This window comes from Ixodes scapularis, unplaced genomic scaffold (assembly GCF_016920785.2).
Source record: "Ixodes scapularis isolate PalLabHiFi unplaced genomic scaffold, ASM1692078v2 PGA_scaffold3__209_contigs__length_174095766, whole genome shotgun sequence".
Taxonomy (NCBI): Eukaryota; Metazoa; Arthropoda; class Arachnida; order Ixodida; family Ixodidae; genus Ixodes; species Ixodes scapularis.
This window is the reverse complement of record NW_024609868.1, coordinates 173,551,778-173,623,866: the sequence shown is the minus strand read 5'-3', so window position 1 is coordinate 173,623,866 and position 72,089 is coordinate 173,551,778. Positions and strand designations below refer to the sequence as shown.

Genomic DNA, 72,089 nt, shown 5'->3' with positions numbered 1-72,089 from the left:
CAATGGGGAGGCTTAGTAGATGTGTGTCATTAAACAGGTCATATTATGTAACTACTACCATGGCACATAGCTATGAATCTGGGTATTTAGAAAAAAAAAGAGTGAAGAGATGGTACTTTTTTTTGTACCACTTTGGGAAATAAATTTAGATAGAACTAGCAAGCTGGCAAAATTTTTCATGTAAACCCAAGATTGAGGAGGAAAAATTTTATGCGAATTGTTCAAATACAGTTGTAACATTTGTATTCATTGTGCTTGTTTCTAGACAAGGCTTCCTCTCCCAATTTTAAAACCACTCGTGTCAATTGTGAACACCGTCATTAACTCAATATTTATTACTTTGTTTCTGATATCTTGATAAGTACCTCAGAAAACGGTGAAACCAAATAAACACATTCAGGTAATGCTTCCATTTTGACGATAGGTGAAGAGGCCAGTCAAACAAGCAAAATATTTGCGAAATGTAATGTACTCGTTTGCCGTTTCCTACTTTATGTGTTACTATCAGCTGGAAGAGGCTGAGACCTTCATTGGGATCCATATACTAATGGCATATATCGGTAAGTAATTGTAGTTCAATAAAACACTTTGAACTTAACCGGAAATGTGTAGTTAATGTAGAAAGGGAGACAAAAATAAGGTAGTTCTGTTCATCTGGAAAAGCACACAATGAGCATGATGAGCAGCAGTAGTCTACTATAAGTGACAAGATGTTTCGGTGGCGCCCTCCTATCCCTCGTCAAAAATAAGTTTGGTGGTGTTTGTAATTAGCATACTGGATAGTGGAAGCTTGAAATCATTGCGCTCTCCAAGGAACACTGTTAACGCTGTCAGAATTGAAGTTATTATATTACTCTTATTTCTGTCGATGAGAAAGCCTTTGCTGAAGTCATAGTAAGCATTTGGTCAATCGTGGAAGACCGATCGCAGCAAAATAGTGCACATTGCCAATAGTCAATGACAGGTTCAGGAAAAACTCCTACCCCTTTCCATTTTAGCACAGTTACTCCTCTCTAGCATTCACTCTTAAAGTGGAAAGGGGTGGGACGTGGGAGGAGTTTCCCCTGAATTCTTCACCTGTCACCAACTAGAGTAATTTTTTCTAGGCATTCTGTATGAGGTGTTTTCCTTGATGCCTAACGGGCAGTAGGTATGCATGGCATATTCCCTCCTTCAGAACGCCAGATGTACATAGTGTTACATATCCCATGACAGCACTTTAGAACAACAAGAGTGTTCTTCCTAATTGTGTCGTTTTAGATCTAAAATATATATATATATATTTACCCCATTTAAAATTGTTTTTTCATACACACGGAGCCTTGAGATAGTTGCAGCATTTTGCAAACAGCTTGCAACAATATAAAGTGTATTTTCTGGTAGTTTTGTAAAAGGTTAAAATTGATCTCGCACCATTACTCCAGTAAGTCAACTAAATCCTCACACGTTAAGTAAAAACACCATACTGCAGATGCTTTTAAGTGAGGTGAAAAAAAAACAATATATTAGAATTATTTGCTTTCAATGGGATTAATTTGATTTAAATCACTAGCTATACAATAGCAACTCCTTATCAATAGATGTATTTTTCAAACATGGCATGTTGATATGCATTCTGATTTGCTTGCAACAGTATATGCTACATAACTAACGAATGAGGTGTAAGGGAGAAAGAAAGCTCTGATAACACTCGGCTTTGCTCAGAAAGGCACTGTCTTTGCCAGTGTTCAGTCTGATATAAATGATCCTTGCTTGATGATTCATGTAAATGCAAAACAAATACACAGAATGCAAAGTGCAAACCAATGCAAATTAAAAACAACATTGCTTTGTTTAATGACTAGTGGTTTTCTAATGATATAATGAAATAAAAATAGTCTATTACCAAATGATATGTAAAAGCTGATATTGAGCTGCAAAAATTTGACACAAATATCCCACTTCCTCGTTTTTAAGTGTGGCTTTCCACCATCGTCCTTAATTCAGCCATTATTTTTCTCTTTTTTTCTTGGTAAGAACTAGGTAAAAAAGCTATCATAATGGTATCTTTTCAATAATGTGCGAAGATAGGCTGAAGCAGTCAAAACATTTCCTAAATTTTGCATTGCAGCTTTGCTCCATTTCATACCTTGGTACTTAATTAGGCAACTATCTCATCACACTGGAGTCGCCCCCAATAGAATTAACCTGGACTTACGTCGTAGAGGTGAATAAAGCCGCACACCCCACGGGCCTGTGTAATAACATGGGAGCTTCTCCTTTAGTAGGTAAGCACTGTGGGAAAGTAGCAGGAAGGGGGGCGCCTTCGTTCTTGTCCCAATCGTTCTCGTTCCCATCAAATAAATAAAAAAAAATGTGATTTTTTTGTGTTTTCTTAATGACGAAGTTGGTGAGTTTAGAACGAAGAAAATGAAAAAGTTCACATACAGCGGCTATTCACCGACCGCCGCACCGCGTAAATGGCTTCTCTCCGGCGCGCGTGCGCACTGGGGGAAAATACGCCTAAGGGAACCGACGTAATCGCTGGTGTTTATATTGCAGTAGACGCCCTTTCTTTTTTTCTTTTTTAAACTTTATCACGCTTGCAAAAGCCAGACACTGAAAGAAGAGTGCAAGAAACAGAAAGGCTAATGTCGCATTTTATTCTCGCGCCCTCCGCCCTTTGTCGCCTTATTTAAAGCAAGTTCAGTTCATCATATATCCAATAACGCGATAATTATGCAGAGCCTCAGATGTTAAAAAAAAAAGGCTCGTTTTTTTTTTTTTTTTTAGTTGAAATAAATGCTTTCATATAGTGTGAATGTTTTACATTAACCAGTTAGAGGTCTACTTTTGTTTGAATCAGTCCCCGCGGCTAAGGACCGCTAAATGTAAACTGTTCCTGACAGAAGCTTCCACGTTTCAGAGTTCGGCATGTTCGATCTACGACAAATTTTTAAATGGGTTAGTCGATTCATAGCTCGTCTTAGATGCACCGAAACGGGGGGACGATCAGACAGAGAGCGCCTTACAATATGTCCACAGTGAATATGCCTGATTTCCCGTCCGTATGTATGTATATACGCCTAAATTCACGTACTGCTTACGTTTTTTTTTTTTTTTTTTTTTTTTTGTGTGTGTGTGTGCGGGGTAAGGTATTATTTGTATTAAAGGAACTTTGAAAAAGACGCTGGCGCTGCAGAACTGGATTGACTGAAAATTTCTGAGTTTTCCAGATCCCAAGTGTTCAACCGCCGAAAATCAACGTGTCTAAACTGCATTGACAAACCTTCCATGCTTTCTAAAAGCATGGAAGGTTCAGTCTGGTACACAATTATAGGTCAATGTAAAAAGAAAAAGAAAGACTGACTGGTGAAGGCGACATGTGTACCTCAGTCATTTAAGAAATATTTATATTTGCTTCTGTTAGCTGCAGAAGTTGGCACAAAGTTTACTCGAAAATGCAGCACCATTTCACACAAGATCACAACGGAGTGCCAGCAATTTTTTTCGCGACTTATACGCGGTGTCATGGGCTATTTACCTAATAACTACGCCCTGTGTTGAATATAATCGATCCTGCAGTATAACATAAGCTTTCTTCTGTAACATAAATTTCAACTTCGCTTGCTAGACTGTGATTTTCCAACACAGCAGAATCGTCTAATTAGTTGTTCAATAAAGAGCACAGGCTTGGTTTTATTGTCTGTGTGTGAGTGTATTTTTCGTGTGCTTGAATTTATTGAGTGACTGTCTACCAGTGCGCTGGTATGCGCATCATGAGTGAAGATGCCTTAGGTAGTCACGTATCACGCACACACACACACACACACACACACGTGTGTTAAAGGCCGACGACCAGACCCGAGATTCTGCAAGGCAGAAGATCCCCCTCACCATGGGGAAGGAAACAGGGAACAGTGGACAGGGTAGAGGGGTGAGAGGAGGAAGCGGGGGAATAGGGGAAAGTGGAACTGGTCGTCGGTCTTGAAAGCAGAAACCTAATATATGGCACTTTGCACATGACATCATCGACATATGTTATTTTGATTATTTACCTGGAATCTTTTGTACTGATAAGGCGAGTGCGTTCAAGGCGTGTATCTACGTTCCCACGTTCCCAGTTATGCCTGTAGTCAGCCTCGATGGGCATCTGGTGCCTCAGCTGTAGATGAGAAATTTAGCCAGTGAAGTGCAACCGCTAGCCTAGGATTTAACTTTCGCTCCACATGCTCCGAGCTGGTGTGCGCTAGTCATTTGGCCACCGATCCACCTTCGTGCTCCAAGTCTTTGGTACTTGGGTAATTTGGCACGCACATGCGGGGGCGGCTACATGACAGTGGAATTTCTATATAGGTATACATGGCGGCGGCGGTCAGATGTGTTTACAGATTACACAACCTATACTCAATCTCACAAAGATCTAGCTGCAGCGCTGACAAAGGCATGGGTACAAGCGCGTGGCTTTGCAGTGTCCTTGAGGCACGATATATCACACGCAGAAGAACTCTGGTGAGCTTGGATCACGCACGTGTTGCGCCTAGATGGAGCATAGTACAACGTTGATATATTATACGCGCATGTTCGTCGCTTCGGAAAGAGAGCACTACGCACGAACACTGAAAACTGTCCTTCACACTGTACCACCGAACATGCAGCTTTACAGCTACAGTACGTGCGTGTGCGTTGCCCCTGAATGCGAAAATGCACGCGCCATCTGCAAGATGGCGCTGCAAGATGCTTTATCAAAAGTTTAGAACTTTTGATAAAGCAGTTGTTCCTTTCGCCTCTTTTTTTTCTCTTTCATTTTGCAATTGTGATGTGATCAAGCCGAGGGCCGCAGTTATTCCCAAATGAAGCAGCAGCAGTGTGTTCCGAGCTTGCATCACTTCGATTAATTTCAAGGCATGCCACGAAATAAAAAGCCCTTGTTCATACACCGTTGGAATTGGGACTGACTTCAAAATGCAGTTCGACACAGTGTTTAAGCGGTATAAGACGTGTGTTGAATGACCCATGCGGTTGTCACAGGTTCGTGGTTGGTCAACCCAAAACGCTTGTCTTCCTCTTCCCATTGGTGTGAAGCTCGGCCGGCATTATACTCTGTTTCATACTTAGCGTGCAACGCTGTCAAATCTACTGGCGCGAGTGCGCGGCTTCATCTACGGTTTTGCTTGCGCGAGAAGGCGTGCAAATGATCAACAAGATCAAGCCCCACGCTCTCGCCAGTAGCTTTGACAGCGTTGCACCTTAAGTATGAAAAGGAGTATAGTCTCATCCGAGCTCAAGCCTTTGACGCTCAGGTAAACATGTGCGAGGATTGTAATTGACCCTCCCCCCAAACCATCCTTAAACAAACCAAAATGACAAAAAAGACAAAATTTGTGACAGCGGTGTTTGAGAGAAACTGCAGACGTTTAATTGCCCTGCCTGAAACTTTGCAATCATTTCAGTGTGGTTGCACCTGTGTGGGCGAGGTAAATCCACTATGAAAAGACCCTGAAGTGACGCCTTCAGGATGCCGAAAATAATTATGGTAAGTTAGAAATTAATCCACTAGTATACTTCCTAAATATTTGGGCCGGGTGTCGATTAAAAAATTTTAACCCAGTTAATTTGTCACAAATTTTCAGGCGTAATATCTTGAAAAGAATGGAACTGCAGATGTTCCAAACTGGCTGAGGTAAATCAGCCTTGCGGTGCACCAAGGTTTACACTGAACATACTTTTGTGTATTGTCCACGAGGTGTAGCTCTTGCATTGAAGTTTTATGTTGTAGTTTCTTCAATGTTTGAACTTTCAGCGTGCCAGCTGGGTAGTGTATAAATGTTTTTTTTTTATAGCGCAAACAATATCTTAATCCTGGTGGCAGAAAGTTTCGGCTAGCAGTTGACATGGTTGGACAACGGTGTGCATGCTTGCTTTCTCTGAAGCGGCCAATGAAGCGAAATAACAGCATGTGCGGATTGTTCATGCATTTAATTTTTTGTTTGTTGTTCGTTTCAGACTACATGTGCTCCCAGTACAAGGGGGTGGCCCTCCAGGCGCTGACGACCAGCATGTCATCTCTGCTGTGCTGTCGAGGGAAATTTAAAGGGTAAATATTGCAGCTGCAGTTTTTTCTATTCTATCCCTGCTACACTTCCTGTGAATTTCTGTGCACACTTGGTCTTTTTGTTTTCATAGTACTGTAAACTTTTGTTATAGTCCGTTGCAACTATAGAATAGCACAAGCCCCTCCCACAATTCCCTTTGCTCGCCATGATTGGCGGTGTCCTCTCGGTTATCCTCCTATCTAGTGTTTGCTTATTAAAAAGAGTGAAGGGCTTTGTGGGAGGGCCTTCTGCTATTCTAGAGTGGCAACAGAGTATAATGACCTCGGTTAATTTAACCATTTCGAAGAGTCCTAGCGGGCACCCATGCATTTTTATGAGAAGGACTCTGCATCATATTTTGAACCGAGAAAATGACCCCACAAACTGGAAAGCACGGGCTTTCTGCTACAAAATTAACGGAACCAAACTTTGTTTTCAAGATCAGACCGGAAAAAGTCGACTCCTGTCTTAAACGGCGAGTAACAGAAATCCTGTGCTAGTCTCGCCACGTTGGGAAGCTAATGCTATGACCCCCATCTTGATTTCTTTAATGCTTGTTATGGCTGTTTTCACATCTGGTATTTTCACTGTTCTTTGGCCAAAAGTGAGTGGCAGGTCACCATAGGTTTTCAGAAGAAAGTGGTCGCATATGCAGAAATTTCTAGCAAGTTCGTAGCGCAGTGGCACTTCGTCGCAATCGAGGAAAAACTATGGTATTGTTGGTGCAAAACATTAAGCCTCACGACTAGCAGCAACTTAATCATGGATATACTGCACCGTACGGCGTTTATTTGAGCTCTACTCCACTCAAAATATTGCAGGGGCACTTAGGTATCCCTTTGTTGATTGAATGCGAAAGCATTGCCATTCCTAACGACACTTCCTTTTTTTTTCCTCTATTGTTAGGAATGGCAATGCTTTCGCATTCCATCCACGTATGTATAACTAAGTGCCCCTCTAATATTTATATTACGTTACATAATACGGCGTCACACATCATTGTACGTCATGTCGTCACGTGAAGTGTGATGTCATCGAACTGAGGACATATTTTTATGACCATCTTTCGGGCACATCAACGCCGATGCCGTCAAACATGATGAAAAAACAGCCTCAGATAAACAGGGACAAAAAACGGGTAAAGACATGCCATCTTTTGCTGTAATGGGACAAGCTTCTTTTTGAGGGGAGAGTAATGTCGCATTCCGAAGCGGCTGAGATAGCACAGCAGCTAGCATGCCCGGCTCTCACACAGTAGCACCGGGTTCAAATCTCAGCCGTGAAAGCACATTTTATTTTTTATTTTATTCCTCTGTTAACGTTTGGTACAAATCGGATTTTTCGCTCCATGGACATATAATGCTTTGGCATTAAAAAGGCACATCCAGTCAGGAATGTGCCTTTTCGTGTGGTAGGGTCGTACAGCCGCTCACCACTTTGAAAATCACTACTGAAGTAGAAGGGGGCGCTAATGATCACCAAATCAGGTTCACGCCATTCATAGGTGAAGGATCCTTTTGCGTGCACTGCAGATTTGTGTGGCATTTGCTTTCGTTGATTCATTGGCGCATCTCACCGTTGATCGCAGTCCTGCACCTGGTTAGCTCTAACGGGCAGGATGGACAGCTCGGCAGACTCGTCGGCTGAATCCTCCGTGTGTAGTTTAGCGTTGCCCTTATACTGCTTCAAGTAGGGATGCATGTGAACAGTGCGCAAAACACATGCCTCTTGCCCACGCTTCTATATTCATTGCTGGTCGCGGCGAAATAGCCAAGTGATGTGCGGCCATGTTTGCCCTAAAAAGTTTGTGAGACATTTTGGATAATGTCGTAATATTTCGTTGTAAGTCACTCAAAAGGTGCGACAAATTTTGTTTTGTTAATACGGATTTCTTCTCGGGTATCGTAAGTTTGCTTTTTGAACTCGGCCTCTGATGTTTCGATCTTCCCAATAATTGAAACTTAGTGTGGCGGATCCAGACCTTTGTTTGTTTTGGGGTGGGCGGAAAATTTTTAAGGATACTATTCTCCCATTCTTTCTTGTTCAAGGGGGGTCCACTCATGTCCAATTGCCCTCCGAGAAGGGGGGGGGGGGGGGAATGAAGGGGGTCCCCCCCCCCCCCCCCCCCCTGGATTCGCCACTATTGTGAAACCTGCAGTTGATACTCACCCATTCGGAGCATGGCTTTATGATCCGCATAGAACCCTATTACCGTTTCCTTCCTGTCCAGTGTGATTAAAAATACTTGTTCAAGATAGTAAACAAACAAAAAAAAGTAAATAAAAATACACAGGGACAAGTAGACATAAAACACTGGCGCCAGTGTTTACCACCACTTATTGTCCACGTGTTTTTTGCGGCGCTTGTCTACGATCATGGATCAGTTGGCCCAAATTGCCATGTTAATTCTGCGAGATGCCTATAAGTCTTAGCTTCTCTATGTTCAAATTTGGTAAACTTCATAAGCGATAACATCTGCTCGCTTATCTTTAGTAGACCTTTTCAAAAGCCGAAATAAAAGAGTGCAATGCAGCGGCAAAAACAGTGAGCGATTGATTCTCGCAGACTCGGGGGCAAAATATACTTTTGCATTATGGTGCCCCTGACAATGTTATTAGTGCCACTCATTAAACTATCAAGGTAGTGTGTAAATTAAGTGCCTGGGTGAGCAAAAATGTAGGAATTGTGAATGTGACCTTCTGCATTTAGGGCTGGTTCACACATACAGTGCAGCGCTAACTCAGTCCTGTTAAGGCAACGAGTCACTGCTACTTCCATGGCTTGTATCGTGTGTTCTGAGGGTCCTCCTTTCCTAAAGGACTGATGTCCCGGTTCGTAATACTGATTCAGCGCTGAGGTAGTGCTGCACTGTGAACAGGATGCCTTGCGCGGACATTGAAGTTTAGATAAGCAGATCAACGTGTAACTGTGCGTTTTGTTTTTTATAGGTTACCAGTACAAGGTCTCCCATGGACATGAAGGCAGTACAAGGTCTCCCATGGACACAATGGCAGTACAAGGTCCCCCATGGACACGAAAGCAGTGCACCGTATACTCGAATTTTGCATTTTTAATAAACCAGTTATTACTCCTTCACATGGTTTTATGCAGGCATTTTCCGAACACTGCATGCGTATATAGGCATACATAAAAGTGACACTTGCACTCTTTTTCCCCATCCCTCAAAACAACGGTTAGATCCGGACCACATGTTATGCAACCTATTGCCGTCTTCCCCCTTAGAGCCGTCTATCTAGAAACCCACGCTAGGAGTATAATTTCTAATACATTTCATTTGAAAGTCTAGATACACTGCTTTGAGTCTCTGTTGAAAATCAAATGTTATTTTCTACAGCGTTGCAATTCAGGTTTTGATGGGCCATCTCATTTGGTATATTCTGACTCGTCGGAATATACCTAATGAGATGGCACATCAAAACCTCAAGGACAATGTGGTAGAAAAAAACATTTGATTTTCAACAGAGACTCAAAGCAGTGTATCTAGACTTTCAAATGAAATCTATTAGAAATTTTTATGAGGTGGCACGGCTGAACCTCAATTGAAACGCGGTGGCCAATAGTTTTCGTAAACTCCTTAGGGACTCGTTACAAAAAATCAATTGTTTTTCAACACAGACTCGAAACGGTGTCAATAGACGTTCAAATTATATTCATATGAAATACATTAGAAACTTTATGCGGTAGCTTTGTCGAAACATCAATTGGAACGCGGTGGCCAATAGTTTTCGTAAACTCCTTACGGACTCGTTACAAAACTCGTTTGCATTTCTATTGAGACTCGAAAAGATGTAATGAGTAGACTCCATAAACTGTCAAATGAAATTCATTTAAAATTTTTGTAAGGGACGGGCGCCGGCGCAGCGGCGGCCGATAGATGGCGTAAGTAGTAACGGCGCTCGCCTGTCCGAGAATCTTGGGGTTGATAGCGCAATATAGGCTGCGTTTACATGAATACGACAGTAGCGTATCGAATCGGGTTAGCGTATCGAATCATCCCATGTAAACGCCTTGATTTGCTACCCAAGGGAATCGAATCGAGACCGATTCGATTCGTGTGAGATTTTCAAGCCCAATAGAAACCTCCATGTAAACCCTAGCGAATCGAATCGGGTGTCTGAAGGACGGGGGAAGCGGGAGAAGGAGGGAGTGGAGAAAGTCTAAGATGACCTTCAAACTTTGCTCCCCTCTTCCTTTTGTACCAACGTCCAGACCGAGTAGTCACCGGTGGACTCCATTAATCCCCCCGACATGTCACGTGGGGTGCGCTGCAATCATACGATGAGAGGTGACGCCACCGGTCGATTCGAATCCATGAAAAACGCGCCAGTTAAAGTGAATTCAATGCGCTAGCTTAATTCGAAGCGCTAAGGTCGCATTCATGTAGACGTAACCATAAGACCGTTTTCAAAATTCGCGTGGCGATTATTAGAAAGTCGGAACTCCTGCACAATGGCTGAACACCTGAAATCATGGAGCGTGCAAGTCATTCTATGAGAGGGTGAACGTCAGTGAGCGGCTAACGCTAGGAGCCGAGTCAATTAAACAGCGCCGAAAGTGCAGCGTCACGGTGCCCATCACCTTTCTCTGTGGTATGCGTTTTCTTCGGCTCCAAACAAACGCATCAAGTGTGCCGTGGCGTTCCGGTTTTAGTCCGCCATCGTGCAGGGATGCCAGAGCTGCCAACAGAGGGCAGTGTATCGAAATGGCTCTATTGATAAAAATTCCGAATTCTGTACGCGCTATAATTTTAGATTTTGACTGACACTCAGAAACTTCCATAAGCATGTTAGTCTCATACTTATCTATGTTTCAGGAGAGGAGCTCTAGACTATCTCAAGCTCATTTCTTGTTCTAAAGTAACTTCCATTCACGCACAATCCCATTTTTTCTTAGAATATTATCCCATCATCCTTCTCACTTTGTAACTTCTATAACTATTTTTCTTGATATTTCCTAACAAATGTTTTGCACAGTCCAAATACATTGTCATTTTTGCGACTAGTAGTAATACAAAATGTCACCAAAACGCTATGCGCTCGGCGTCTGCACTTCGACCGCCCCAGCCCTGGCGTATGAGGCACTCCCGGTGGAGGCACCGTCTAGTATTCTAGTTATGACTGCACGTTGCTAGCTGCGGGCGCATCTCGCCCTCTGAATCCAGTCATTTTGAGAAACAGAAGCATATTTCGTATGTTTCGGGTCTTATGTCATTGATTTGTGTGCGAAAATAAACTTTGGTTCGTGCCGTGCGCCGACAACTTGACAAGGCGTCACCGCGGTGGTGTCGCCGATGCTTATTTGAATCTAGATGAGCATTTTACCGACGTGCGTTTGTGTATCACCAGGCCAGCAGTTACACCGCACTGATTAAATTTTTCCTGTACATTATACTGTATTTTCGAAATACATCGGACAAACAGACCTTACACAGCCTAAATTAAAACGTTTTATTTGCTTTGCCTTGATAGAGGATAATGGACAGAACCCTGCAGCTTAAGGGGACCTTACTGCAGGGGCGGATTTATGGGTCACGCTTGGTAGGGGGGGGGGGGGGGGGGAGGGGGCGGGTAGAAATCAAGCTGGCGGGGGAGGGGGTTTGCTGAGAGAGGACATCACGGTCGAAACCTTGCCCAGTTCTACTTAGGTGACCCAATAGTTTCTTTCAACAAAAGCTAAAATTTTGACTTAAGTATTTAAAGTTTTTCCTTAAAAATTTTACCTTCTGATGCCTCCCCGCCCCTCTGAATCCGCCCAGGTCTTACTGCAGATTTGTGGCATAGAAACGTTTCAATGGAACGTTACGATATTGACGAATATCACATTTTACTCGTAAAGGGGTACTGCATTGAAACCTATAATATGCATCACGTGTTCAGAAATAAGATAAAAAAGAGCTACTTTATCTGCCAATGACAATCGCACACTTGTATTTCAAGCGAATGGCTGTATTCTTCGTTCCAAATGTTCGATTCCAGCGAGCACTTCAAAATCAGCCTTGGAAGAGTGCGGTGTGTGTCGGGATATCGTCTCGCCCGCGACGTCATCGGCCTCCCTAGGGCGACCCCAACCGTAGTCATGAGCGTTGACACTTGGTGGCGCCAACGCGTTGCTACCTCGCTTACTGAGAGTGCCCAAAAGCTGTAACATATCACCGAAAGATTATGGCTCCGGTGGAGTCGTGCTGTTCGTGAGCTCTATGATACCACATAGTACGTCGTTCGCTCCTCGACTTCTACAATATTGCCAGATCGGTAACGTCGATTTCGGGCGGGAGCTCGATGCTCTTTGGACGGGACGACATCGTGGCGAGGTGGCCAAGGTATCTCTGTCATCTCGCACGAGGCGAGATGCTGGTAGATTCCCCACCTCATGCTGTCTAAGGCGACGGTAGGGGCATGCGTGATATTGTTAGGACGAGGCAACTGCTGCTTACCTGATTTACAACCGACTGATGACAACGACCAGGCTCTGCGAGGGCGCCAACTTCAAGGATAAATAAATACAGCTTTGAGTTCGCCATACCTGTTGGCGTCCTTCATTTATTAAAGCTATCAGGGAAGCAGGCCAAGTCCGGTGAGGCAGCACGGCGGTGTCATCACCACTCGAGTATTTCACGCAGCGTATCACATAGATAGTGGTGAGACAGCAACATTACCATTATAAGGACTCAAACCGAAAAATATAACGTTTCGGCTACAGTTACTGTTACCGTTTCCGGTTTATATGGTTTCCTTACGGTTTTCTACGGTTTTAATTTTTAAGGTTTCGGTTACCTCCTACAGGTTCCTAAAAACCGGTTTATTTCGGTTTCTCTAATAATTTGCTTTATTCAGATGCTATACAGCCGTTTTATAATAAATGGTTTAAAGTAGTGGCAGATATTCAACAGCGGGACATTCAAAATAAGAACTCAAAAACGTCTTAGTACTTCTAATTGGTAAAACGCACACGTTTCTAACTCCAAGACTTGTTCACTACATCTATTCGCATTATATATTTTGGTACTCAAGCATACATTTCACTCCCGTTACTCGGTGATCATCGCATTCTATATAATAAAACTAAAAATTAACATCACTATTTTGTTGTTCGGCAGCGTTTGTAAAAAAAACCCTCAGAAAGTTCCCACTCGGTGCTGGAAGAACCATTCGCACCTCCTCGTCGCTATAGTTTGTTGCAACCTAAGATATGCAGAAGAGGCTTTGCATACACTGAAGGAAGGAACACAACTATAGCCCTCCTTATGTAAAATACTGCTAAGTGGAATAAGTAATAAAATGAGAGCTGGACTAGTTTGTGAAAGTCAAACATAATGTTAATGAAAGAGCGCAAAACAAGCAAGACTAAGAAGGAAGGGATCGAAGAACACAGAAGCTGTAAAAATTATGTCCTGTCCTGTTCCTTCCTTTCCCTAGTCTTCGTTACTGTGCACTGTTACACCTACGTATGTTTGCTATTTCTAAGCAAATAGACGAGGTTACAGAAGCGCACGTTTTTCGCTGTCAGATTCTGCGGCGCTATACAAATTGTGCATTTATGTAGTAGCGCCATTTTTCTCCGTGATTTGGATGCCGAGCACCTCCTACAGATATGTTGCAACTAGGGATGTCACAAACTTCCATCCAGCCAGATTTTTACGTTCAAACTAAAGGTTCGACTGGTTCGACGAACCTTTGACCTTTTAACCGGGTTCTACAAGCTTGGACTTTGTGGACAGTGTGGCTAGACTTTGATACAAGCAAATCTAGTTTTGTAGAAAACATCTGTACGGAATAGGTTGCTTTATTTAATGAATATATGCAATCAACGAAAAATGATTCTAATAACGTGAAAGTTAACAACATTACTTATTCTGGGCCGATATCACATGAGCGAATGACGTTTTAGCGAACAGCGACATTTGAGCGGATCGACGTTTTAGCGAATAACCGGGGCGCGCGTCAACCGATCCGCCGCGCTGCGCTTACGCCGCTTCGCGGCGACAATCTGCGGCGGCTCATTACAAAAATGTGAACCCATTTGGCCCACCCGAAAACGCCGCTTCGCGGCGTCCGACTATTCGCTCAAGTGCCATTCGGTGAAACGTGGGTGTTCGCTAAAATGTCATTCGGTCAAGTGAGTGCCTCCCACTTATTCTTGCTAAATTATAAACAACCAAACAGTGCTGCCCTTACTAAAAGTCAACATTACTAAAACACTCAGTCGGGAAACTCACCCTTGAAACCAGGACGCTCGCGTCCACCGTGAGCGAACTAAATACGATAACATGCCGCCCTCTAGCGACGAGTCAAAACATGTGAGTTCATTTTCATAGCTACTGTGAAATGGCACTGCGAGATGGCGCCACCAGCCCTTGCGCGACTTGATTTAAACCAATGCGTGCAGCCGAGCAGTTCCCGGAATGGCACCTGCGGGAAGAATTGTGGCGTTGCGATCGCCTTTAGTTTAGTTCTCGAGAACCGATCGGAGCCACTTTTTCAAATTAGCACAATCGAACTTTCTCAAACTTTTCCGTAAATGCTCAAGAACGTCGAACCTAGTGGAACTCGAACCTCAAGCGGTTCACGACCTCCCTTGCTGCAGGTCAGAACATCGGCGGTTTTAGAAGAACCGAGTTGGTTGGATATCTCAGAATTCTAACTTATTAGTTAATACCATGAAAGCGACACGTACTGAATACATGTACCGACTGTCAGAGACTTTTAATTATAGGCTCCACCACTGATTACAAGCAAGCATACTTAATCCGAAGTTTTGATTGGACTGAAACGTATTACCAGATGCACCACTCGCTGACGGTAACTCTGTCAAATAGCCACTACATTTCAGGATCGCTCCTCCAGGTAATTTTTGAGAGAAACTGACGTTTTTTTAGAGCGCAGCTCTTAGGGGCCCGTTTCCGGATTGAGCGGCGTCGCCGTCGGCGTAACCGCGCGGTGCGTTATGGGTAAATTTCCCCGCTGAATCTAGCGGAAAAATTTCCCCGCTAGATTTAGCGGAAAAATTTCTCCGCTAAATCTAGCGGAAAAATTTTCCCCGCTAGATTTATCGGAAAAAATTTCCCGCTAAATCTAGCGGAAAAAATCCCGCTCTAAATCTAGCGGAAAAATTTTCCCGCTAAATCTACCGGGAAAACTTCCCCTCTAAATGTAGCGGAAAAATTTCCCCGCTAAATCTAGCGGAAAAATTTCCCCGCTAAATCTCGCGGAAAAATTTCCCCGCTAGATTTAGCGGAAAAATTTCCCGGCTAATTCTAGCGGAAAAATTTCTCCGCTAAATCTAGCGGGAAAAATGCCCCGCTAAATCCAGCGGAAAAATTAACCCGCTGAATCTAGCGTAAAAGTTTCCCCGCTAGATTTAGCGGAAAACATTCCCCGCTAAGTCTAGCGGAAAAATTTTCCCGTTAAACCTAGCGGAAAAATTTCCCCGCGAAATCTAACGGAAAAAATATTCTGGGGGGTCACGTGACCCCCCAAGGTCACATGACGCCCCCCTGCCCCGAGAACAGGTAACCCTCAGTACCCTTCCCTCCTCCTCCTCAAGAGCTGCGCTCCAATTCGGTGTTACAGGGAGTTGTAAACGGCTTTCGCTTTTTTTTAAAATTTATTTTCGGTTAATATCGGTTACCGGTAAATAATTCACAGTTACGATTACGGTTTAAAAAAAAGTCAAATTGCGGTTTGGTTCCGGTTGTGGTTACTGAAAAAATTTCGTTCCCAACCGGTTTTTGGTTTCGGTTACAGTTTGGGTCCCTGATTACCAGGCCACCGCGAAGAAACGCGTACACTCCACCCCGACTAGGAAGGGGAGACATCGGCGTAGAGGAAGCTTGCGCTCGCGTCGACGAGACGCGATTTCGCAGCGAAGGCACAGGGTACAGAGAACACGAATGTACAATTCTCACATCGTCACACAAAAACTACAAGAAAAAAAAGAACGCTCGCATCGCCACGTTTTTGCAATGCGACTTTTCTCAATAGCGAACAATAAACAAATACGGAAAGCAGTCGTCTGGTTCTTGTGCAGGAGTTGCGGTGACGTCGGAACGACGTCGAGCTCGGATTAACTTTGATTGAGAGTAGGTAGACCTCAATTCTAGAAGCCGTGAGGTCTGCCCACTATTGTTTTCAATCGGCCAATAAGATCTTAGCGTTCTGCCATCACCGCAACCCCTGGGCAAGAAGCAGATGAACTTGCACTCCGCATAAAGAGAAGGCACCGCTTTCGTCTTTCTCGTCCGTCTCGTCCAACAAGACTTACGCATTCCTAGGATTTAGCACGTCGACGGCGACTAAATTGGACAGCGAGACGATCGCTGAATTTTCACATCGTCGCACAGAAACTACCACGCAAGAAATTGAATACCGGCACAGTTCTTCGATGGCGTAACTTTGAGAGGTCGTCAAGCGACATTGAAAGCAGCACGCGCCATGTTGAAAGTTCATCAGCCCCTGACATCGGTGACGTCAAAGAATGAGTGGAAATGATTGGCTGGCGGTGTGAGTCCAAACTGGTCAACTGTGTTTCGGCTTTCTTCACCAAACCTTTGGTCTTACGTTCTGTTCCAGGTAATCTGTACTAGCGAATGTACTTCCCATAGAGTGGCACTGCCGTCAAGCGCCGATGCCGTCGCGGCATTCCATTGCCGCTTCATAATCAACTACCAGGTTGTTTTTGGTTGTCGTATAACTCAGCTTGAAATATGTTTTCTTGCGCTTTCCAATGAAATATTAATGTGACCGAGGTTTTACTACTACCAACGTCATGTCGAAGCAAAAAAGTGAGGTCCAGATTTTTGTGTCCGTACCCCTTTAAGAAACTTGTTTTGACCGATGCATATTCTGGAGCTCCCTACTCAGCCATTTTATTTATGGAGGCCATCATTGCTGCTACAATTGACTCTGTCATCTTTTCGACACTCTACTGGAGCATGGCGAGTTTTTCAAAACAGGGCTAAAGCAGCGTCTACAGCTTTTTGGCCTCTTCCTGTTTATTCTAGTCAGCTGTATATTATTGATTGCGCCCTTCATTGTACCACCATTTCGTTGGCCTGCTCGGAAGCTCATGGCATCATTCTTGACATTAACACTGGTCTCAGGTATCTTATCTCTTATCAGTACAGTTTCTCCTCTTAGTACAATAGGAGAAGCGTTTGCATAACCAGCCGCTTGGCACCCGCGACGGCAGTCGACACGTCGTCTTAAGACTACACTCCATCAGAGGCGTGTTCTCGTTGTATTGATAACCCCATTATCTGGGAAAATTGCTGTCGCTGCTGCCAATTATATTGTTTGCGATAGGATGTTTCTCTACTATGGCGAAATACCTCACGCGATATATCGCTGAGCTTCGGGGGGGAGATGAAAGCTCAATGGGAATCGATGCGATACACGCTTGATAGAGACTTTGTTAATCAAATGCGTGATGTTCGCTCAGACATACGCGCAGCAAAGTTCAGTATGAACTTCTTAAAAGCAAAGTTTGAGGACATAAAAAAGACGATTGCACGCGGATCGCGGAAGACAAAGCAGTAAAAAATGAAAGCCGTTTACAATTCCCTGTAACGCCGGTTAGAGCGCAGCTCTTGAGGAGGAAGATGGAAGCGTACTGAGGGATAGGTGACTCCTTGAATCACGTGACCTCAGGGGATCACGTGACCTTTGGGGGTCACGTGGCCTCGGGGGTCACGTGACCTGAAGGGGTCACATGACCTTAGGGGGGGTCACGTGTCCTCAAGGGGGTCACGTGACTTTAGGGGTCAGGTGACCTCAGGGGGTCACGTGACCGCCAGAAGTCACGTGACCCCCTGAAGTCAAGTGACCCCCTTGAGGTCACGTGACTTCCCTAAGGTCACGACCCCCTGAAGTCACGTGACTTCTGGGGGTCACGTGACTTCAGGGGGTCGTGACCTTAGGGGCAGTCACGTGACCTCAAGGGGGTCACGTGACTTCGGGGGTCACGTGACCTCAGGGGGTCACGTGCCTTCTGGGGGTCACGTGACCTCGGAGGGTCACGTGACCTAGGGGTGTCACGTGACCTGGGTGGGTCACGTGACCTCGGGGGGGTCACGTGACATCGCAGTTACGCCGACGGCGACGCCGACGCCGCTCAAGCCGGAAACGGGCCCCTAAGAGCTGCGCTCTAAAAAAGAAAGCGAAGAGCTGCGAGCGAGGTGTATTGCGCTTGAAAGGCAAATAAAAGCTAACCAGACGAGCATTGTTCAGTGTGAACAACACTCTCCAGCCTGTAGCCCTGCATTGAAAGTAATTACGATGCATGAACGCGAGAACCTTGATGCAATACTATGCAGGCTCGGCGAAGTCATTGGCGAGTCGATTGAAAAGACCGACATCGAATTCTGTCAGAGTGCGCGTACGAAAGCTTAACATTTAAATCCCTTGATACTTCTTGTACAAGTAACGAAAACCAATACAAATGACAAAAGCGAATTCTGCTGTAACAAAATGGCGGTAACCAGTTTAACGCTGTGCGGCGCGCCGCCATTCGCTTCCTAAAACCGGCACCGTCAAACAGTCGGCGCTTCAAAGAATGTCGCTACTTGTTGGAAGCTCTTATTTAGGAACTTTATTTAACATGCACAATGTTATCCTGCAGTTCATTCGTAGGAAGAAAAATGACAAGGTGCTTGCGAAAGTACGAAAGAAGCGTCTAACAAACGATCATTTAGGATGGATGCTTGGCCGAGTTGGGTATTCATCAGGTAGGAAATAAAGGAAAATTAAACTTACTCAGAAAATACAAGCACACTGGAAAAAATAGCGCTACGTGATTGATATTTTTTCCGGTGTGCATGTATTTTAAGTTTGAGTGTATTTAGTTTTGCGATACCTCCTACATGAAGATTTAGGATTCTTCTCTTACACCCCTGTTTTTGTAAACGAGCATCTGTGCCCGACCCCTAAGAAACCGCTTAGTAAGGCCACCGCAAAGAAGCTCGACGTCGGATGGAAATATCTGTGGGTAAGAAACGGCAAGATCTTCGCCCGGAAATCTGAAGCTACGGATAGTGTGTATATTGAACATAACGACGATGTTGTCAAAATCTGCTGAGATAAAACTGCTAAGTAATAATTTGTGTACAGTGTTTTTTTTTTCTTTTTTTGCTGAAGAATGGCAGCATTTTATTTGCTTAGGCCACAAGACGTCTGTAATGATAGAGATAAGACAAAGTGTAATTTAAAAAAAAAAAAAAAAAACGTTTTCGCGGGAATGTTAGGTCAGCTGGGTCTAAGCTGGACAAAACTATGTTATTTTTTCATTCATTCAGATTCTGGTTCGATGTGATATAATGCTCCCAAAAACTTGATACCGAGATTTACTGATTTTTTTATTCTTTTTCGATATAATCATTTTTGCCAAAACCGTCTTTTTGGTCGCAAGTGATGACCTTGAAATATTCTATGAATATATGTCTTTTACATATGGTTATGAAATTGTGCATATAAACCAGAACATTTAGATATTTGCTTTTATTTACCGTCTCACCACTGAAAATGTAGAGTGATTTTTTTTTTCTCGGTGAATTGCTTCGCTATGCAAACAAACGCGTATATTATCTTTTTGAAGCCGGATATTTAACTATATCTTTGTTAGATGACAACCTTAACACTGCCGATTTGTTATTACTATTTGCAGCAAATAACTTTGTTCACGTGATTACTCAACATTCGCGCACTGCACTATTTACTTCAACTTTAATTGATTTATTCATCACAAACTATGAGAAGAAAAAGGTCAAGACTGGTGTTTTAAGTTCAGGTATTAGTGACCATCTGCCCATATTTATGCGAGTTCCCACAAAACGAGAAGCACGTAAGCGGGACTCAACTGCTTTCAATTTTGAAAACATCACACCACCCGCATTAGATAACTTTAGAAAGAAACTCATGGCAACTAATTGGGCTGATTTATTTCATTCTGTGGACATGAATATTGCGTACTATACATTTTTTTAAATATTTAAGCTTGAAACGTTTAAGCTGTTGACCAGTGTAAGGGCCCGAGGACCAGTCAAGCTGCCTACTACTGTTTTTTTTTTTATTGGGGGGGGGGGGGGGGGAAGGGGGAGGGGGGGGGGGAAGGGGGAAGCATTCCATCATAGTGGATGGAAAGGATGGTATTATTATGAATGTTGTTATAACACCTTTAAACTTGCCGAAATATTAGGTGATTTCGGAGTTTAAAGAAAAGGAAACATATTGAGAATATCAGTTCTATTAAATATTTCTCGCTACTCGTGAGGCAACAGCAATACCCCAGTTTAATGAAACAAATTACTATGAACGTTAGGCAATCTAAAAAAAATATATTACTTTATTTATGGAAACATATAAACATCATTTTTAATACATTTTATGAGACGCATAATATCGCAATTATAAGACATAATCGCGAGAATTTAAGTGTTTAAAATTTTGAACTTTATTTCACAATTATTTTTTTAACATACGTAGCATCTTTTACAACCCTGAAGCGTTAAAAATATATAAGGCTAATACCGGAATCATTGTTTCTCTCTTCAACTCTATAAATCAAAGTTTATACCGCTGTTATCTGCCTTAATTATAGTCGTACATGTAATGTGGATGACTTACAAATAAAACCTATAAAGTATGAAATATACATTCTTGCTTTATGTCTATCTCACATATACAAGCTCGCAATGCCACCTGATATTTTCGCAAAAAAAATTAAAACGGCAAACGTTCTGGTTTTCTTCAAAGCAGGGAACGAAAATGAATTAGGAAACTACCGTCTTATGTTTATACATCATGTATTATCAAAAGGTTTGGAAAAAAACATTTGCTGCTGCACCATAAATTTTTGGGATAAACACTGCCTAATTACGAAATTCCTACTTGAATAACAAATCAATATATCAACAGAAACAGCGTTATGGGTTAAAAAAGAAGAGATACTGAGAAACTTCGAAGAAAAAGCTCTGATGCTTGGAGTATTTTTAGGTTAGACTTTAGTATAGCATTTTATTGAATTATTCTAATCATTATATTTCGTTAAGTAAATATTTGCTTATGGCATTTGCGATATTTCTCTAGCGCTAATTAGATCGAATTTACAAATTTGCTCCCAATTTTTTGCAAATAATTGACCGGATATCAATTCCCTTTGAACATATCATCTGAAGTTTCGCCAGAGAGTATCCTGGGCCACTTCTTTTAGTATTATATAGGAATAGTATAGTGATCATTGATTCAAACTGGAAATACACAATCTACGCGGGTGACTCGATCATATTGTTTTTAGACGAATCTGAAGAAGACCTTATAAAAGAGTCAATGCGTTTCTTTTAAAGTTAAAAGCTTGGGCTGAAATAAATTGATTCAAAATCAACGTATAAAAAAAGGAAAAACGTTTACGATTTTCTGTAACGCCGAATTAGAGCGCAGCTTCTGAGGAGGAGGAGGAGGAGATGGTACGGAGGGGAGGGTCACGCGGGACGTTACGAGGGTAAAAATTTCATTCTAAATTTGGCGGGAAAATTTCCCCTAAAATTTAGCGGCAAATTTTCCCGCAAAGTACAGGAGGGAAAGTATTCCCTCGTTGCGTCACACGTGATGTCACGGGGGACATCATTGTGTCAAACGTCCCATAATGCAACGCGCGGTTACGTCGACACTGATGGCGACGGCGACGGCGCTCAAGCCGGAAATGGGCGCCTAAAGGCGGCGCTCTATAAAAAAAAAAAGAAAACATTCATTTTTTTTTTTTGGTTCGGGTGATAGGCTCTACGGTCCTTTGATATTTCTGTCATTCAACATTGAATTTATAAAAATCATTAAAACGCTCGGAGTTATTTTCTGTGATAATATTCTGTGGAATAATCTCTAAGCTAGGCAGATCCGAAGGAATAATTCATAAGCACAGACATATCCAACAAACGTAAAAAAAAGATCCTAAATAATTTGTTTTTTTTTCTCATCGTGTTACTGCCACCTAGTCTGGGGCAATACATCTTACCCGAATTTAAATAAAATACATTTATTCCAAAAAATGATAAGGATATTCGTAAATGTTTCCTACGTTCATCATACGCAATCACCGTGTCAATTTATCAAAAAACGTAACATACACCAAATTTTAATTATAACTTAACAATCGCTTATAAGAGTGCGGCATATGCATTATCTAGTACAATTCGTGATTTATTTGATTTGAAAGCAATGAAACTAAATAATATTCATCGAGACATCACCAACCTTGCAATATTTTGAAGTGACGAAAAAACTATAAAAAATAGAAAATAATTTATTCCTTACCTTTTTTTGGACCGGGTTATTTTGATACAAATAGAGATGCCACGCAAATATCTAACTGTTTCCTTAAATTGTTCATTTTATACGTAAGAACAGGTGCACACATTTTACTGAACGCGTTTCATAACGTACTTTGTCGCTGCTGATGATTGGGGGACCCAGATGTTGTAGCGTGCTGATTGAGTTATCGCGAGTGAGTCATCGCGGAAGCGCCGCCCGGCTCGTGACGTCATGTCTGTGATAAAAACGCTGCGCTCAGGAATAAAGCACTTCTTGTTCGTCAGCGTGCCATGGTCTACAGTCACTTCACCAGAGATCGGTCAAGCTGCATTCCTTCAGCTTTTTCTTCGGCCTCCAATTCACCACATGTAACTGTGTGGTGAATCAATAAACTTTGAGTCTTCGTATCATAAGTGCAAAGAATGTCACACAAGTGACTATGGCATCAAGAAACTGCAGCTCGTTCTTCAGAAACAGTGATCCCAGGAATATAAAGACTTTTCTGTAACATAGACAGCTCACTCTGACCACTTCTATAGTCATCGCCAGCAGCAGATGCTTCCTGTAACATGCAGATCTTGTAAGTGGCAACTGTGCTTCAACCGTACTCACTGCACAAGTGTACATGCGATACCTCGGTACGACAAACCATTTTTAGAACACTTTAAAATAAAATTGTGCATTGAGTATATTCCTGGAAACATTATACTTACATGTGAACATAAGCAGCGTATTTAGCTTTCTAGAAATATACGATTATGCTACTTCATACTTAAGAAAGCAACAAATAGAACCTTTGAGAGACTTACTTGTTGGAGCACATTTTTATTATTTCTAAGAGTATATCAACGGGAATATAAAAGCAGGAAAGGGGTCACGATAGCTAATACCTCCACTATCTTCGTCTATTAAAACAACACACACTTGACGTGATTTGTACAACTTAAAAAAAAAAATATTTGTTTGTTGTTGATTTTTGGCCAGAACCCCTACCCGCAGGTGCTGCACCTTACAATCCCCGTGAGCCAATCGCTAAAGCTTCTGCCTAAGCAAGAAAAAAAAAGGAAAAAAAAAAACTGCTCAAAAATTTAAATTGCTGCTAGGCGGAGAGTGCTCCTGTGAACAACGACCAAGCCCGTCCTGCTATGAGCTCGCTCGAGGAAGTGCATACATTCCCAGAAATAGGGGGTGTAGAGGGTTACATCCCTTGTCCCATATGTAACCCCACAAAATTATATTTCGTTGTTTCGTCCACTGACATTGAGCTGGGGGGTACCAACTTTTGCGAGCGGTTGATCGCTGTTAGATACAGCGTACTAAAAAAAATCACCTCGTCTCCACGTGGTGAATGATGGTGATTGGGGCGAAGCTCTGGTGGTGCTTGTCTGCGTAGACGCTGAGCCGCAGCATGCCGAGCCTTTCGTTCGTTTTCATCCATGTCAGAAAGAGAACGTGTGGTATAGAACGTGGTTATATACGCATTTGAGCATTTGACCGCAGCGCCCTCTCGTCTATAAAGGTTGAGCCAATGCACGCAAAGTTTAACGCGATTATATACGCATTTGACCGCAGCGCCCTCTCCTGTATAGACGTTGAGCGGCTACATGCAACGTTTCATCCATGACATCCCCAGCTCTTGAGTTACTACCACATCTCAGAGCCCCGTAGGCGTCCCGATGGACTAGAAATCCATTAGGTTCTCTCCGCACAAGTTCGAATCCTGTCGACTGCGCAAAAAAATGTCTTTTTTTCATTTTTTCCTTTACACGAGCACGTGAGCACGTGTTCACGTGCTTGTGAGCACGTGTTCACGTGCTTGTGAGCACGTGAGCATGTGAGCTCACGAGCACGAGCACAAGCAATATCGATGTGAGCACGGACGCCGGACGGACAAGGCTGGACCCTAAAGGTGTATCCACACGACGGACCAAATTGCTGTTTTGGTCCGCGGGCCGCGCATCACGTGATCTTACGTCACCGCTTTTCGAGGTCCGCCGGCGGTCCGCGGCCCGCGCTTGTGAGAAATGCCAAGCCAGTTTTCTCGCCCGGACCTTGGCGGCGGACCGCGGCGTTTTTAGTATAATGATTGCTAAGTCTGGCAACAAGCTGACTTTTGTTGTTTAGATTGGAATCCAAATCCAAAATCGTGTTCTTTTGGTGCCAACTGTTGAAGACGAAGAAGACAAACCCGTTGTTGTGCGACGATGGCGGCATGGTGCGACGATGCAACTTTTTACTTCATCGCGCTCGTGGAGCAATTCCCCGCTCTGTGGGACAATAGATGCATGCCCTTTTCGGTTCACTATGTCCTCCTCGTCCTCAATAGTCAACGCCAGTGCCACCGTGGCCAAAAGTCACTTTCGTTCAACCTCCATCTTGGCTCCTTACAAATAGCCTCAAAGCAGCTCGTTGCATGCGTTTGGCGGAGCTGTGAGGTCGAGGGTTAGACCGGCCCGTTCACTCTGTCGTCTGCTCTTTTGGTCCGCCGTGTGGATGCTCATTACAGCCGGGCGGCCCGCGGGCCGCGCATCACGTGATCTATCGGTCCGCGGCCCGGTCCGTCGTGTGGATACACCTTAAGGAGCTTCGCCCCTAATAGCTAATGTGCGTATCAAAAACTAGAAATCAAAATTGCTGAGGTTTTGCAGCAGGGCAAGAAAAACTAGTATTGTCTTACCGTAGCCTCTAATGAGTACATTAGCTGTTTTAATCAGTTGTATCACTCGACTATCAAGCCGCTCCTAAAAGTTGGTATCGTCAGCTCGACGTCGGTGGACAGAACGTCGGACTATAGTTTTGGGGAGTTACATATGGGACAAGGGGAGCACCCTTGTACACCCCCTTTTTTGAGAGTGTATGTGGTGCTGCGACGACCCACATGCGCAAAACGAATACTAGGCGGCCCTTCCTCCCTCTACGATTTTTTGCGTGCTTGCGTTCACCTAGCAGGTTGCCCTCTCATCAGAGTTATGTCCCTCCAAAACGTGTTTTCTGAGGTTCCGGTGCTATGATAGACAGCTGCACATTTGTCCCCGGGGCTTTTAAAAACGCCCGTATGGCAGCACATGACTCGCTGTTCCTCCCCTGCCACCGAAAATTCTTGAGACGATCGTCTGGCATGGTGTGAAATGTAAAATTGTTTCTGGAAATAATCACTTCGCTTTTGTTTTATTTGAAAATCCCATAACATGTGTCAAGCGGTGCAGACGAGAGTTCGATTCGCGAGCCTGTAAAGGAATTTCGAGAACCGAGTTAATTTAAACTGGCATTTAGGTCAAATGGCACTGAAGTTGCCATGTGGCACTGCCTAAATGACACTTGCGTTGAATGATCTTGCCTCAAGTGGCATTTCAGGCACCGTCTGACAGAGGTATTATATTGGCCAGGAACGCTTTCAGTTCAACGCAGCTCCATAGCGATCTTGGCGCTGCTGTTCAAAACGACCCTTTCGAAGCTTTAAAGATTTGAAAGGACCCAAATGGCGATCGCCATGGCGACAGAGACTGATCAGCTATGCAATCACCTTGCGAAGTTCTGGTCGTCTGTACGTTGATATATGTTTGCGTCTTGTTAGCAGGGGGAGGAAGGCTACCTTCCCAGGATCAAGTGCCATTAGGATCCACTGCTCCTAAACGAATTCATGTTGGTATGAGAAATCTGAGATAACTGCCTCGGCATTAAGTGGTGTACGATGAGGCTGGGTACAGCCTGTATGAGGCACGAAATATCTGAATATGGAACGTCCTTGCAATATGAAGTGTCTTGTGATGAAACGTCCGGGGGTGAGGATTTTTGTGCAAAATGTCCGCGATGAATTGTTCCGGATTAAAGTGCCTTGGTGTGAAGTGAGCGGGACCCCCCCCCCCCCCCCCATTTCCCCCCTTCCTCTTGTAAGTCACGCTGTTCGCAATTTAGTTAAAAAACAAATTGGACGTTATAAATGGAATCAATTTTGACAAGGTCATTTCCCATATGGCGTAAGGGAGTGTCAATGTTTATTCGATTCGATATTGTAGCTAGGATATCCAGAGGGCAACGTGATGGTAGGTCGAAAGTATTTTTCTACCGCTGAACGAAGAATCATCTGGCTTAGAAGCGACCGAAATATGATCATGAAGATTACGCCGATTAAGCTGGAGCTGGTTCCCTGCTTGGGAGTCTACTTTGAAAGAAACATAACCTACGCAGCCGCGTTTTCATAGCTCTTGTCATTAATTCAAATTGTGGTGGTCTGAAAACATGAACATACCGGACAGAACTTCTAACATTTTTTGACACAATCAGAATGTTTATTTATCTAAGTAGAAAGTAGCTGGAATCTCACCAGGATTCGAGGTGCCAATATTTAACAATCAAATAAATACGTTTTAGATTAGTTTTGAAGATAGCCCTTTGATTATAAAACAAACATTAAAAAAGAACTATGGTGCTTTCGAGCAAGGTGTCGCGCTATGTACCTAGTAAATGTTTGTATAACTGTTGATAACCTTCTGCGTTTGTATTAGTGGTGCTAGTAAGACAAAAAAAAAATCAGCCATAAGACCGTAACGGTGAAACATTTTTATTTTGCGACAACAACCTAAGCGTGTAAATTCGATATCCACATCTTTCCAAACAAAATACGTCACTGCTGACATCGTGATCACGCTTATTGTGCCCCGCAGTGTATATCAACGGTTTGTGACAGAGATTACATCGAACGATCGGGATCGCTAACTGCCTATCAATGGGGATTCGCTAACGCCAAGGAGCTTTCTTTCATCTGTCATAATGTTAGATAGAGAACAACGTATTATTTGTTCCTTGCTTTTCACATGTTCTACACACCAAAAAAAGCAGTAGAAAGACTGGTAAGTTTAAGATATAGATAAACTGAAGCTTCAATCATTTTTACCGCCACCACCGTCGTTCGCTAGACTTTCAATGCTTGCTTACACCGCTGTCGACTGCAAAGCTAAAAAGACAGATGTTAAAGTTCTAGTGCAGGACAGTAGTAGCAGTAAAATATATTCGAAGTGTATCGAATAAGATCCATAGCGGTGAACGATTGTGGAAGATAGGTCGGATAAAGAAGCGTTTACTGAAACCCAAAGAAAAAATCCAAAGTGAATCAAATAAAAAACAAAACAAAAAACAAATGCAACGTTACATAGATCAAATATTTTCAAGCGGACCCAGATATATTCGTTACAAATATATCCAGCACTTATTTGGAAATAAGTGGTGGATGAATGGCGCACGCATCCGCTATCAGATTTATAGTGTAGCTCTGTGGAATAGCAACAAACCTCGCAGCGCGAACCTTGACAGCAATATCAGCACGTGAACGAAGGAAATGACAATGCAGCGACTACATTTTAGGCCGCTTTTGAACATGTAGGAAAAAGAGATCCAAGGCGTAACTGGAGCCTTCGGGAGTCCGACGGCAGCCGTCCAGGAGCCTTGCCGACAGCACTTTCTTCATGCGATCCTTGTCCTCCTCAGTAGTGCCAGTCTTCACGGTGACAAGGGGGAGAAGCAGGGCTGCGCGAGAAAGACGAGAAAACCTTCCCAAACTTGCGGTCACCTTAAGTAGCAACACAACACAGCCGTCAATGATTGGCTGCCAGGGGGCGCCTGCGAATTCTTGAGTGTCTATGGAATTTATGTCCGCTCACTCTTCACCCTTAAGATGCCACAGGAAGATGTTCACGAGGATGGAGGCGTTAGCCAATGTTGATCGACAGTGCAACGCTCCAGGGTAAGTGCACCAGCACTTAGAAAGGGTCTACAATTGGAGGATTTTACTTTTATATTGTTTAATCCGCTTTTTGGCTGGTGGCCTCAGACCCAAGATAAGCTGAATGCCCTGCGATCTTGGCAGTGACAGAGCAGCAGTTGTGGTTTCAGCACAGACTCCTGTTCATCTGCTGGTGCATATGCAGTCGGGTATTCCATGCTAACAACAGGAACCACGCGCTGGGACGCCGCGACGACAGTGGCATCTGTGTTCGCTCAATTTAATAAACAATCTGTTTCATAACCAAAATTTAAAAAAAACGAAAAAAAAAACGTTGTGGTTGGACGTCACGCTATACCGTCTCTCTACGAAACATTGTCAGAAAGAAGCTCTCGCCATAAAACACCGTAACAAAGACCCCTCCTTCGTTCGCAAACTTTGCGGACTTACGCTACATTTTGCGGGAAGATGTAAGTTCAGCTAAACTTGGCGGACTGTGTTGTTTCACGCCGTATTATATCATGGTGTTGCGTCACGTGACGCTCTTTTTGTGTAACGCTAGTACAGTCCAACTCAAAACAAGCGTCTGCCTTCCGACGTTGTCTCGAGGAATAAGTTTAAGCATTACTTTTCCGTCGGCCCTTCATCGACTGAATGCAAGGACTGCCGCAACCCGTAGCTTTCTCCACGAGCACATACAACGTATGCTTGACCCTGTTACAGGAATACTACGACACACAGGTTATATAGCTAGTACGCTAAATATCCTAGTAAGTCACGTGTTCCAGTAACTTTAGGCATGCTGTCATTACTAAGGTCATGCCTGGCTAAACGATTCCCCTTTAAGGGTGTACACGACGTTAGGGAATTTGATGGAAATTAGGATAGCGATCAAGAAGAAATGTTTTTGAGCGAAAGACGTGCTTTCAGAATGCACTTGGAGAAGCAAATAATGTTTCAAATTAGATTCCGAGAAAGTACCAAAATGGTTCCAATTAAAACGTAGAGAAGGCATTTCGATCATCGGTGCAATTAAAACCAAATTAAAAGGCAAAGGAGCTTTTATAAAGAAGTTTCAGTCTCTCCAGGTAGCATTGGTCAAAGTGGCGATGAAGGCGAGTTGGGTGATTCTTATACAGATTGCTAATAGAGCGCGCAATAAACAAGGACAGCGATGGGAAGTAGACAGGATAAGTTGAAGTTCAGCGCTCATCCCGTATACTGCCCACCTCTTTACTCTTTTATTGGGTGATATATCGCCAGTAGGTAACTTTAGAACGGGTTGTTTTGGGAACGAACTCTCGAGCTTTTTAAAAATATTTCCACCTCTCGAGCGAAAAATTTGTGAAAGGTACAATCGGCTGCGGTATGTGCAGACCCAGCTTCGTGCTGACCGAAAGCAGTCAAATGCCGCATGAGGTGTTTCCAGCGTGGTAAGCTATGAAATTGACTGCCAGATTGCTGCAATCGCAAATCTGACAGTCCGTTTCATTTACATTTTTGGATTCACAGACGCGGGATTTTCTACATGGCTCTCGGGCTGCCCCGGCCTGCGCGGCGCAGGTCGAGCTCTTCTTTGCCTTAACCTGCACATAATAGCACTTGGCGACGTAGCATAATGGCACTTGGCGATTAACTTAGATTCCGCGAGACTTGTGTAGCAACCAGTTACGTCGGTAGAGATTAAGTACGCACATAAAACTTACAATGATCAGCTCGCTTGAGCGAAAACACACAATAATAAAATGGCAGCCCGCTGGCTTCATAGACGGACGACGATTACTCCACTAAAGCAGAGAAACACTCGTTAATTGTTTTAAAGCGCAGCTCTTACGCGCTCGTTCCTTCGATTCGCGGCGTCGGCGTCGCCGTCGCCGTTGGCGTAACCGCGCGCGTTGCATTATGGGACGTCACAGACCTATACACCAATTCAATTCCCCGCTAAATTTAGCTATAAAACCGCAATTTAGCGGGGAAACTTTGGAAGGAAGGGAGGGTATGGAGGAGGAGGAGGAGGAGGAGAGGGGGAGGGAGAAGACGCTCTTCAAATCCCTCCCCCTCCTTCCCCGCCCTCTTCCTCCTTTTATAGATAATATTATAAGAAATTACTAATATGTATATATGTATATACGTATATATGTATGTGTGTATGTGTGTATGTGTGTGTTCGTGTGTGTGTGCGTGTGTGTGCGCGCGCGCACCGGGTTTTTTTTTTCTTTTTTTTAACTTGACAGATGTTTTAAAAAGCCGCGAATGTAACACATATGTGGTTTGTGCAGGTGAGTTATACGACCAGGGATACAGAGTGCAGGTGGCTGATCGGAGCAATCAGAAGGATAATTAAATAAAATTTGTTAATTAACTTTTTAATTACTGATAATAGACATATGGCACCAATTAGCAAGTTGCTGAGTGTCATTGAAAACTACTAAATGAACTCTTTTTAGAAGGATATGGGAGTACGAGATCTATATTTGTATATATATAGGTATTTCTACCTCAAATGTTTTAGCACGGTACATCGCAAAATCAAAATACCTCAAGAGCTGCGCTTTAATTTCACATTACAGAGATTTGTAAACGTCTTCCTAATTTTGTTTGTACGAACAAAAGTATTTGCTTAGTTACTTCAAATTATTTGTTACCGAGTAGATCGTCATCGTTGCGGAAGTAGCTTCTTGTTGGGTAGACCTCGCAAGCGATCGTCGACATCCCGGCGTCCTCCACTAGACTTCTCACAGTTCTCTCGAGAGCGGACAAACTCGGAGGCGGCTCGCCACACCAGGTGTCTGCAAAAGTATCCCTTGGGTCCTGCACATGAAATGAAATTAAACGGTTATGTTGATGCACATACCGATATATGATTTCTATCTGAGTGAATATCGGTCACATCTTAAAACTCGCAAACAATTTTACATTCGAACTCAAACGTCGGTTAGCAGCAGAGTGGAGAATACAAATCAATATTACTTAAATCATGATATAAATCATGATTTTAGTCGTTATTCAAATATGACAAGATTTACTCTAATTTAAATCGAACCTTTTCCGTAAATATAATCCCGATAACATTCTGTCGTTTGCTGTCTGTCTACCGATTGATTCTTCCTATGTACGTTTGTTTTTATTTTTACAAGTAAACCCTCCGCAAGAAGACTTTAAATAGAACTAAACACAAGAAAATGAAGTGCTCTTCGAAAAAAATTTTAACCTTGACCTTTATTACGACCTCACACTTCGTTGGTCAGTTACGAAGCTTTCTACTACAACAAAATCAAAACGTAAAGAAAGGAAAAATATAAAAGCAATGTTTTACTGCACATAGGTCAGAACACAAACGAAAAATAAAATAAAATAAAAATAAAATGTTTTAGAATGAGACGGATGTCACCAATTCGACGTTGTTAATTAAACGTCTTTATTGTAATAGTAGGCCGGTTTCATTTGAAATCGAATAGGCTTGCTTAGGTGGGTATTTTGATTTGCATCCTGGATTATAAATTATACCCTATTTCCGCAAGAAAAAAAAACACATTTGAACTTTTGTTTACACCAAAAGAAGGTTTTTCTACGAAAGTTTTCAAGTGAAGAAACAAAAACAAAATACAGCATTTAGGCTGCTCGATTTTCGTACCCAGTTCTGTCGGTTGTCATAAGTACGTGAAAACAAGAACACTCCCAATTATCTCTCATATAAATGTATGATGCATAGCCTTTCATCCTAGAAATTAAACTGCTTTGGCGTCTTTGAAGACAGAGATAAAAAAAGTCAAACCTCGAATCTAAAACCTTCTGGTGACATAGTTTTTCCCTCCTTTCTTACAATTTATCATGCCTTTTGCTTAGTATATACAATACGCATGTAGGCCTCTATATGTCCTATTGACTTGAACCACTTTAACTTAATTTATTTTCAGGGAATAATTTATATTACATGGTAAATTTCGTAAATTTTTATACAACAATAATATGAAGTTCCTTTATTAAAAGTACAATTTGTAATTGTTTATTAGTTTTCCGATTGTTTTAAAATATGTTAGCTTTTTGTGGGCATAATCAAACTTCCCCATTTTGCTCTGCTTTCTCTAGAAGTGTTGAGGCATAGATGCATGCACCTGAAGCGGCAGAGGGGTATTTTCGAGCGTTGGCTCTTCTGCAAGTTTTTTTGGCCTCTAAATGCTAAGGGCAGGGAGATGGAAGTGTTTGGGATGTGAAGGGACAACGGAAAGTGGTTAGTAGAAAGGGGATAGCGAGGAGAGTGTGCTACGCGCCCCCGTAGGCACACTTGTCTGCCATTGCTCCGCTGTTTCAACGCCACAAGCTACGCATGCCTTTTTTTTTGTATGCGTCTGTTGGGGTAGGACATTTTAGTTAGGACATTTAAGTTCGGCTGCATATTTTTTCTCTAGTTAGTTTATAGTATATATATACAGTGTGTTTCACGAAAGATGAAGCAATTCGATATTGCGAAAACTACGAATCGCACCAAAAAAGGCTCGTTTCGGTCCGAGGCCAGGGGCCCGTTCAAAAAAAATTATTAAATTTCGGGATAATTAAGATGTCAAAAAAGTTTGCGTTATTAATTTTTGAAATATTAAGCTAAGGGCATGGTATCAATTAGAATCTTGCTGAGGATCATTGAAGAACTTTAAATCAACAATTGCAGAATGGTAGAAAGAACGCGCGGTATTTTATAGCTTTCTGAGAAACCGCGCAACTTCGAATGATTTTTAAGTTTCGGTTTGCAATCGGAGCGTTTCTCGGAACGGACTGCACGGCGCCCCGTAGAGAAATAGTGCAGCCAGCCTCTGCTGCGTTGCGCGAGGACAGCGCAGCAGAGGTTGGTTGCACTATTTCTCCACGGAGTGCGCTGCCGTCGGTGTCGAGAAGCGCTCCGATTACAAACCAAAACTTAAAAACCCGTCAAAGTTGTGCGGTTTTTCAAAAAGCCGTAATAAATATAAATATATGCTGTTGCTTTTTTTTTCATCACGTCTCAATTTTAATGAGAACTTAAAGAGTGAAAGCGAGCTGGTTAAACGACCGTGTTTTTTTTCCCGTCTTTTCTCAGGGTTTTCAACTATGTCCCTATCTACGTTGTTAAAAACATAAGACGATCTGAGACTGGCAGTCTTTGCGTTAAATCGATCCTTACAGCCCTCTGCTCGAGCTTTTAATGCGAGAGCATTTTTCAAGGGGCACTCACGCCCCAAAGGTCGAATCTTTTATATTTTTGTCTGAAATGATGCATGTTGCAGGTCTTCAATGTCCCTCTTTTGTTATCGTAAATTTGAAACCAACAGAATCAAACTCCTACAAAAAAATCGCACAACGCGAAAAAAATTTTTCCACGCGCGCGTCAGCCTTTTGACCACAAAATGTAGCGGAACATTCGACGTCAAGTGACCTATGCATCAATTCAGTTTCCCCGCTAAGTTCAGCGGGATATTTGATGTCACGATCTATGCAGCAATTCAGTTTCCCCGCTAAATTCAGCGGTGAAAATTGACGTCGCAACCTATGCACCAATTCAGTGTACCCGCTAAATTTTGCGGGAAGATTGACGTCATGAACCATGCACCAATTCAGTTTCCTTGCAGAATTTGGCGGGAAAATTGAGGTCCCGTGGACTGATATCACGGGACATAAACACAAATTCAGGTTCCCCGCTAAATTTAGCGGGCCCCATAACAAAAGGTGGTAAACATGACGAATGCTATCGCAAATCATAGATAACCCACAATAGTGGTATCTGCAGCCATTTTTTTACATTCCAAGCAGTTTGTGTCCAGTTTTATTAATAGCAGCAGTTCGTATATTTGATGAAGTCTAGTTGCGATTGTCGGCAAAAACACACGATATATCAAAAAATGATCTTGCTTTTTCAAAAAAAAAAAAAAGCATCTCGACGTGAATCTGCCCATGTCAGCTTTGCCCCCTCACAGGGCTGCTGAAATGAGCTTGCAAACAGGATTTGGACAGAATTGCGTCGCACGCCATGATAAAACTGCGTGCAATACGAGTAAGTTGAGCTCAAGTTTGTGCCGAAGTGTAGTTTTCAAGCGTGATATGATCAGCGGCGTTAATAACGGAGTCCTTGGTGGCGGACAAAACACGACTCCACGGAGTTTCCAGTCGGTGTATAACACAAATTTGGAACATTCAGATTTAGAAAACAGGTAAAACAACCTAGAACTCCTATTCAGTCGAAATGTTTTTAGGAATAAGCTTGAGTTGAGCTAATTGTTGTGTGATGCTAGGATATGGCCAGCTTGGACTTAAAATGGGAATCCGTGAAAGTACAGAGATTGAAAAAATACAAATATTTCCGTGAAAGTACAGAGATTAAAAAAAATACACAAATATTTCTGAAATACCAACTGTGGTTTAATGCCTCTTCCCCTCCGTGTGCCTCGACTATCTACATCTTTTTCTCTCTAAGAGCTCTGCATGCAATTTAGTTTAATATTACCCGCATTTCAGCGGGACCTAAAACACCGCCAATATTGTTTTACTTTTGTGCTTAGCTTGATGGAAGGCACGCTGCCTCATGTTGCTTCGTTTTCTTGGATGACCATAGTTTTAAGCATCTGTTGGGCATAAGTGCTTTTATTTCTTGCGAGGATAGAGGTACTGTTTAAAGCTGCAATGTATAATAGATAGGACAATGAGCGGGCAGATGACCTGTTGCATTTCCCTTGAAAGATGCTGCGGGCTGTCTTGTCCTATGATTTACGAGCCTGTCAATCTTCCCGATCTAACATTTGCTGCATGATAGGGGAATGTTATAATCTTAGTGACACACGGAGCATATTATGTCTTGTGAGAAATATTGCACATTTCCTTTGGGTTGGTATTGCAGTTTACTTTGAGGCATATATAATACGCCTAGTTTGGAGCAGATCACACGATTTTGATGTCCTGTCTCATGGTTATTTTTAATTGTCGGCTATGCAATGAATACGGAATTTTAATGTTATTTTTGTTTAGTTTTGTTGTTCTGTGCTCCATTTTTGAGCAGATCTTTTTACACAGACAAGCCAGGAGATCAATCGGATACACAGAATTAAGTAGGCGGGGAATTTTATTTTCAAGACTTTCCAAATATTGTGGTGAGAATATTTGTTTAAGGCCTATGAAGGAGTGGTGTTGGCAACACTTTGTTTTATAGTTTTGAAATATCTAGATGCAAATGGCAGAAGTCTTTTCGTTTACCTTGGCTCGTACTTCCAACATACCTGTACCTCTTTGGATTCCAGTCTGAGGTCGAGGAAATTGATGGACCTAGTTACGGGTAGTTCACGTGTAAACAGCAATTCTGGGTAGCTTCCTTGAAAGCACTGTGGAACCTTTTCTTGAATCCACTCACACCAATAAAATAGAGCGCAAGATGCCGAAGAATATGAAGTAATGAAGTAGAACTTGAAAGGCGTTGTTTGTGTTTTAAATCATTTAGTCAGTCAACGTTTTGGCCAGAGTCAGGCACACAGATATACATATATATAAGGAAAAATACGAATTTGAAAAAGGAGGGAATTAGCGGAGCGATACAGATCCTCCACTAATTTGCAGCTGAACTAAAAAAAATGCACGTATGGTGCTCGGGAAATTCAAGTTTTGGCTCACCAAGCCAGCTCAGAAGGCATCCACCCAGACCCCAACAAAGTCCAAGTGGTCGCTGACTTCCCCATTTTCAGAACCACAAGAGACATCCGGGCTTTCCATGGACTCTGCACATACTTCCGGAAATTAATCCCTCGATTCTCGGATCTCGCCAGACCACTAAACGAGCTGCTTCAAAATAACACTACATTCCAATGGAGACCCTCCAAGACGAAACCATTTCCTAAACCTTGAACGTGCACTCATTTGCGTCCTAATACATGCCCCTTCGTACCTGGCGTTGACACGGAAGTCCGATCGGATACTAGTAGACATGGCATCGGGGCCGTTCTGGCACGAAACGTAAATAGACACCCACGCGTCATTAAATAAGCTAGTTGAGCTCTAGGTAAGTTAGAGAGAAATTGCTGTACTTCAGAGGGTGAATGTCTATCACTCATTTGGGTTATATCGAGATTCAAACCTTATATTTATAGCACCCCCTTAAAAGTTGTTACAGACCACCACGCCCTATGCTGGCTTGCCGGTTTTAAATAACCACCTCGCCGCTTTGGACGCTGGTCGCTAAAACTCCGGACTACCTTAGCGATGTTTTCTAGTCGGAAAGGTGTAGCCTTGGTGCCGGTGCGCTGTCCCGTTGTCCTCTGCCAGTGACATTTCAGATCCCACTCCAAGTGACCACAATTCTTCCATCGCTCTGATTAACAACGTCGACATCGCAGCGGCTCAAGCGTCCGATCGGAATATTCGGCTAGCAATGCGATGCTTGATGGGGCTTCCTGGATCTCTCACGCGGCACACTCATTAGCGCGGTCGTCTCCTTACGCTTCATGACGGTGTGCTCTATAGACGGAACTATAAGCCACATGAGCGGCCCTGGGTGCTCGTTTTAATGCGAAAGCTTTAACTGCACCATGGAGCGAACCGACGTCATCAGCTTTGAAACCACGCCGAACTTTGGCCAAACGGCACCTAAAACCTCCTTTCCCAAGTGAAGACGATTTCTGATGGATTATGCTACCATTTGCAGGTGCGCGCCATCGAGGAATGAGGCTCCACTCCCATTAGCCCTCGTGCGGCGTAATTAAAAAAAGAAAGAAAAAAACAGCAGAGCAGCCTTTTTCATGGCGGCGTATAGCGCAAGCAGCGTCCCCGCCACCAGTAAGAGGAGGGAGCGGTAGAGGCAAAGCCAGAGCCGGTCCGGGCAAACTCAGCAGTAGCCGCACGGCCGAGCCTCAGCGGGGCGCGGGCACTTCACGAAAGTGTGCGCTCAGCCGTCCACCGGCGACACGCGGCAGTCCGCGCTACTACGCCGCAGACAAACTTGGTGAGCGGGAGAACGACATTCATGCTTTCGCATTAACAAGTCATTAAACAAATGCTTAAATGTCCTCAGATATTTTTTTGGAACCTCCAAAAAGATTTTGTTTATGCGCACCACAATCACCTATACCGACGGATATCTTGGTTTCGTAAAGGCATACATCCACGTGCGTTCAAATCACTTCTTGAACGGCATGTACCGCACCATCAACAGGTACATTCGCACCTGTCACTAATGTCTATGAATCGATTTTCTTGGCATATTCTTTTTTTTTGTCTACAAACAATAACCGGTTCATAATTGTCAACGTAGACTATTTCACCAGATACGTCGAAATGGTCTGGGTTGCAGCCGCCACAGCCAAAGAAGTTGGAAATTTGTTTTTGCGGAACATTCTCCTCCTGCACGGTGCACCCCCGGTCATAATAAGCGGTCGGGGCATTTCTTTTTTGGTTAAGCTCCTCGATGAACTTTTGCGTCTGGATAATACAATTCATAAATTGAGCAGAGCTTATCATCTCGACAACAATCGACTAACGGAACACCTCAACCAGACTTTACCAGAGATTATGTCAATGAATGTCGCAGAAAACCATACGAACTGGACCCTGTGGGAGCCGAGGGTAAAAGACGAGGCAGAAAGCACGTGAATTTGCGGCCGGCGGAGAAGACACGAGCTGGCGCGAGACAGTGTGTGCTGAGCGAGGCTGGAGTCTGACAAGGAACGTCGAAGCCAAGCTGCCTGGCGCGGCCCATGGCGAACCCCGGAGCGGTCCACCAGCGAGGTCTCGAGCAAGACCGGTGGAAACGGCGAGCCCTGGCCATATGACCTGGGCTACGACGATCCCAGGGTAGTTCCGCAGCGAGACTCGGGCATTGATAGCCCGGGACAGCCAGCCTACGCAGTGCTGGCGTGGGAAGGGCCGATTCCCAGGCCTGGACACGGACTCCGACTGTAAGCTCTGATCGACGGGCGACAACAAGGGTCGGCGTGCCTGGACTGGAGGCTCTAGACGACGGGCAACCGGGAGTTACACTAAACCCATTTTCTGTCTTCTCGTGGTGTTATGTCACTCCCTGGGTGACGGACGGAGTGCTTACCGATCGGGCGGCGATTATTAGTAGAGGAACTTTCATAGAGAACCCCACAACTCCTATAGTTCCACGTGTGACCTTCCCTTACAACACCGAGCGTCGATCAACGACAGGCTTCCCGCTGTATTACTCGCTGTTTGCCCGTTACGCTCTTACCACTCTTGAGACGATTTTACCCTCCATCTATGAACCTTACACGTCGTGTGCTTCAGAGGACATCTGCCGCGCGGAGCATGCTCGACAGCTCACGCGTTTTCAAACACTATGATGCCAGAAGCAACAACAGCTTCGTTTCGCACAGACTCGTGGCGCAGCCTCCTACAACGTCGGGGACGAAGTTATTCTCGCCACTCCACTCCGTAGGCCTGGTAAATGTAAAACACTTTTCCAAAAACACGCTGGCCCTTTTCGCTTACTCCGCCATCTCTCTACTGAGAGCTACGAATCGGAACCAGTAGCACCATCTAGAGATAGCCGCACGAAGTCACGTGACATTGTGCATGTTTTCCGCGTAAAACCTTGTCACGTACCTCGCAACTGAAGACACCAAGGCCGGTGGACCTGCCCTGTACCCGGCGGCGGGAAGTATTAGGGAGAAGACGAAGCTGAAAAATGAGGGCCAAACTGCGCTGCCTTCAGTCTGAAGAGACTCGCTCGCAGGTTATGAGGTCTTCACGCAACCCAGCATTACCCAACAAGACAAATGCGACCCGTTCACGCAGCTTCGCGGCGACACTCTGTGACGCCACGTTGTAAAATGTTAACCCACCTGACCCACGATACATGAGATTTCCGGCGGCAGCCTGGAATCACTTGCTACCAAAAAGAAGCTAATCATAGCTGTCTAAAACAATCTGTCGATGAAATAGCGTGTCAATGAAACGATCTGTCGACGTAACGTCGTTCAACAAACTGACTGCCACCGCCATTGACCGACGTTAGCCGGTAGAATTTAGGGGAAATATTTTTCCGGCTGCCGGGAAGATAGACACTACAGCCTAGAAGTACCTGGGTTCTTGTTCGCCTTGCAGTTTTCTGAGCTGTAAAAAAGCTTAGTAGAACCTCTTCACGTTTCGCAGATCGCTTGCCCGTTGGTACGTGTCTACGGAACCGGTTCTGGGAGTTTAAAACAATATATTTTTTCCTGCCTTATTGCAAACAATTGTGCGAGTACGCATTTTTGCAGGATTTCGCTATGTTTAAATATATTAATCAGGTTTAGGACGTATTGAATAGGTTTTAAATATCCAACCTTTCAGACGGTGCCCATGAAGGGCGAACGAAATATTTGGCTGAATATTCAAAGGGCACGTTCAAATGTGTGGTCACGTGCCATGTCGAAAGGGCGCCCGTATCAAACGGGTACCATATCGAACGGCTACCGCGTTTGATATGGTACCCGTTTGATATGGTAAGCGGTCGACCCGTTAAATTCACACGGGTCGACCGGTCCCCCAGTCAGATTAATGACAAATTGTTTTCATCAGTAGGCTACATTTCCCAAAAATATACACTCACCGTGGGTGTGCCTCAAAAAGCCATGCTCTCTCCCATTCTTTTTTTTAATTTGGCCCTAAGATACCCAACGCACGCTATTGCAACCATCCCCGACCCACAACACAATTTATAGGCAAACGACATAGCCATCTGGAGATATACAAGCTGAACGGCGGAACAGGAACAGACCATACGGGCAGGCCTCAATACCATACAACCAGTACGTTCAGACTATACTCCTCACCTGCTCACCCGACAAGTCCGAGTATGTCGTTTTTACCAATAATACAGGCAAGAAAACCGAAACATATAAAGACCTCATGCACCTCCACATAGATGGCAGACACATCCCACGAAAGCAAACCGTTAAAGTTTTCGGCTTTCATCTCTAATAGAATGGGAAAACCAATGCATGAATTGGACGCATCATACACCAAATTAACCAGATGCACAACATACCCAGGCGCCTTAGGAGACAAAGTCGAGACCTCAGGGAGCATGAGCTCCGCAAGGCCATCGAGGCGCTCGTCTACACAAGAGTCATGTGTCACCTCCCATATATTAAACTAACTTGTACCCAAACACATAAGCTGGAAACCGTAGTTTGTAATTGCACGCGACGGGCCCTAGGAGTCCCTCGATTTGCGTATGTACATCTAATCACAGACACAGGTATCATTCACTCAAGTCAACAATATTAAATATACAACAAACAAAGAATAATAATAATAAAAGGTCATGGGTCACTGCTAAAATAGCTAGTGATGGAATTTCTAAGCAAGTTAGTATCAGCTATAGTAGCAATCAAACCGGGGAGGTGGTTCCACTCCTCGGCTGTGCGAGGTAAAAACGAAGATTGAAATGTTGTGGTAAACGAACTTGGAACTCCAACTTTATGCTGATGGTCAAGACGGGATGAAATGTAAAAGGGGGGAGTAACCATCCGATTGCGTAGGAGAGGGTTATGAAAATACATTTTATGAAATAGACATAGGCGTGAAATTTTACGTCGCAAGGAGAGAAGTGGTAAACATAAACTATTTTTCATTGATGTGACACTAGCAGTACGATGGTAGTTGGAAAGAATGAAACGGGCTGACCTATTCTGAATGGATTCCAATGCAGTGATTAGAGTATCGTGACCGGGATCCCAGATGGAGGCTGCATATTCTAATTTAGGCCTGATTAATGTTTTGTAGAGCATCAATTTTAGTGAAATAGGTGCCAATGAAAAGTTGCGTTTTAAGTAGCCCAACATGCAGTTAGCACGGGTAGTAACATACTGAATGTGGGGTTTCCATGAAAGGTTATTTGTTAAGTGAACACCAAGGTACTTGTACGTTGCCACTTGCTCCAAGAGGTTGCCATCTAGGTGGTAACAGGGACTGTTGTTAGGCTTGCGGGACACTCTCATCTGTTTACATTTACTAGTGTTTAGTTTCATTAGCCCTAATTCACACCAACGAGAGACAGAGTTAATATCAGACTGAAGTGTAGACAGGTCAGAATCGTGACAGATTTCACGGTAAATTACACAGTCATCGGCAAAGAGACAAACGGATGAAGACACATTAATGGGAAGATCGTTAATATAGATTAAAAATAGTAGTGGGCCTAAAACCGACCCTAGAGGAACTCCAGAATTCACAGACACAGGAGGAGAATTTTCGTTGTTAATTGTTACAAATTGTGAACGGTTATTTAGAAAAGACCGAATCCATGCGAGAACGTTAGGGTCAATGTTAAGTTTTGAAAGTTTTAACAGCAATAGCTCGTGACACACCTTATCGAATGCCTTGGCGAAATCTAAGAAAATGCAGTCCACCTGGGAGCCTCGGTCAAGAATAGAATGAATGTCATGAGTGAAGGATAGGAGCTGAGTATCACAAGATAATGATTTACGAAATCCGTGCTGTGCTTAGGTGAAAAAATTATTCGACTCTAGGAAATGTACGAGTTGGGAAAAGATAACGTGTTCCAGAAGTTTACATGGTATGCTGGATAATGAAATGGGAGGATAATTGTTAGGGGAATACTCATCGCCACCTTTCGGAATTGGAACCACCTTCCCCACTCGCCAAATCACAAGGTAAAATACCATCTTGAAGCGACTATTCAAACAATTTTGAGAGAATAAGAGATGAGTATAGTTTAGTGTTTTTTAAAAACTTGGAATTAATTCCGTCCACTCCTGATGAGGATGATAACTTCAGTTCATCTATAATTTTTGCAATACCAGCAGGATCAACAAAGATAGAATCCATTGGCAGATAACAGGAACAGCTCATCGAAGGGTAAGTTATGTTGCGAATATCGGAGAAAGATTCCATAAATATACTATTTAAGACATTAGCACATTCGTCACTGGGCACGCTGTCACCACTAGAAGTTGTAAGAGAAATTGAAAAACGGTCCTTTTTGTTAACAGTATTCCAAAATTTAATGGGGTTATTTACCAACATGTCTGGAAGACTATGTGTGAAAAAGTGAGATTTAGCGCCTTTAATCGCTTTTTTGTACACTTCTACAGAATTGTGATATGCGGCCCAGCGACGCTCACACTGGGAAAACTTGGCCGCACGGTACAAGCGCTTTTTTTTTATTTGACAGTCTCTTCAGAGCTTTCGTGAACCAAGGTGACTGATTATTCTCAAGTATATTTCGGAGCGGCACGTATTTGTTGATAAGGGACGTTACCTTATCTTTATACAAATTCCAGTTTTCGTCAACAGAGCACCCCAAAAAGTCTGTCAAATACTGGTCAAAGAAAACCGCAAGATCATTGTTGATCTGATCAAAATTCGCTCTACTGTAATTGCGTATTTTCTTTCGTTGGTCAGTCGGCCTAGATACCGACGTTTTGAAATGAAAATGTAACATAGAGTGATCACTCATCCCTGGAAGATACGTTATGTCACTTGCATGTTCAGGGTGAGTAGCCAATATTAGATCTAAAACACTTGCTGTCGTCGGAGACACTCTGGTGTGATGAAGAACTAATTGCGACAGGTTAAAATCGAGACACAAGTTAATGAACGAATTACACTCTGTAGTGTGTGCATTCATACAATAAACGTCATCTGACCATGATATAGCGGGAAAATTGAAGTCACCCAGAAGGAAGATGGGTGCGCTGGGATACCGCATCACTATTCTGTTAATGGCGTTATGCAAAGTCTCAACAAATGACGACGAAGATGGGGGTGGCCGATAACATACTCCCATGATCCACTTCTTATGGTTCAAAACAAGGCCGACCCAGGTTAGTTCTATATCGCACGCAATGTTTAATGAAAAAGATTTAATATGGTCAGCAATTGCAATCAGGACGCCACCGCCACACCTGTCCTGTCTATCGTTCCGATACACATTGAACTTTTTTGAACCATCAAACAGTTCACGGTTCCGTATCCTCCCAGAAAGCCATGTTTCGGTTAGAACAACAACATCAGCATCGGTAGTATCAATGATGGAACACAATTCATCACGCTTTTTTATTACACTCCTTATTTTAGTAAACAAAACAGAGACGTCGGAAAACTGTGACAGCCTAGCTCTACCCCTCGACAAATCCTACGTTGGCGAGCGCGCCTCAGCGGAATCTTGAGTAAGAGATGACTGTGTCTGGGGAATTGTCGGCTGTGCGGGAGAAACAATAGGCAAACTAGAAGGACCTAGCTTGTAGACTTCGTCATTTGTCGAGTTGAAAGCGTAACACCGGTTGTTAATGTGCAGCTTGTTGCGGCTAAGCTTAAACGTTCCTCCGTTAGATTTACCAAATTCTAACAGTCTTCTTCTCGCATTACGCGTAGCAAGCGAAAAGTCTTCGCTAACCGTAATACGGTGCGTTTTTAATGCTTGTCTTGCCATCAGGATCTGGTCCCGCAGTTTAAATGACGAAAATTTTATAATTATAGGTCGGCATTTTTCGTGATAGAATCTTCCGAGACGATGAGCCGGAACAATAGAGTCGCCCGTAACTGGCATGCCAAGGGACGTTCGAAAAACGCTCAACATTCTTTCTTCCGTCTGGGCCCAAGTTAAATTGGGTGAATGTGCCTCCGCCGCACCCTTTGGAAATGATTGTGGACGCGGCCCATCTGCGGGATAAGCCACACTACCTATCCCGGTCGCGTTCGCTTTCCGCTGGATAGATAAGCGGCCCGCAAACGGCGGCCGGGACTTTCGTTTTGGGGGAAGCTCTCGTCGTGAGCCTCTTTCTTTTTGCGCTTGCACCTTGTCCCACGAATCTGCCTAATACGGCAGCGGGGGCACCCTCCAGGTGAATCTGTCTAATACGACAGCGCCGACACATTACCGTTCCCTTTATATATTAGTTTTGCCGACGGGCACAGCGTGGTGGCACAGAAGCCAAATAAACCCGTTTCTTCAGTATCTGTTTTTCGGAGTGATTCCTCTCCTCCAAGCCCACGGCAGCCTTCGGACGAACCCGGCCGTAGCAGTCCTCAACATCCAGATACGGAGTGGGATCGACCTCGTGGTGCAGTGAGGTAAGTCAAACCCCACAATATTCATGCTACCCGGCAACCGTAATGGCCGATTTGTTGTTTGACCACCCTGTCACACCACGCTGACGGCGGGGACAACGCGGGGAACGCTCCGCCATCTTGATTGTTTACCTGTGTTCGTGTGTGGCGCAGCGCCGCTGGAAATGTGACTCTAAAAAGTGCTACTGCGTTCGAAGGGCCGGAAATTACCACGGGACGACATCAACCAGTGACTGTGATTAGAAAACTTGGCACGGGGAGCATTTTACACCTTTCATTTATCAACATATTCTTCATTCGCTGACAAGGCGGATAGCCTTAATCAAGGAAAGTGAGATCGCTGATATACGATTGGGGATTTCCGCCACCGTATGAAGTGTTTCTGTCCGGTTCTTTCTTTCCTGCTATTCCCAATTCTACTGTAAAAATGAGTTCGTACCGGCAGCACTCAAAAGCGCCTTTTTTTGCATGATGTCGAGCTGAACTGAAAGTGCTTAAACACGACGACACCGACATGTTCGGCCTGCATAACAATCGGTGAAAGGAATATTTCTCAACGCTGTCTATTTTCCCACCGCCTGTTATGTGATCAATTCATTCCCCAAAACGCACCTGGAGATTTTTTAAACAAATCAGGTGTCTTGTAGCGACTGTTTCCAAGTCCCAGGCGATTATTTTTTATACTTGTTTAGCGGGTGAGTAGGCATGCCATTTTATTTCACTTGCAGTAATGTGAGCTAGCCTCTCAGCAGGTCTAATTTCAACACTACTCTGAAAGATGATGAAAATAATCCCTGGAGAAGGGGAACAAGGGGGACAAAGGACAAACATAAATCTAATCTAAAGGAAAACATAAATTTAATTGCATTATAATTACTACTTTGAAAGTTCACGGCCATAGCCGCGACCATATCGAGGATAATCGCTTTCCGTAATTACGCAGAAGAAACATTCGTCAAATTATTTTAGCTGCACGCCAGCCTGAATTACCATTAAATAACTTTTTCCAAGCCTTCATTTAAGCAATGCGTTATTAATAGGGAAATAGCTCTGCCGTCGAAGCTATGTGTGGTGTCGTGCTGCCGCTTCGAAATTCGCTGAGCCAGTGATCAAGGCAACACGTTTTGTCCAACACTAGTTGCTGATGTATTTTATGCCGAAAGCTGTCATACCGAGGCAGCATTTTCGTTGCCGTCCATGTTGTACTACTGTTGCCGCGATGTGACAAGTTTGTCAGACAACATGGAGATCAGGCAACAAATTGCCCGACTATTGAACAACGTGTTGTGTTGCTGTTGTCATCGTGTTGTCTCAGTGTGGCAGGGCCTTTGGTAACTTCGCAACACGGGCGCTAGATTCTCGCTCATCAACAATACAACACATCCAGACTTTCGCCCCTCCCACACCCGCCCCCACCCTGGGACTCGCTCCAACGCACAACAGTCCTCTCTATTCCACGGAACATGCTTCCTGTTTCTGATTTACATAAATGACATAATTGAAAACGTTAATGTAAAATCCGTCTTTTTGCTGACGATTGAACACTCTACTGGCTAATCAACAACGAACAGGATCAAATCAACTTTAACAGTGCACTTCAACATATTATACAATGGTGTCACGACTGGCAGATATTAAATTTAGATAAAACTGTATCTATGACCATAAATGACAAAAGCCACCCAAATCGTTTTCGTATCACGTAAACAATAGCCCCTGGCGAAAGTCAAAAAGTACAAGCACCTTGGCTTGCATAAAGGTTATGACCTCCGTTGGAACTTGTACATTGACACGGTAACTCAAAAAGCGTTAAACAAATTTAATTTTCTAGAAAGAACCTTAAAAAGTGGATGAACTGAGACAAAATTTTTAGCCTTACAAAACACTAGTCCGCCCTATGCTCGAGTACGCCAACGTCGTCTGGATCTCATACACGGCCTCTGGTGTTAGCAAGTTAGAAAGAAGAGGAAGAATGGCAGCAAGGTTTATATGTAACACATATAGTTCGCATGATCCTCCCTCCGATCTATGTAAGCAAGTGAAACTCTTGTCACTAGAAAAAAGGGAAAAAATTGCAACGCTCAAGTTTCTATATGATTTAGCTAACACCAACTTCAACATTGCTACAGAAAATTACCTAACCCGTACTAGTAAACGGCTAATAAGATGTAAACTTTACGAAGACCTATCAACCCATAATTATTGCTTCAAATATTCATTTTTCGCCCGAGGTATCAACGGTTGGAATCACTTGCCGCGAAACATTGTACATTCCACTAGTGTAGGACATTGTCTTATTAACTTGGAAGCGCACCTGTCGACATAGGCTTGCATAAAATTATCTGCAAACGTGTAATAAAAAAATATTTCTGTATGATGTACCACCCTACAAAAATCTCGAATGGGGGTAGTAGTTTTATTGTAAATAAAATAAATAAATAAATATACAACGAACCCTGCCGTGAGGCTCATACCCGCCGGGTACTCTCACGCATCCTATCATAGACACATGTGAGCTACACGGACGCGAGCCACAACAGCCACCAGGAGCAGAACTGCAGTGATCAGAACCCGATTATCTTCGTCCCATGAACACGAAGGAGTCCCCTCCCCAACGGCCGTAGAAATACTCGCCCTCGCCGAAGCCATCACAAAACATACCCAGTCTACCGATACAATTTTTATCCGCACAGACATCCAGGGAGAGTGCCGCTGCTCTCGAAACAATGACCTACATCTCCATATACACTCCCTACTACAGGGCGAAACAAGGAGACGCCAAGCTCTTTAAATCAACCGGAAAATTCGGTTTCTTAACCTATCGCGCTACGACTTTGTGCAGCGTTGCCCACAGATGGTGCTTTCTTTTTTTTTTTTTTTGTAAAATTTGCAAAGAGCGAACTTGCCTGAGGAAAAACTAAAGAAAGAAAAAGGCTTAGCTCCTATGGAAACGCAGCGACGCCACTGGTCTGCAAAGAACACGGCGCCGTTTCGCACCGGAGACAAGAGATGGCGCAACAAATCTTTTCGACTCAAAAACGGCGCGCGTTACGCAAGCGGCGACAGTCGCAGAAACAAAAAAGACAGCCACGGTAACAGCAAGGAACTGCAGTTCCTTGTCTGCAAAAGGGCGGCTCTCGTCTGCTCGTTCGTTGGCGGCAGTTGGCGTCGCGACCGCTTGCGCCATCTCTTGTCTCCCGTGCGAAACGGCGCCGTCTTCTTTGCAGACCGGTGGCGTCGCTGCGTTTCCATAGGAGCGAAGCCTTTTTCTTTCTTTAGTTTTTCCTCAGGTAAGTTCACTCTTTGCAAATTTTACAAAAAAAGAATGCACCATCTGTGGGCAACGCTGCACAAAGTCGTAGCGCGATAGGTTAAGAAACCAAATTTACCGGTTGATTTAAAGAGCCTGGCGTCTCCTTGTTTCACTCTGCACAAAGACACTTCACGCAGACCTGCAGCTACACACCAATATAGGATGGTAACCGGGTCAAGAGGGCCTGGGAGGAAATCAAAAAGTGCACAAGCTGTCACGAGCTAATTCTAATCCACGACCTCCCACCCTCTAGTCCGAACCCTATGACCCAAAAGAACACGATAAACAAATGCACAAGGAACGTACAACCCTGCTGCTCGAACTCAGACAACATACCACCACTTTTACACCCTCCCTCATTCATATTCAGATGGTATGACTATCTTTATTGGACGTGAACAAATACATACCACCATGACGCCACACTAAACTCACTTCATCTAAGGACGCCCTTGCCGAGGAGCATACACAAATTGGACAGATCATTCATTAAGCATACACTGTTTGTTGGACTGCCCCAACGCCCATACACCGCGTAATCTAGTTCTTCCACACCTCCCTTCCCTCCACCTCCGTCAGACTTGGACAACGTGGACGGTCTGCCCCCCCCCCCCCCCCCCCCTGTTCGACATGTCAAAACCACGCTTAATAATGAATAGTTAAAAAAAAATAGAAACGGAAGCTTTGGATATCAAGCGAAATAAAAGTTTTCTCTATCCATCTCACTTTCACTCTCGAGCGCTTTATTTCGCCCCTCTACATACTGGCTTAGCACATTTTGTACTTAATACAAAAGCATAACCTATCTCGTCGGTACTGTTATTAAAGCTCAATAAGCAGTTATCTGTGCGTGGTGCTTTGTTGAAATCGAGACGTAAAACTATAAAGACACATGTCTTGTGGTCAAAATTGTGCAACATAGCGGCGGCCGCGTGGGGGTCACTTTGAGGTGCCAGTTTATCGCTCTAAGCCCCTGTACAGCGTAAGGGCAGCCCATGGTATCACTTGCTCACGTAGCGGCGAGGCCATTTTGGAGAGCGGGGCGGTGTGTGTGTGTGTGGGGGGGGTCGGAGGTTGAACCCCCACTCCCCCACCAAAATGCCAAAGCTCCCCATCCCCGGTGCCACTGGGCCCGCTCGCTACCCTGCTCACGCAGTCGGTCTTGCACGGGGCACGGAGCTTATATGCTTTCGGGAGGGATGTTTGTGGGATAGAAAAGGCTGGAATAAAAACAAATGGTCAATATGTCTTCATTCATGCTTATTTGGTGGGTTGAGGAACTTGATCTCAGATATATAGAGAACGGATATTTCGAAACATTTGTGGGGTAAATGATAGCAATTTCAAGGCAAAGTGCACGAAACTATCCTCACTAAAATACATAATTAAATAAAACTAAAGTAGATATAATAAAACGCATACATGGTTATAATATAAAACAATGTCAGCGATGTAAGGAATATTAAATGAATTGTAAAAGCACTTGCACTTTGAGCAACGGGTGGCGCTGCATGCGCTCGCGCACACCTAATGTACAGGCCAGAATTACGTGCTTTCGAGTAGGAATTACCGCGAATAAAAAAGTAGCTGTGACTAGTTATTTCAGAAAGCAATTTAGAGGCTCTCTTGATCATTGCATTTATGCCAAGCACCTACATATTAAGACGCAGCCGCCTGCATTCACGGCAAAGAATATCCAGGATGTCTTCCGCTTGAAGTTCAATGTCGCGGGGAACATTCAGAAGCACTGCACCGAGCAGTCGCTTATTTGAAGTGGACGCTCTCAGGTATGTTTTCAACCGTTGCTATGAAGAGAACGAGCGCTCAGCTTTTGCCGTTGTTACGCGCAGAGTAGCTAGGATCTTGAGGAGACAAGTGACGTTGGGAATGGGGCCTCCGGACAGAGGGCGACTGCCGGTAGTGCAGACGTGACGTGCGTTTCACGTTTCTCCCTCTTTCATTGGAAGCCCGAAATTTCTCTATTTCTGCGACGTTTCCCTCACTTCGTGGAATTTCCCTCCATCGAGACGCCCGTGTCGATGGTCGCTCACGGATGCAATGAAATCCGTCTTGCTTTCTGCTTTGTATGTTGAGCTGACATCCGATGCAATTCGTTATTAGATTAATCTTTTCGTTTCACGGAACATCAGAAACTCTGAAGAGCCCTCATATTCTCACTACACATAGGCGCAAGGGTATTCAAGTTCGGCGTGTGGTTTGCGTGTTTGTCTGTTGTGTGTGATGGCATTTCTCCGAGTGGCGGAAAAACGAGTTCGGACTGACAACTTTCAATCGCCCCGAGGTTATGCCGCTGCCTGCCTTTGGAGCACACTGCAAGATAAAGCGGCCTAGCGAAAATAGGACTCTCTTTCCTTCGGCATCTTGTTCTGTAGCTAGAATTTGTTAATCCTCTAATAGATAATAGATTTTGGTTTTGTGGCTGTTAAGAATTACCCTCTCCCTGTATATGGACCCCTATAAAAGAAAACTCCGCGACAACCTTTCTTGGCAATGCAGTGGAAGGTACAGGCACGCGTTCCCGCTCCCATTTTGAGTGCTTAATAAAGCTGTTCGCGGGCTCTCCTCATTTCTTTGGAAATGCAAAAAAAAAAAAGTTTTCGCGGTGTACAGTGTGTGTGCACGGACGACGGTTGCCCCAAAGTTTCAGCGTGGAGACTTTTTTTTTTTTTTTTGCCGTTTCACTTTTTTGTGACAGTATAGCCTGCCGCTAAGAGCCAGGTGGCGCCAGTAGAGAGAGAACCCAAGGCTATACCCTGCCTCAGTGTAACTTGACGAAGGGTGAACGACAGTGTTGCGGAATGGGCACCCTCATTCCATTCCAATTCCATTCCGGGGAATTAGAGTTTTCGATAATTCCATTCCTTTCAACTCCTAGGAATGGCGACACTGGGCGCATTCCCACTCCTGGAATGGCTGAGTCGCTCCATTCCATTCCTCCAATTCCTAAACGTAAAAATTGGCACTTGACAGCTACATTTTGTTGCCGGCATAAGCAGCATAAAGCTGACATTATCAAATGCAGAAATAATGGCAATAAATAAAAAAAAAGCTATATTCCTCATAAAAGCACTGATTTTTACTACGCGAACCGCTGGTGGCAGAAAGTCTTTATTTACAATGTACTGCAAACATCGAGAAAGCCCCTTGATATGTCAATGCTTGTTTAAGACATCGGTCTCGCGACCACGTCGCTCGCAACAAACAGCAAAACTTAAAGGGACTATGAAGGCAATTTCGAAGTTTTATTCGACGATTGAAATGAATGGCAGGCACGTCTCAGATACTGTTGACCAAGTTCTAGCCCGAATAGAAGTTTGGGTGCCGCACCCATCGAGCAAACAGGCGCGGTAATAATGGCGCCGGGAACGATGCCCGAGACCCCACCGAGGCTGCGGCAGAAAGGTGAACTAGAGTGCGCCGAAGAGTGACGACAACGGGCTCCTCGTCTGGCGATTGGTTCAAAAGATAGACGCGCTCTTGGTTTCGATTTCGGTGGTGAGATGTGATGAAAAAAGTTTATTTGAACGTTGGATAATATTTTGAAGTTGTACTTGGGAATTAATAGGTTTCATACCGTGTATAAAATCATAATCTGAAGCGATCGCTCCGTTTGTCACTGGTTGAACGCATCCCGCACTGCTACCTCGGGCGCGTAAAAAGCATCGAGCAACCATGGAGAACAAAAAAAAAAAAGGTACGATCGCCGGGGGCGGCGGACTTTTGATTTTGGTTTCGTGCGTCGTCTCGTGTTCACTTTGCGAACTGGTGTCTCACCAATCATGCCGCGTTTATGTGCAGTAGTAGGTTGCGCGAAAGGTCGGCTAAAGACGTGCGGTCGATCGGGCGACGTTAGTTTGCATAAACTGCCGACTGATGCAGCAACGCGCAGCATTTGGTTGCGCGCCGTCGTCTTGCGTAGAGCTGTGGACAGCGGTGTCAGGATTTGTTCGTTGCATTTCCGACCAGAAGACTCTGAGCAGCACCTTCACGTCAGCCGGAGTCTGGGTAAAAGCGGGGCGGGGAGTCGCTTTGTAGGCGGCGACCGGGGAGTTGGTGGTAGGTCTAGGGCGCCCTCGTAAAGCGCCAATCCAGAGTTCTGCGTCCTTAGCAGCATCTCCCGTTCAGTCGGCGTGAGGTCGCTGAACGGGAGCTCAAACTCGTTTGCGAGCGCGGCGTTGTCGTTCATTTCTTCCAAGTTTTCTTCACAGACCGCCATGCACTAGAGCGAACCACGGGAACCACACTGAGTGTGCACTAAATCCTACCGATGCCGACAGTGCTCCCTGACGTCACTTCTCTTTCCAGAGGCGAAAAATGGAAAAAAACCGAATATTTGTTTCGGTTTCGCAGATTTATTTGCAGGTACAAAAATAAGAGTCACAACGTTCTAAAAAAAATTGTGTGGCATGCCACGACCCCAATGCTTCCGAAAACACCTTCTTAAAAAAAAAAAAAAAATTGCCTTCATGGTCCCTTTAAATCCACTCATTTTTTTTCGTTTTTAACTTTTTTTGCATTTGACTTTCAAGACATACGCGGCCAACGTGTTTGTTTGATAAGACCATAAAAAATATCCAGTTTGTGCGTGGCGCAGGAATAAGCTATATTACTGTATACTTCAAATACAGCAACACGGCTAGTACACTGCTGGAAGCGACTCCATGCACAGCGGCAGAACACATCCTCTGACAAAATGCAACCCTGCGGCGCAGCACGAGGGACCGTATAGACCATGTCACGAAACCTGTTTTAAAACGCACAAGTTCACGCTTGCTTTATGAATCTCGATATTTCTTATCGTATTCAATTCAATTTTTGGCTCGTTCGCCTGCCCTTTTCCACCCTTCGCATACTCATTCTCGTGTTTCCTCTTCAGACGGCGAATAAAGTTCGATGATATACGCCGACTGCACCGTGCATAGTTTTGTTGCACAACTGCAACAAAACAGCGTGCAGCTTGTTTATTTTCTTCGTGACTAATGTAGAAAAATGTCTTCTACGATGCCATGACTCAATCTGTATTCATCTTGTCTTCTCGTCCGAATTGTAATGTTCCTCTTCGCACTGATCGAGTGGCGGGTTCAGGCAGCAGACGGTACCTACCGATTCATTCTTCTACCTCGGGGTCGGTTGTTTGCGTAGTGGCGACGAATCGGGAAGTCAGCGTTGACAAAGCTCTTCACATCAAGATACAATTAACGGGGTAATACCGCACCGTTCAAATTGACATTCCCCGTGTTTCCTCATTAACACCATCGAACTGACTTCTCACCGCCTCAAATAGGGTCCAGGACAAGGAGCACGAATGCAGACCGGACAGCCGAGACGCGCGGAAGCCAAAACCTCAATGGCAGCTACCACCCAGTTCTCCTTCTCAGTTGCCCTCACAGCAACGGTCGCACCTCGTCTGGCGAGGGACGGTCTTTCTGCAGGTCTAGTCAGTTCGGTCACACCAAGAGCGGCGACGATAGTCTACTTCACCTTACGATGGACCTCAACAGACAGCACGAGAGCCATCGAAACCAATCCAGTGCTTTCTGAGTGCTGCGTCACCCTGCAGTCCCGCTCACGGTACTGGATTGCCTAGGGTGACTCGTAGCGTCCGCAGCAAGGTAAAACAAAGTATGCAGAGACTAAAGTCAAGGGAAATGAGCGGGAATCCGCTAGCTTGCTTGTAACCCCAACCCAGTAAAACATAAAACACAGAAAACAAGCATCGGAACAAAGACCAAGTAATAGGCGGACATACAATACAAGTGCAGCACAAAAAACAAGCCTTGGAGCAAAGCGCAAGAGGAGAAGAGAGAAGTGAATCTCGCTTTGTTTTAGTGCCGAAGGAAACCCACTTTTCGCACTTAAAAGGGGTGCGCACGAATGAACGTGGAAGGCAGCAGGGCTGGCTGGCTGCTAAACAACGCGCCTCGAACTTTAAGAAAACAATACCTGACCATCTTTCAACGGCGCCCAAGTCAACGAGTTATAAGAGCTCTGCGAGTTACGAGTCGCTTCCGCTCCCAGACCTCAGTCTGTGCGCGTGCGTGCATTCTACAAGCCGTCGCAACAACAACAAAAAAAGCATGACAAGAAGTACGATGAGGAGTTGTGCATGGGCGGTTTCTTTCTTTGCCGCTCCCTTTTCTTTTGCTTGGTGCTTGGTTTCTTGTTTCGCTCTCTGGTAACGCCATCGAAGCCCGACGCCTACGCGTCCGTGAAAGGCGCCACGTTACCCCCCTTTCCCCATTTGCTGCTTGTTTTTTTGTATTGCATTTTATTGGCGTATAAGTCTGTTAGGGCTCCTCGCGGGCTAGCAGTTTCCCGCTCATTTTATTTCTGAGCGACTGACTCACTGACTGGCTCGGATTAGCTAACCGTAAACACTAAAAAAAAAGAAGAAGAACCGTGCCCATTCCATTCCCATTCCATTCTGGGCAAAAGGCACCTAATTCCATTCCCATTCCATTCCCTTCAACGTTGTCGCCATTCCATTCCATTCCGGGGTCGTGAAAATGCGGAATGATTCCGAAATCATTCCAACTCCGGAGTGGCAACTCCGCAACACTGGTGAACGATAAGGCCCACATTGCGTGCTGACGGCTGCGATATCCGCTACCGTATGCGAGCGCAACGCACACATATTGGGCCAGGAAGCAAGGAAAAGCCTGATACTTCTTCACAGTAAAAATACACTCCGGTGATACGTTGTCACGTTCCGATTGGCCCGCCAGGCCACAGCTTCCGCCGTACTTACATGTTATGCGATCACGGTTTCATGGCCTACCCATTATTTCTTGCTTCGAACACTTGGCTACAGCGGCGCCACCAGAGTAATAGCACACGTTTAATCAATGCAGCTGCCACTCCCAGGCATACCCGATGTTTCTTGCTTCAGTCACTAGATATCACCAAACCAAACAGTATTGCAGGTTGCCTAAGACCAGTGTCCGAAATCCTAGCCACCAGCTAAAATTGTGAAATAATATTCTAAAGCCCAGGCGCTTGTGAAAAGAGGGGCTGCGCATAAAACAAGGTTTCTTCTCTTTACAGCACTCTTGGCATTGGTGTAGTTCTAGGACTTCGTGACTATGTCTTTCCGACAGTCTTGCACATCGATATCTGCAAAGACTTCTAAAAAAAGTGGAGTCTCGTGAAAGGCGCAGCCCACCCCCTCTTTTTTTTCTACCGGGTCATTGCGTCAGCATAACCAAACATGGCGGCGCCCATGGAACAGAGCAGACACTGGTCCATAGCTATCCTTGTGTTTTGTTTGGCCTTCACGCGTCGGAAATGCAGTGCTACCTCAAAAAGCGGCGGGAGTTGTGCGCTGTGAGGAAGCTTTTAAAGTTGGTGGGCCCCAACTACGACGACAGTAGAACAGTAAGCCTCCACACCAGTATTCCTGTAAAGGAAGCCTGCTCCGTTTTGAAAAATGACGATTCAGTTTTACCTGTTTTATCACAAGAACGTCTCCCTAATCTTTGCGTGAGCGTCCGTATACTGCCGAACTCACCCTGCTTCGTCACTGGGCAAAGGGGAGAGGAGGATGTCATGCTTGTAAACTCCCGCCCCCCAATAAAACAAAAACAAAAATTAGCTACGATACTGGAGTCCGAGCTCCGGTGGGTATCGCATCAGACAACGTTAAACAAGATGTGTAGAAAATACGAAATAATCAGATCAGTTTTATTCTATCTCTATTGAAGTTTTGGTGTCGGGAAATGATCTGGGTAGTGTAAAGTGCGGATTAAAGATTCAGGACAAGAATAACATAAAACAAGCAGTGCACGCTAAATTTGAGGACTTGCCGCGCTCTCCCAGCGCTTGGTGATGGGCACGCCGCCATGCAAACGTTTGGTACCACCGGCTACCGCCAGGATAGCGACCCGCGGAAAAAGACGCGCGCTTGAGCGTGTCAGTTAAGTTTGATTACAACTGTGCGTTTAAGCACTTTTAAACAAAATGGAACTAAAAGGGGCGGACTTTGATCATGGCAACAGAAAGTTAACATTATTGTGAACAATAGAAATAAAAAAAGGTGTTTTTTCGTGTTTGTTTTTTTGTAAACCGTGTTTAAGTTATGGCTAAATTTATTATTCGACGAAATGTAACAATTAATATAAATCATTTCGTTAAAACAGTGCAAACTAAAACGGTACCACTTTATAGAATACATATAAGCCTAAATGGGCGTATTTTGCTTTATAACCAAAATGTATTATGACTCCTATTATACAACATTATAAAACTAGTTACAAAAACGTCAAAGATGCGGTGTTTGGAATTTTATATTTCTGGAATGAAATATCCCATAGGGGATTTATTTAGGTAACATACTGCATCGGGAGACACTAAAAAATAATGAAACAGCAAAACGGAAAGCTGAGTCGCGAAAACACAACAGCGTATCTTCACTATGTTGCCTAGTATTCCCCAGCTCGCTGGCGTGCTCAATCCCCCAGTCTAGCTCAAAAGAAAACCTAGGCCATGCATCATTCTTTCTCAAGAAAAAATTACTCTGAGTGCTTATGTTTTCACCTATATATTAGAGCCTAGAAATTTGTGTACAAAAATACAAAAAATCAAGCATAATTGTAACTTTCACCTTGCCTCCCTTCAAAATTGTAAAGAAGAAAATAACTAAAAAAGTAACAATCTGTCGTGTTTGTTGTTGTCTTTGTATGTCTCTGTGTGTTGAGGGGGGGGGGGGGGAAGGAAATACCCACTGCGATATATTTACGCGTGATCACAAATCAATACTTTTTTCTTTCATATCGCTATCGGTGACTGATGAAAAATATCAAGCAATCTGTGATGGTTCAAATATACATATAAGGTGAAGAATCACTTATTTCTTGAGAAATATTATATATGCAGTAGATCCGATATATATATAACAAATCTGGTTTCTTTGATTTTCTTAATCGTGATTTTTTTTCTTATTCTGGTTAGCGGTGGCAGGAAGCCACCCGAATGACAAGAAGCCAGGAAAATGGTGGCGAGGCTTGGAGTTGCAATGGATACAGCGAAGTAACATTCAAGCGTTGTGTAACTCCCGAACCCATGTTCACTGGAGTTTTGTGCAAAAGCTGATTATGGCTTCTTTACGACTTGTTCCCTGTCGAGAGTTAAGGCGTGGAATTCTGTAAACTTCATTAAAATGTTGACCTTTTCTTGTTAAACTCTAGTGAACTTCCACCATCTTGCGGCGCATGTCACTCACGACACTCCAGGATGCAGCGTTTTGTTCAATTAATGTAGAATAAAATTAAACGGCAAATAACATTTTCACAGCAGATGGACTAAAGGGACTCCTATAGAAATAATGTAAGGTCGTACCTTAATCGTTGCTAAGTATTAACCTATGCATTGTTAGTATCCCAGACAACCCAAAATAAAATCATGCTTGGCTTTTTTTGTTTTACATGAGAGCAGATTTTGTCACACTCCCTTTTTTTAGAAGAGACCTAAAGGGTTCATTTGTCGGGACTTTTGGTAGCTCTGTTTAAAGAGGAAAAATGTCGTGCACGTTTTCTCTTATATGTGGTCTCCCAAACAACTTCCACCAAACAAAAAAAAAAATAAACGGAACTTTGTGCGGCAGGGAAATCAACCGTGTGTTGCCTCCGGAAGGGCACAAATATTTTTAGTGCGCCTAGTCATTAAATTCATTGCGGCTAATCGACTGAATTTTAAATTATTCGCTTATGGTCCCTGTGAATTGGAACGCTGTACAACGCATCGAGAAACACTCAAATAAGGCGTTTGCTATGCCATAGCCTCCTCTATACTCACAAAGCCTGGCAGATTGCCACGAGACGCGGCCGCCAAAGTTGCAAAAGTAGAGCGCCAGACAACGGATGGGAGCCACGGGACGGGCACCCCGCTGCAGCGAGACGCCGAAACACACTTCTCCCGAGCGACGGAATGTCCGCTCGTGCTCCTCGCGATTGTCGCGCTACCGCTTCTTTTCTCGTCGAGTTTGAAACCGATGTTTCGGGTCCTCGCCGCTGCAAAAGCTGTGCGCTGACAACCAGGTTTTCCGAGAAATGCTCTGTGCTACCAGATCCTCGCGCTCCAAACATGCGACCCAGCACTTCGTCGTGCAAATGCCGGGTGTAGCGAGTATAGAGGAGGCTATGGCTAAGCATGGTACGCTTTGGTCTATTTGGTGCTTTCTTTAACGTAAAAAAACCCCGAAATATTAAAAAAAACAAAGACACGTAAGAACGCGCACCCCGTCGCGCTTGCAGCGCTCTCAGATGCGCTCTGAAGAGACGAGGTCCCCCTTATCACTGGTGCACTGTCCGAGACTGGGCTTTGCGGCAGCAGATTCCCGCGGTTATATTTGGCACCTTACCCAGCACGAAGCCTTGTCTCGTACAGCGCACGTGTCATAAGATGAACTTATCTAAGAGCGCTGCTAGCGCGACTCGAGGACGCGTTGTCAAGTGGTTTCTTTTTCTATTTCGCGGTCTTCCTTTTTAGTTTAACAAAAAGAAGCGCGCAAAACATGTCATGTGGCAAACACCGTAACCGGGTGTTTAGGAACGCTTTGAACAACATTTTACATCACGCCTCGACTTTTAAAAGAATAATGAAAATATTAACAAGTTAGTCTTATTTAATGAAATAAGTGGGCGCACTAAGAGAATTCGTCCGCTTTCCTAAGATGCCAGCTAACAACATGCAGTATAGGTTTCCATCCCGCAGAGCACCTCGTTGATTAAATCGTTTGGTTTAAGCTATTTTATACACCTTTTATTTCTTTTTTCTGTGGGTTCTCGAGGGCAAAGGTAGGTTCAGCAATATCTGGCCGCGTTTTTTCAGGAGAAAAACCAGCCCATGATTTCAAAGGGAAGCTGAACCACTTTGAAAATATTGCATAGAGGTTGATTCTAGCAGATTTCTATCCCGTGAAGCTGATTATCACGTTTCCTTTTCTCAAAGATGCAACTAAACGCGAAAAAAAAAAATGAAAAATTTTTGACAAGTCGTGACGCCATACTCTGATTTTGGAGTCGCCAAGCCCGTGTCGCTCGTGTGGGCAGCCCGTGCCATTGCAAGCTTGCCTGGTATATTTCCCCGCACTGGCTCCGTAACGTCTCTTTCGGGCTTTTTTGCAAACAGCAAGAATGCGCGTGCATACCTCTGATGGGCGCTAAAGACGCGCGAGAGCGGAGACGCAGGAAAATTCTAATGTGACGTCACACCCGGGGAACGAGGGGCTTCAGCGGTACATCGAAAATTAATTTCTGCAGCCCAACTAAAAAATAAAAAAATAAAAACCTCGATATTGCTGACTCTAGAGGCCCAATTAAGATGATTTGAATGTTTTTGTTTAAGTACAGAACTGTTTCAGCTTCCATTTCTTTTTGCATTTTTGAAGGATGCTAGGGCACGTAGAACGAATATGCGCCCTAAAAAAGCCGGTCCCGAAAGTCACTCTAAGACCTATTTATTTCCGGATGATCTTCAAACCTGGAAATATTTGATCTATATAGCGTCAAATTGCCGCGATTCCGAGACATGATACTTGCAACTTCTGCAGTAAAGATTAGTGTGGGGATTGTGATCCCTCATCATTCTGTCGCGTCAGCGTTTTGGCGCGCCGTGGCGGCCGCGCTGGCGTAGCGAGAGGCGGCGCTGCTTACCACTGTGAGTGGCTTCCTCCTCTCCCCCTTTGGGGCGATTTCCGTAACGAACCCCCGCACAAAGGAGATCGACGTGTCGCTCCTTGATTGGCCACTTCGCCCCCGCCGTTATCTTAAAACCAGCGGACAGCAGTCTCGCTTCCTCTTCTTCCTGGGATTCGGCGGCGGCGACAACGGGGAACCTTACGGCGCACCGGTGAGCGTTTACCCCGTCCTTTGTACATTTGTGAACCAAATTGTGGTCCTTCTTAGGGCCACTGCCTTCGGGAGTACCACGTTCGCGGCGAGACGCTCTACCGCGAAGCGGGTTCGTACTCGCGTGGCATGCTGCTCGTTGTGCGCAAACAGACACCAGTCACGTTGGTAACGGTGATAAACTGTTTATTTACAATGAAACAAAATAACAACAACACAGCGGCTATAAGCTGGTGAACGCCGTCGGTGTGGAGATCGCCCACGGCCGAACGGTCGTTCACAAATGTACAAAGGACGGGGTAAACGCTCACCGGTGCGCCGTAAGGTTCCCCGTTGTCGCCGCCGCCGAATCCCAGGAAGAAGAGGAAGCGAGACTGCTGTCCGCTGGTTTTAAGATAACGGCGGGGGCGAAGTGGCCAATCAAGGAGCGACACGTCGATCTCCTTTGTGCGGGGGTTCGTTACGGAAATCGCCCCAAGGGGGGAGAGGAGGAAGCCACTCACAGTGGTAAGCAGCGCCGCCTCTCGCTACGCCAGCGCGGCCGCCACGGCGCGCCAAAACGCTGACGCGACAGAATGATGAGGGATCACAATCCCCACAAGATTCAAAGCCGAAAAGAGCCATCTATTTTGAGCAGCTTACATTTCAGTTGTAATGCGAATCATTACTGCATTGATTAAAACACGGTTCGATGAACCAAACCGCGAATCCCTATCGGCATGATAGGGATTCGCGGACGGGCGGAGGCGTGCTGGTTGCAGTTGCTGATTACATTGAGTCATCCCATATTAACTTAGCATCTAGCTTAGAAATTGTGTGTGTACGTTTCCAACTAAGTCACAGAAACATTGTTGTCTGTGCATGTTACCGCCCACCTACCTTTGCTAAGAATTTTGTGGAGTTATTACATGACACACTTAGCGGGATTGTTTCAAGGTTTCCTAACTCGCAGCTATTTATTTTTGGCGATTTTAACTACCCAAATATTAACTGGTCACAAGATATTCCTATTTGCGTGCCTTATTCTTCTGAAAGCAACGATTTCCTAAATCTCTGTGCAGATTTTAATCTTTCGCAATTAGTAACCGAGCCCACGAGAATTACGTCCTCAGCATCCAACGTTCTTGATCTTATTTTAACTACGTCTAAGGACCTCGTAGAGCCGATCTCTTATCTTCCAGGTCTTAGCGACCATTTAGCCTTGCATTTTTTCCTGAAAAGTCCTAAGAACAATCCTGCTGATTGTGTCAAACACATCCGTGATTACGCCAGAGCCGACTTTGAATCCATAAACCGCGAGCTATGTACATTCATGGGCTCTTATATGCAGAATTTTTCAGAACGATCGGTTGAAGGCAATTGGTGTCTGTTCAAAGATAAAATTACTTCATTGATCACCAACTACATTCTCTGTCGTGTTGTCAAATCAAACTCGAAATCACCTTGGTATAATACGACTTTAAAAAGGCTGTCTAATAAGAAAAAGCGCTTGTTTCGAGCAGCTAAATCATCAATGTCTCCCGATCGCTGGGCCGCGTACCATTCGGCAGCTGAAGTATACAAATTGGCCGTCGATGAAACTAAATATAACTTCTTCAGCATAAAATTACCCTCAATGCTCACTAACAATCCAAAACAGTTTTGGAACTTAGTCAACCCTGCCGACAAACATTTAATACAACTTAAAAATTCAGGCGGAGAGGTGATTTCTGGTGAAGATTGCGCTATGACTTTCAACGAAAGTTTCATCAGTGTCTTTAGTGATTTCTTAGGTGCCAACCATCCCGTACTACCATCTTCTGATTTTTTGCCCATGTTACCAATTGTGTTTGATCCACCCGGTATTGTTAAAATTATTGAAAACCTCAAGCTGTCGTCGGCATCAGGTGTCGACGAGATAAACGCGAAATTTCTAAAAAATACCAAAATGTACTCCTCAATCATCTTGTCATCTTTGTTTCAACAATCACTTGATCATGGCGTCTTACCCGAGGACTGGAAGGTAGGGAAGGTTGTTCCAATTCACAAAGCTGGTGACCGTTTCTCCCCTTTCAATTACAGGCCAATATCTCTTACTAGCGTACCCTGCAAAATCATGGAGCACATAATTTCTTCACAGCTCTCGCGTTTCCTGGAGTGCAACTCCTTCTTTAGCCCTTTTCAACATGGATTCCGCAAATCTTTCTCGTGCGATACTCAGCTTTTAGTTTTCACCCACAACCTCCACTCGGCTCTGGAACGTGGATCTCAGACTGACTGCATCTTTCTGGACTTTGCAAAGGCTTTCGATAAGGTAACACATAAACTACTACTATACAAGCTTAGCCTACTCAGTATTGATCCATATATATTATCTTGGTTAGAGTGTTTCCTCACTAACAGATCGCAATTTGTAACTGTCAGTAACAAAAACTCGTCATCGTCCCTCGTTAAGTCCGGTGTACCACAGGGTTCTGTCCTAGGCCCCCTCTTATTCTTAGTATATATAAATGACCTACCTACTAGCATTTCCTCCTCCATAAGCGTATTTGCGGATGATTGCGTTGTTTACCGTGAAATTACTAATGACTCTGACGTACACATAATTCAATCTGATATAAATGCAATTTCTTCCTGGTGTGATGCTTGGCACATGAAACTAAACACTATGAAGTGTAAGACAATGAGGATTTCTCGCAAAGCAGCACTCTGTCCTAACTACTTCCTATCAAATAACATCCTTGAAAACGTATCAACTTACAAATATCTAGGTGTTCATATCTCTCCTGACCTATCATGGAAAACTCACACCGAATATATCGTTAATAACAGTAACCGCATGCTTGGATATTTAAGACGTAACTTTTCTCTAGCTCCATCATCATTAAAATTACTACTTTATAATACACTGGTGCGACCAAAACTTGACTATGCATGCTCGGTCTGGGATCCCGGTACAGAAAGCCTCATATCAGCGCTTGAAGCCATCCAAAACCGGTCAGCACCTTTTATATTATCAAACTACCATCGTACATCAAGCGTCACATCCATGAAAGCTAGTCTCTCTCTGCCCCCTCTTTCCACTCGTCGCACTATCTCCCGTCTCTGTTTATTCCATAAAATTTACTATGCCAATTCACTCTTGAAAGAACAACTAATCAGTGCTCCCATCTACGTATCCTCTCGCCTCGATCACTGCTGCAAAGTTGGTATACCCACTTCCATTTCAAATTCTTTTTTCAAATCTTTCATCCCAAAAACATCTCGTGATTGGAACGGCCTTCCCTCACCCATTGCGTCCATTGGCGATTTTGTCCTCTTTAAAGAAGCTTTAACAAGTTACTATTCATGATCTGTGCCGGACTAACCATTTTCAGCGTTTTTTGTACTTCCGTTGCCCACCCCCTCTGTAATACTTCGGCCCTAAGGGTATAATAAATAAATAAATAAATAAATAACGCAATTTTCGAGCCACTAAAATTGGCAAGTCTATACTCGGTGTCACCTACTGTGCGATGCACTGCTAATGCTATAGCCTAGCGTCCGCAGTGCTCCAACTCTGTTAATGCACAGAAGCCGAAAGGCGTATTATCTTTCTCGACAGCGCTTTTCGCAGTAATGATAAAAAAACACACAGACGCAGAACAGCTCGTTTTATCAACGTGTAAGCGCGCACACACACACACCCAACGTATTATCCTTGTCATTCTTCGATTGACGCGCCCCTTTTTGCGTTTCGATGCACAAAACACGAATTTCGGAGCAACTAGCTGGCCGTATTCTCGACGTCGACTATTGTGTGCTAAAGGCCCTGTTATACTCCGACGTAACGCGCGCGCAAGCGAACGCTGGCCGAAGTCGGCTACGTCACGTCGGTCACGCCGCGCGCGTCGAAAATTCGACCTCTCTATACTCCGGCCGCCCTGGCGACTCCCGCGGCGCGCGTCGGTGGGTCGCCAGCGCGGCGCATGCGCAGAATCTGGCTACGAGGGCACGTTTCCTGTGAGAGTGCGTCACTTCCGGTTCCTTTTTGTTTCAAATAGCAGACAAAAATGCTCGCGCTTCTTGGGCGCCAAGTTCGAGCGAAGGCGTCGACGTACCTTGCACGACGAAAACTCGCGCTTGCACTGTTGGTGCACCACCTGCGCCGCAAGCGTAGGCGGTCAATGTACATACGGTACATCTTTGTCAAGCGCACGGTCTACGGTACTCAAGCTTCCTCGTGTCGTAGACACACGGGTGAGGACGAATTCCCTCGATCAGATTCTCGACGACCGAGTCCGATTCTTCAAACATGACGCCATACGGAGTGGTGCTCCTGTCGTCTGCTTTGCTCGTATTCGCCGCGCTGCCCGCGCGAGGGCTACTGGGAGCCAGCGCGTGATGCATCCTGGTCCGGCGTCGCTGACGCGGCCGGCGCGGAATAGGGCATGCTCCATTTTGGCGCCGAGGCGGTTATGCTGCGTCGAACGCCGCCGGTCGCGTCGGTTACGCCAAGACGCCGGAGTATAGAGCGTCGGGTTTTCGCCGACGTGGCGTCGCTGTGACGCGCTCGCACGCGCGCACGCGTTACGTCGGAGTATAACAGAGCCTTAAGTCACCAAAACTAGTGTAGCTTCCACAGCACTCCTGCACAGTATTTCACAGCGCGTGCGAACAAGACGCTAGATAAAGCCGAGTACTTTCGCACCAGCGCGAGCTGCAGCGCTGCGGAGAGTACGCTGGCCTTGGAAATGTCGCACGAAATGGTTGACGCTAACTATAGTTACCTCTACAGTGAAGTCACTGAGTCGCTTTGTGCGCACAAGTAACATAGAAGCGTCAACAACGAAATCTTGCCGTTTACTTGTTGAGAGCCAATCGGTCAATGTAGAGCCACTAAATAAACGTGGCTCGAGAAAAGCGACAAGTTAGGCGTATGTTTTGTAGAATAATTACCGCCCTTTGTAACCAGCTTTTGCCGACGTCCCTAACGAAAAGTGCGTGAAAGTTTTTTCTGTCGTTCTACTTCCTTAAACGGTTTGCAGCAAAGCAATATGACCAATTTCTTATTTTGCACCCCATCTACCGAAAAAAAAAGCGTTTCAGAATCTTAATTGTCGCAAACGGCAACCAACCAAGAAAAGGGCGGAGTCCACAAAACCACTCGACGTATAAACAAATTTGTCCCGAACTGACGAATGACGAATCGTGGCGGAGTCGGACAATTGAGGCAAAATTTGCCAATGCTCTAAAAATAGCTTTTTTTAATTTTAGATTAGCTGTTCGCAAACATTTCTGGGTAAGTGGTCGGATTAGAGATATCTCAAAGTCTAGACGGCGGAGAAACAAATGTGTATTTAGAATGGTGGAATACGTAAATAAATAAACTTAAATGAGCACTTAAATGACGAAACGAATGTTATAAGTATTAAAAATTCTAAGACAAATGAATACATATAGTTCGATTTAAGATGAAGTATTTAGTCAATTATGACGATACACAATTGTGGTCTAGTAACCTCACCAAGCATAAATCAAAGCGTTTCAAAACCTTGGCATGCGCTCAGTGTGCTATAGCTTCATGAGAATGTTAAAAGTAATGCTGACAATATGCAAGAGTTACGACAGAGGATACTAGGCACAAGACACGCGAGAACGCAAATGAATTAACATAGTTACAGTGATATGAAGCAGGGGATAAGAATGGCGATGATGGTGATGACAGTGTACAATGAATAGTACGAAGAGAAAACCCGCGTTGAGGTAATGTTTCTCTCGTTCCTTTTGGTATCTTCGTTTGCACCTTAGGAGCGCTCATTGCGGCGCCATTTCTTTTTTACGCGTACTTAATTTTGCGCCCGTAGCATCGCCTCTGTTGGAAACGGGCCGCGAACCGGGCTTCGTAGAAAGGAGTGCGGGTGCCGCGAGCCGTTTGGAAGAGTTCTGAGGGCCGAATGGTGGCCCGCGGGCCATGGTTTGAAGGCCCCTGTTTTAGATTGATCATATCAAAGGAATTAAGACGTCAAGACAGAAGAGAGTGACTGTTCTCTCACTGAGTTTAAAGTGTATCATGACTCTCAGCGACCTAGCACCGGATTATTATCGTTCAAAGGGGTGTTATGGCAACACCTATTTAATAACAAGAATGCGGTGCTGAATTTCTGTCCTGACCCAGCAAGGGCGTGTGTGGGGAATACACTGGATGGGACTGCAGCTTCAGCTATCAGGGCAAACTGGTGACCCTAATGTTACCAGACGAGTACGAGTTGGTGTTTATGATAGGTTAGTAGGGGTTTTGCGGTCGGTGCGTGCTCGAGACAGACACTGTCTCGAACATTTTTTGTAGGGTGCTGTAAAATTTTGCCTGCAGATAATATTTAGTTTAGGTTGCTTGCATAATTAAGGACATAAATACTCACACCAATGATGTCTTTCCATGGTTCCTCCGTTTTGGTCATTTGCAGCCACACCTTGTAGAACACGAACTGTGCACAGAACACGAGGAGGCATTCCCCGTCGTCTTTCAGCAGCGTGCCGATGTTGCGGAACACTGCCTTTTGGTCTCTGATCCAGTGCAGGCAATAGAACGAGTAAATGCGGTCAAACTTGCCGTGCTTGTCGAGAAACGCAGACACGTCTGAGGAACCCGCATCAAGGACGTCGTAGCAGATATCTGGATGTCCGTAGTTTCTTTTCGCGTAGTTCAACATGGATTGGGATATGTCGATGCCTACAATCTTACGGCATGGATGATTCCAGTGAAGCAGCACGTCTCTCGTAAAGTCTCCGATGCCGCAGCCGATGTCAAGGATCTGATGGCACCTACTAGAAGGAATTCTGAATGTCGTCCTTTCCAGAGCTTTGATGCTGTTTCGCCTAACAGTTTCGCTAATACGTTCGTAAAGCTCTGGATCGAAGGTCTCAATCATGGTTTTAGTTCTTCACTGTCGCGGACAATAGTGACGCGCTTGACTGATGGCACTTGTTTGGCGTTAGTGCTATGTGTGAGTTTCAAGAAGTGCCACCCTTTTAACTTCAAAGTTGTCACCGTTTATCTTCAAAGTTGTCAGTCGGCTTCTCTTTTACTGCTGCGTCGCAATCACTATCGCACACTCCCAGTCGCGAGTACGTCAACGTCCGAGCCATTCATTTGCTTTTCATGCGCTTTGCGTATCTAGAAAAAGAAAAAAAAAAACATATATTCAACACATTCTTCGAGGCTGTTTTGTAGAGAGTAGTGACGAACATAAAAAAAAAGCTGCTGACACCATTCACGGACGGCCCTTGCCTATGCCAGAACTTATTATCTCTGAGCCAGGAATTCTTCTCTTCCTACTCGAGATTGACACAAACAGATCTGTAGGACTGATAACGCATTTTGAAGCGGTATCCCGTGTTGGTTTCTAATGAGTGGTATTTTTTTGTTGCTTAGTGCTGACGTTTACAAAGGCACCAGCATCTTCTGGCTGACTGACAGCGATGTTGGTACCAAGACACAATTTTGGAGACAAACAGGCAGTTTAAAATTGTAGGCCAACAATGCTTACGTTTCCATAAAGAACGTTGCTCAGCATATAGACCTCTTTCGAAATTTGGGTGCCAATTATTAGAAGGTCGAAGCCACTCAAGAACGGCGGAAAAACTGATATCGTGGAACGTGCAAGACTTTCCATAACGTAGCGAACATCGGAGCGTGACCAACGCTAGGAGCCGACGAGCCATTCGATCAAACCGAGTCGAAAGTGAAACGCCAGAGTTTGTGATGGGTCACAATGGGATTCTTAATTTACTAAATAACATTAAAGTTGAAAATTCGATAGGACCCGACGGTATCACGAACCATGTTCTCAAATCGTGTGCTGACATTATTAGTTGCCATATTTTCATTATTTTTACCCAGTCGTTGCAGTATGGTTCATTGCCTCACGACTGGAAACATGCGAATGTTGTACCAGTGCATAAATCTGGAGCCAGGAACAGTGTTGAGAACTACAGACCAATATCGCTAACGAGTGTTTCATGCAAGATAATGCAGCACATTATTTATAGTAATCTGATCTCGCACTTGAATACTAATTCTTTTTTACTCCCGCGCAACACAGTTTTTGAGCCGGGTATTCTTGCGACACCCAATTGACTGAATTTACCCAGGACTTAACTCAATCAGTGAACAGTAGAAGGCAAATCCATTGCATTTTTTGAACTTCCGAAAATCTTTCGATACAATTCCGCACCGCTTTATTTTAGAGAAAAAATTCGGAGCTTAAATATTGATAGGAACGCGTATACTATTGGATTACTAAGTATTTGAGCGATCGTAAACAATGTGTACCTGTAAATGGTGTGAAGTCTCACCCAGTTGATGTAAATTTTTCGAGGGCGGCTGAGGGATTTTTGCGGAAAGCAGTTGGCAACACTGGACCTCGGCGTCCAGATTGCGAGACGAAATTGCGGGACATGAAGGAGAACACTCGAGGGAACGCCCTGACGTTTCCAAACAAGCCCGCGTTTGCCCACATCGAGTGTGGACATTGCGCGTGTACAGAGTACCACAAGGGCCACTCCTTTTTTGAATTTTGGAAATGACATAACCCAGGAAATTGCCTCGCAAATAAGGCTGTACGCTGACGACTGCATTTTGTATTATGAAATTAATTTAGACTCTCATGTATCGGCTCTTCAAAGCAATTTACACAGAATTTGCTTGTGGTGTTCAAATCGGAAAACGACATTGAGCATCCCAAAGTGTTGTAATGTAAGGTTTCCAAGAAAACGGAACGCTCTGCAGTCAACACGGATAAACTTTACTCGTTCACAAAGAAGCTAAATATCTAGGGGTACTTTTTTTCTGAGGATTTGAGATGGCTTTCACATGTGAACTACGTAGGAGGGAATGCTAGTTGAACGCTGGGTTTTCTAAGAAGAAACATCTCGCGCGCTCCACCATTCCTCAAACAGACTCTCTTTGACTCTTGTGTCAAGCTCATTCTCGAGTATGCTTGCGTTGCATGGGATCCATCTCAACAGTATCTCATTGATAAAATTGAAAGAATTCAAAGCCGTGCCGCTAGATTTGTGAAAAATAATTAAATAATTACAACATTCGTAGCAGTGTCTCCGCAATAAATAAGGATTTACATTGGAAATCACTTGCTGTTAGGCGTAAGTATTTGCGCCTACACTTTTTTCAGTGTTTTGATAAAATTGAAAAAAATTCAAAGCCGTGCCGCTAGATTTGTGAAAAATAATTAAATAATTACAACATTCGTAGCAGTGTCTCCGCAATAAAAAAGGATTTACACTGGAAATCACTTGCTGTTAGGCGTAAGTATTTGCGCCTACAGTTTGTTCAGAGTGTTTTGATAAAATTGAAGGAATTCAAAGCCGCGCCGCTAGATTTATGAAAAATAGTTAAATAATTACAACATTCGTAGCAGCGTCTCCGCAATAAATAAGGATTTACATTGGAAATCACTTGCTGTTAGGCGTAAGTATTTGTGCCTACAATTTTTTCAGAGTGTTTTGATAAAATTGAAAGAATTCAAAGCCGTGCCGCTAGATTTGTGAAAAATAATTAAATAATTACAACATTCGTAGCAGTGTCTCCGCAATAAATAATGATTTACATTGGAAATCACTTGCTGTTAGGCGTAAGTATTTGCGCCTAGAATTTTTTCAGAGTGTTTTGATAAAATTGAAAGAATTCAAAGCCGTGCCGCTAGATTTTTTGAAAAATATTTAAATAATTACAACATTCGTAGCAGTGTCTCCGCAATAAATAAGGATTTACATTGGAAATCACTTGCTGTTAGGCGTAAGTATTTGCGCCTAGAATTTTTTCAGAGTGTTTTGATAAAATTGAAAGAATTCAAAGCCATGCCGCTAGATTTGTGAAAAATAAATAAATAATTACAACATTCGTAGCAGTGTCCCCGCAATAAATAATGATTTACATTGGAAATCACTTGCTGTTAGGCGTAAGTATTTGCGCCTAGAATTTTTTCAGAGTGTTTTGATAAAATTGAAAGAATTCAAAGCCGTGCCGCTAGATTTTTTGAAAAATAATTAAATATTTACAACATTCGTAGCAGTGTCTCCGCAATAAATAAGGATTTACATTGGAAATCACTTGCTGTTAGGCGTAAGTATTTGCGCCTACAATTTTTTCAGTGTTTTGATAAAAATGAAAGAATTCAAAGCCGTGCCGCTAGATTTGTGAAAAATAATTAAATAATTACAACATTCGTAGCAGTGTCTCCGCAATAAATAAGGATTTACATTGGAAATCACTTGCTGTTAGGCGTAAGTATTTGCGCCTAGAATTTTTTCAGTGTTTTGATAAAATTGAAAGAATTCAAAGCCGTGCCGCTAGATTTTCTGAAAAATAATTAAATAATTACAACATTCGTAGCAGTGTCTCCGCAATAAATAATGATTTACATTGGAAATCACTTGCTGTTAGGCGTAAGTATTTGCGCCTAGAATTTTTTCAGAGTGTTTTGATAAAATTGAAAGAATTCAAAGCCGTGCCGCTAGATTTTCTGAAAAATAATTAAATAATTACAACATTCGTAGCAGTGTCTCCGCAATAAATAAGGATTTACATTGGAAATCACTTGCTGTTAGGCGTAAGTATTTGCGCCTACAATGTTTTCAGAGTGTTTTGATAAAATTGAAAGAATTCAAAGCTGTGCCGCTAGATTTGTGAAAAATAATTAAATAATTACAACATTCGTAGCAGTGTCTCCGCAATAAATAAGGATTTACATTGGAAATCACTTGCTGTTAGGCATAAGTATTTGCGCCTAGAATTTTTTCAGAGTGTTTTGATAAAATTGAAAGAATTCAAAGCCGTGCCGCTAGATTTTCTGAAAAATAATTAAATAATTACAACATTCGTAGCAGTGTCTCCGCAATAAATAAGGATTTACATTGGAAATCACTTGCTGTTAGGCGTAAGTATTTGCGCCTACAATTTTTTCAGAGTGTTTTGATAAAATTGAAAGAATTCAAAGCCGTGCCGCTAGATTTGTGAAAAATAATTAAATACAACATTCGTAGCAGTGTCTCCGCAATAAATAGGGATTTACATTGGCAATCACTTGCTGTTAGGCGTAAGTATTTGCGCCTAGAATTTTTTCAGAGTGTTTTGATAAAATTGAAAGAATTCAAAGCCGTGCCGCTAGATTTGTGAAAAATAATTAAATAATTACAACATTCGTAGCAGTGTCTCCGCAATAAATAAGGATTTACATTGGAAATCACTTGCTGTTAGGCGTAAGTATTTGCGCCTAGGATTTTTTCAGAGTGTTTTGATAAAATTGAAAGAATTCAAAGCCGTGTCGCTAGATTTGTGAAAAATAATTAAATAATTACAACATTCGTAGCAGTGTCTCCGCAATAAAAAAGGATTTACATTGGAAATCACTTGCTGTTAGGCGTAAGTATTTGCGCCTAGAATTTTTTCAGAGTGTTTTGATAAAATTGAAAGAATTCAAAGCCGTGCCTCTAGATTTTCTGAAAAATAATTAAATAATTACAACATTCGTAGCAGAGTCTCCGCAATAAATAAGGATTTACATTGGAAATCACGTTGTTAGACGTAAGTATTTGCGCCTACAATTTTTTCAGAGTGTTTTGATAAAATTGAAAGAATTCAAAGCCGTGCCGCTAGATTTGTGAAAAATAATTAAATAATTACAACATTCGTAGCAGTGTCTCCGCAATAAATAAGGATTTACATTGGAAATCACTTGCTGTTAGGCGTAAGTATTTGCGCCTAGAATTTTTTCAGAGTGTTTTGATAAAATTGAAAGAATTCAAAGCCGTGTCGCTAGATTTGTGAAAAATAATTAAATAATTACAACATTCGTAGCAGTGTCTCCGCAATAAAAAAGGATTTACATTGGAAATCACTTGCTGTTAGGCGTAAGTATTTGCGCCTAGAATTTTTTCAGAGTGTTTTGATAAAATTGAAAGAATTCAAAGCCGTGCCGCTAGATTTTCTGAAAAATAATTAAATAATTACAACATTCGTAGCAGAGTCTCCGCAATAAATAAGGATTTACATTGGAAATCACTTGTTGTTAGGCGTAAGTATTTGTGCCTACAATTTTTTCAGAGTGTTTTGATAAAATTGAAAGAATTCAAAGCCGTGCCGCTAGATTTGTGAAAAATAATTAAATAATTACAACATTCGTAGCAGTGTCTCCTCAATAAATAAGGATTTACATTGGAAATCACTTGCTGTTAGGCGTAAGTATTTGCGCCTAGAATTTTTTCAGAGTGTTTTGATAAAATTGAAAGAATTCAAAGCCGTGCCGCTAGATTTTTTCAAAAAATATTTAAATAATTACAACATTCGTAGCAGTGTCTCCGTAATAAATAAGGACTTACATTGGAAATCACTTGCTGTTAGGCGTAAGTATTTGCGCCTAGAATTTTTTCAGAGTGTTTTGATAAAATTGAAAGAATTCAAAGCCGTGCCGCTAGATTTGTGAAAAATAATTAAATAATTACAACATTCGTAGCAGTGTCTCCGCAATAAATAAGGATTTACATTGGAAATCACTTGCTGTTAGGCGTAAGTATTTGCGCCTAGAATTTTTTCAGAGTGTTTTGATAAAATTGAAAGAATTCAAAGCCGTGCCGCTAGATTTGTGAAAAATAATTAAATAATTACAACATTCGTAGCAGTGTCTCCGCAATAAATAAGGATTTACATTGGAAATCACTTGCTGTTAGGCGTAAGTATTTGCGCCTAGAATTTTTTCAGAGTGTTTTGATAAAATTGAA

The 72,089-nt window shown here is 43.7% G+C and overlaps 1 protein-coding gene and 1 long non-coding RNA gene across 3 annotated transcripts; one reads left to right on the top strand and one right to left on the bottom strand.

The window, feature by feature from the left end:
* Positions 1 to 5,245: 5,245 nt before the first annotated feature.
* LOC120843492 lies at positions 5,246 to 6,025 on the top strand. Its single transcript, XR_005716201.1, has 3 exons — positions 5,246 to 5,282; positions 5,433 to 5,515; positions 5,986 to 6,025. It is a non-coding gene; the product is annotated as an uncharacterized LOC120843492 (long non-coding RNA).
* A 20,910-nt stretch (positions 6,026 to 26,935) lies between these two features.
* LOC120843437 (juvenile hormone acid O-methyltransferase) lies at positions 26,936 to 66,484 on the bottom strand. 2 transcript variants are annotated; one of them, XM_040214808.2, is made up of 3 exons: positions 65,714 to 66,484; positions 30,755 to 30,920; positions 26,936 to 27,913 (listed from the first exon to the last, which is right to left on the bottom strand). In XM_040214808.2, exons 1-3 carry the CDS (start codon positions 66,221 to 66,223, stop codon positions 27,741 to 27,743), a joined length of 849 nt encoding a protein of 282 aa, XP_040070742.2. In that variant the 5' UTR covers positions 66,224 to 66,484; the 3' UTR covers positions 26,936 to 27,740. The 2 variants fall into 2 exon arrangements, with proteins under 2 accessions (XP_040070742.2, XP_040070743.2); XM_040214809.2 differs by having other exon boundaries at positions 27,824 to 27,913; positions 30,738 to 30,920.
* Between the last annotated feature and the right edge of the window lie 5,605 nt (positions 66,485 to 72,089).

Coding starts and splice junctions, on each gene's coding strand:
- LOC120843437 (XM_040214808.2), bottom strand. CDS start 66,223: ATGATTGAGACCTTCGATCCAGAGCTTTACGAACGTATTAGCGAAACT. Junction 30,921..65,713: donor CATGGAAAGACATCATTGGT/GTGAGTATTTAT, acceptor TTTCATGTGCAG/GACCCAAGGGATACTTTTGC. Junction 27,914..30,754: donor CAACGATGACGATCTACTCG/GTAACAAATAAT, acceptor TTTCTCGCGCAG/CCCTGCTTCTCCCCCTTGTC.